The 72089-nt window shown below is 34.0% G+C and overlaps 9 protein-coding genes and 2 pseudogenes across 9 annotated transcripts; 2 read left to right on the top strand and 9 right to left on the bottom strand.

The window, feature by feature from the left end:
• Positions 1-1663: 1663 nt before the first annotated feature.
• On the bottom strand, positions 1664-3497 carry LOC120127994 (E3 ubiquitin-protein ligase RMA1H1-like). Its single transcript, XM_039145778.1, has 2 exons — positions 3344-3497; positions 1664-2635 (listed from the first exon to the last, which is right to left on the bottom strand). Exon 2 carries the CDS (start codon positions 2617-2619, stop codon positions 1771-1773), a length of 849 nt encoding a protein of 282 aa, XP_039001709.1. The 5' UTR covers positions 2620-2635; positions 3344-3497; the 3' UTR covers positions 1664-1770.
• A 15211-nt stretch (positions 3498-18708) lies between these two features.
• LOC120128157 lies at positions 18709-19265 on the bottom strand. Its single transcript, XM_039145913.1, is given in 2 exon segments — positions 18709-18984; positions 18986-19265. Coding segments are annotated over 2 exon segments (477 nt in total). The 5' UTR covers positions 19189-19265; the 3' UTR covers positions 18709-18710.
• Positions 19266-23435: 4170 nt separating this feature from the next.
• Positions 23436-24961, bottom strand: LOC120128158. Its single transcript, XM_039145914.1, has 7 exons — positions 24804-24961; positions 24616-24711; positions 24491-24521; positions 24270-24394; positions 23935-23976; positions 23781-23858; positions 23436-23690 (listed from the first exon to the last, which is right to left on the bottom strand). The coding sequence occupies exons 2-7, from the start codon at positions 24658-24660 to the stop codon at positions 23634-23636; spliced, it is 378 nt and encodes a 125-aa protein (XP_039001845.1). The 5' UTR covers positions 24661-24711; positions 24804-24961; the 3' UTR covers positions 23436-23633.
• Positions 24856-26365, bottom strand: LOC120128156 (RNA polymerase II subunit 5-mediating protein homolog). The gene is made up of 5 exons (XM_039145912.1): positions 26116-26365; positions 25948-26007; positions 25570-25737; positions 25412-25475; positions 24856-25078 (listed from the first exon to the last, which is right to left on the bottom strand). The coding sequence occupies exons 1-5, from the start codon at positions 26320-26322 to the stop codon at positions 24966-24968; spliced, it is 612 nt and encodes a 203-aa protein (XP_039001843.1). The 5' UTR covers positions 26323-26365; the 3' UTR covers positions 24856-24965.
• Positions 26366-27357: 992 nt separating this feature from the next.
• LOC120128155 (leucine-rich repeat extensin-like protein 4) lies at positions 27358-28688 on the bottom strand. Its single transcript, XM_039145911.1, has one exon. It carries the CDS (start codon positions 28615-28617, stop codon positions 27403-27405), a length of 1215 nt encoding a protein of 404 aa, XP_039001842.1. The 5' UTR covers positions 28618-28688; the 3' UTR covers positions 27358-27402.
• A 1988-nt stretch (positions 28689-30676) lies between these two features.
• LOC120128114 lies at positions 30677-35692 on the bottom strand (annotated as a pseudogene).
• LOC120128112 lies at positions 35499-39265 on the bottom strand (annotated as a pseudogene).
• A 2271-nt stretch (positions 39266-41536) lies between these two features.
• Positions 41537-41884, top strand: LOC120128111 (non-specific lipid-transfer protein 13-like). Its single transcript, XM_039145886.1, has one exon. The coding sequence runs from the start codon at positions 41537-41539 to the stop codon at positions 41882-41884; it is 348 nt and encodes a 115-aa protein (XP_039001817.1).
• Positions 41885-42974: 1090 nt separating this feature from the next.
• Positions 42975-44021, top strand: LOC120127996 (zinc finger CCCH domain-containing protein 2-like). Its single transcript, XM_039145781.1, has one exon. It carries the CDS (start codon positions 42990-42992, stop codon positions 43908-43910), a length of 921 nt encoding a protein of 306 aa, XP_039001712.1. The 5' UTR covers positions 42975-42989; the 3' UTR covers positions 43911-44021.
• Positions 44022-46825: 2804 nt separating this feature from the next.
• On the bottom strand, positions 46826-52963 carry LOC120128166 (26S proteasome non-ATPase regulatory subunit 2 homolog A-like). Its single transcript, XM_039145920.1, has 24 exons — positions 52795-52963; positions 52613-52713; positions 52367-52487; positions 51978-52037; positions 51789-51856; positions 51555-51597; positions 51380-51445; positions 51225-51263; positions 51049-51131; positions 50750-50864; positions 50546-50620; positions 50131-50289; positions 49686-49898; positions 49439-49579; positions 49251-49355; positions 48807-49028; positions 48536-48649; positions 48245-48460; positions 47870-47929; positions 47673-47786; positions 47502-47587; positions 47273-47381; positions 46996-47174; positions 46826-46903 (listed from the first exon to the last, which is right to left on the bottom strand). The coding sequence occupies exons 1-24, from the start codon at positions 52876-52878 to the stop codon at positions 46828-46830; spliced, it is 2649 nt and encodes an 882-aa protein (XP_039001851.1). The 5' UTR covers positions 52879-52963; the 3' UTR covers positions 46826-46827.
• A 3006-nt stretch (positions 52964-55969) lies between these two features.
• Positions 55970-57999, bottom strand: LOC120127970 (transcription activator GLK1-like). Its single transcript, XM_039145759.1, has 6 exons — positions 57577-57999; positions 57304-57444; positions 56869-57186; positions 56743-56790; positions 56478-56597; positions 55970-56393 (listed from the first exon to the last, which is right to left on the bottom strand). The coding sequence occupies exons 1-6, from the start codon at positions 57982-57984 to the stop codon at positions 56244-56246; spliced, it is 1185 nt and encodes a 394-aa protein (XP_039001690.1). The 5' UTR covers positions 57985-57999; the 3' UTR covers positions 55970-56243.
• Between the last annotated feature and the right edge of the window lie 14090 nt (positions 58000-72089).

Raw genomic sequence — 72089 nt, 5'->3', positions numbered from 1 at the left:
AAATTATTTTTAGTTAAAATTATATTTAAATTAATAAAATATATAAATAACGAAGATCAAATATATTATTATACAATTAAATATTTAAAAATCCGTAAAAAAATAGAGATAAAATACGTTATTATATAAATGTATTTAATTATCATATTGGTCTTTCTTTTTATCATTAACAATCGATAATATATTTTAAAATTAAAATAAAATTTTAATGACTTAAATAACAAAATTTTTATTTAGTAATCAAAATAAAATTATATCAATAATTTAATAAGATGGTTAGTCTATCCTAAATTTTAAAGCCAATATACTGCCCCATCAAAACTTTATCTTTGAACTGTTCCATTGGCAAGTTCGAGATATGAATCAAGCCCTGTAGGCCAGTGTTACAAGTTACATTATATATATAGTGAATTGATTTCAAAACATTGAGGTGGTGTTTGTATTTGCAGAGGTAAAAGATCTGCAGTCTGCGGACCACATCTGCAGGCATCTGCAGCAGAAGAGGTGGACCAAAAGTCTGCAGTATGCAAGAAGAAGACTGTTTGTTTTTTAACGTCTTTAGACTGCTAAAATGAACTGAAATATAAATAAACTGATTTTTTAAACTTAAAAGAGTTTTGCAATACTGAGATTTAAATAATTTTAGTTTTACAATACTGAAATTTAAATAATTCATACAACTACAATAATAAATTATTTAAAATAAATCAATCCATATTTTAAAATAAATCAATCTATACTAATAAATTATTTAAAATAAATCAATCTATACAACTACAATAATAAATCAATCCATATTTTAAAATAAATCAATCCATACTAATAAATTATTTAAAATAAATCAATCCATATTTTAAAATAAATCAATACATACTAATAAATTATTTAAAATAAATCAATTCATATTTTAAAATAAATCAACTCATACTAATAAATTATTTAAAATAAATCAATCTATACAACTACAATAATAAATCAATCCATATTTTAAAATAAATCAATCCATACTAATAAATTATTTAAAATAAATCAATCTATATTTTAAAATAAATCAATCTATACTAATAAATTATTTAAAATAAATCAATCCATATTTTAAAATAAATCAATCCATACTAATAAATTATGTAAAATAAATCAATCCATACAACTACAATAATAAATCAATCCATATTTTAAAATAAATCAATTCATACTATCAAATTATTTAAAATAAATTATTTTAAAATAAATCAATCCATATTTTATAATAAATTATTTTAAAATAAATTATTTTATAATAAATTATTTTATAATAAATTATTTTATAATAAATTATTTTATAATAAATTATTTTATAATAAATTATTTTAAAATAAATAACCTTATTAAATTATTTAAAATTATTTTAATAAATAACTATATTTTATAATTGTTCTTGAAGAGGTTTGAAGACCTTTGAAGACATAAAACTAAGTCTGCACCAAGAAGAGCTCGCGCAGACGTTTGAAGAGCTTCTGTCTTCTAATAAACAAACAGTCTGCGAAGCCTAATGTCTGCGCGTGGTCTGTGCGACGCAGACATAAGTGGTTTGAAGAGCTTGCACAGTGAAAACAAACATCACCTTAGTGAAACTCGTAATATATCAAATCAAACTCGTCATTACATATAAAACAACATCCCCTATTCAAAAAAGAAAGGAAAAAAAACACCATCCCAGCACAGAAGATGTGACATCTCTTAAACTATTGCTACATCGAGCCGAATTTGTATATACAGACCTATGTAAGATTAGAACAGAAGAAGACATATAAGCAAGCAACACAAGAGGAAAAAACTGAATCTGTCGAGTGACTTATAAGCTTGCATGATGTGCCTTCTGATCCTAGGGCTAGTGCTTCCCACAAGATTGTATGAATTCGGATACATGTATAAATTCGTAATCGAGTCCCCTAAAACCCTTGTGTGTATTGTTTCACCGAGCATTCGCACCAGTGGATCCATTACATTCATTGTCGTGCCGCCGGGACTACGCATGGGCGAAAATGGATAATCGTTCACTTGTGGTTGATATGAGTAAGTGCCACCAGGACTATGCATTGGAGAAGGTGGATAATCGTACACTTGCGGTTGATATGAGTAAGTGCCACCGGGACTACGCATCGGAGAAGTTGGAAAATGGTGTTGTATTTGATGTGCAAATTGTGGACTACTTGCAGTATTAGGTGTTCTTGGTGTGCCAAGATCAGGACCAAGAGGTCTCTTTGGAATAACTATGCCAAGTTGAGAAGCCTTTCTTTTTGATCCTTTGCTTGTCTGTCCCCGGCCGTAAAGCGGTACAAGCGTCGAATCCGAAACATCGGCTTTGCATACAGGGCACTGCGGCTGTTTGGGGGTTTGGTTTTCGGTGGAGTTGGACTGCAATTGAAGCCATTTGTAAATGCAGGGCCAGCAATATATGTGCCCGCATAGCGTCACCACAGGATCCAGCACGGTGTCGAGGCAGATATTGCAGTTGAAGCCAGTATCGTCCGAGCCTGTGACTGAGTCTGGTGAATTCATACACTTCTCCATGGAAACTTTACCTTCCGGTGATTGGTTTTGAACTTCGGCTTCTTCAACGAACTGCTCAATGTCCATGATCTATCGACAAAATCTGCAATATGTATGGAAAAGGAATCAGATCAGAATTATAGGAACATAATCATTGCAACTGAAAGTATTGTATTTCTTATAGTGTTATTTCGGTCGGATGTCGAAGAATATTCTGATGTTGGCTCTCTTTAACTGATATCGGAGTAATCTCCGACCTCTCTTAACTTGATATCATATAGTGAAGAACTTGTAAAATAGTTTACTATCGACTTTTCTTCAAGTAGGTGGTGGTATTTAGAAAATCTAGCCTATTGCATAAATTCTTGGAACACATGCCTACCATAGTTGACTCAAACGACAAGCTAAAAAAGTTTAATTCGTTTCTCGAATTAATTTATCGAATAATCAACCTCTATATTAACGTAAATAATTTCATATCACCGTTAATTTTTGAAAGCCAGACTCAGCAATGAATAACGAACAAAACAAATTTTCTTTGGGTTTTGCAGATCAAAAGCACTTGAAATTACAAAATTCCGAAAAAAAGAAACAAAAGCAGATGAGATCAGTAGCAGAGCAACAATTTTTCCAAAGCTATTGAAATTTGATCAAACTTACTTGAAAACTCTCGAAATTAATCATAATATAACGATCAACCAGCGAAAAAAATTACAAAAAACCTCCAAAAATTCAAAACATAATCAAACCAGAAAAGGAAACAAAATGAAATCACGGAATAATTGCACGTATCGAAGTTTGGATTACATACCGGCTGGTTTTCGAGTCACTTTTAGGTGAATTTGATCGACAAGAGAGTAAATTCCTTTTTCCTTAGAAAGAACCTGATGAAGTTGATTTGAGCTCGATGGGAGAAAGAAACGAGAGAATCTGTGGAAGACGAAGAGGGTATCCGGCTCTGCTTTTATAGACACCTACAACAAAAAATGCTTCAATAAATAATATTAAAATAATAGTTTATGTTGGATTAAATTTGTAAATACGTTAACGTTGTTCATTACCTGATATTAATACTAAAAATCTTAAAGGTCAAATAATAAACTAAATTTATTTATGTTTATTTTTTGTATTTATTGAATTTTGTTAAGATTTTGTTGTAGAATGTTCTTTTGTTTTAGGAGAAGTTCGTAAAATAGTTGGTTAAATTCCTAACGATCAATATTATCTCTCCACCCGAGTTTAAGGAAGCGAAACCCGACTTGATTTTAAATAGTAAAAATTTGTATCTAACCTGATATATATATATATATATATATATATATATATATATAATTTTATGTTTTTTATTAATATAAGATAAGTACAAAGTAATATATGTTTAAAAATAACTCTCAATTTCTCGACATTGAACGTTCAAACTCCTAGCATCTATGGTGTTTGAACCTGGATTTTTAAGGAAGGATAGCAATTCATTTACCACGGAAATCACTTTAATTCGTGCTAATTTTATTTTTATTAGATACAATAAAAACATAATTGAAAAATAAATAAATAGATATATTATTGTAATTATCTTTAAATATATAAAGAATAATATGAGTAGAAAAATTCGGTTTGATCTGAAAATTTTGGTGTATGAATCGTTTTCTATTTTCAAATAATTCAGATCGAATATCTGAAAAAAATGATGATCGAATTAGATACAAATCATCTAAATTCTTACTTTAAATTATTCAAAAATCTAATGAAATTCGGTACTTTAAAATTTAGACAACTTGGACCTTGAACTTTAAAGTTTGAAGTACTTACATATCCTACTAGTTATTTTGTCGTGCTGTTGGTTTTGTTGTGTTATTAGGACTTAATATTCTTGTGTAGTATGTTTACTTTAAACTGCTTGAACGTTGAACTTAAAAGAGAAAATTGCCTCAGTGACCAAAAATGCCTTATAATATACGATTTTAACCAACTTTTTTTGGATTTGCCAAAATGACCAACAAAATCGCAACGCGAAATAAAAATCGCAACGCGATCCCCAGAATCGCAAATCAGTTTCCAAAATCGCAACGCGATTCTTGAAAATCGCAATGCGATAGTACAAATTCGCATTGCGATTTTCCAGAATCGCAACGCGAATATGAAAATCGCAACGCGAACACATAAATCGCAACGCGCATCCGTAAATCGCAACGTGTATCCGTAAATCGCAACGCGTATCCGTAAATCGCAATGCGTATCCGTATATCGCAACGCGTATCCGTAAATCGCAACGATAATCCGTAAATCGCAACGAGAATCTGTAAATCGCAACGATAATCCGTAAATCGCAACGAGAATCTGTAAATCACAACACTGAAATTTTGGGTATATAACTACGAAACAGCAGCAAATCATAAACTAAATCCCTAAATCGCAACTCATTCCATCTCCATCTATCACTCTCTCCGGCGACATCCGTTCCTATATCCAACGACATCCTTCCCAATCCGGCAACAGGTTTTAGTTTCGCAGCTCGTCTGTTTAGTAAATTAATTTACAACCATGAAATCATCTAATGTTGATCATGTTTGGATAGATTTGTGTTTTGGAGGGTCATGGGATAATGTTCATGGTGTTTTACAATATATGCCTTTACCCATGAATCTTCAACTAAAATTGTCTTTACAAAAGTTAACTTATGAAACTCTAATGCTACGTGTTTCAAATAAATTGAATTTAGAGCCCTAAGTGGATTTAGGCTATCTTATCAGAGAAATGGTAAAGTTTATTTGTTAACCGACAATGAAGATGTTGAACGATTCATTGCTTACATTAGTGTTTCACAAGATGATGTTACATTGTATGTTGTTGAACCTAGAAGTAGTATTGTTGGGTCAGTAGCGGGTAGTAATCAACTAAGTTTTTCTCAAAACCCACAACCTTTCTCTAATCCAAATCCAATCAACTTTCAGCACCAAATTCCGGTTTTCGTATTGACCAGTTAGACGATGATGAGCCAACAGAAAAAATTGTGAGTACTAGTCAGTATTCGAAATTTGGTCTTGGTCAATATCCGGACTTTGATATTGGTCAATACACGGATTTTGATGATGTTTCAGAAGAAGAAACAGACCCTGCGTGTAATGATTTTGATATTGGTCAATACCCGAATTTTGATGATGAAACAGCCGTTGCCGAAGAATGTATTGTTGATGATAATGAGGAGGAAGTTACGACTGTGAATGAACATGTTGAACATCCATTCTGTAATTCATATAATCCTGAAGAAGAAAAGAAGAAGAAAAAGTCCCCGAAGAAAAGAAAATGCCACGGGCGTATAACTGGAATATGCCAGAATTACTTCAGATACCGGAAGAAGAGTTGGTAAAGAAAGCAGTTGATTGTTACACAAAAGTTATTCGTATCAAGAAAGATGATTGTTTTGATACAAAGGAAGACTTGAAGATAGCTTTGTATACGAAATGTGTGGAAGATGGCTATCAACTAAAAGTTAACAAATCAAGCAAAGATCGTTTCGAAACAAGGTGTATGATTGACAAAAACTGTACGTGGCGTATGATTGCAAAGAGAATAAAAGATTGCGAAATGTTTCAAGTTAGGACTTTTATTGATAAACATACATGTTCAAGAACCCAAGTTTTTCCTCACCATAGACAGGCAAACAAAAAGGTGTTGGGTGGTTTTCTGGCTGAGTTAATGTTTTTGAATGGCAGAGTATATCGGGGACATGAAATTATGACTGACATGAATGCTCGGTTCAAGATTAGTATATCATATTCTCAAGCTTGGAGAGCCAAATGTTATGCCTTGGAATTGTTGAGGGGGTCGCCAGAAGCATCGTTTGCCCAACTGCCGGCATATTGTCACAATTTAAAGCTGAAAAATCCTGAGTCGGTAACTCATATCAAAACAGATAAAGATGGACGCTTTGAGTTGCTGTTTATCGCCATTGGTGCTACGGTTAGTAAATCAATATAATTTTGTTGACTCATTTTTGTTAGTTACATGCATTTCACATTTAAATGATTATATTTCTTGTGTTATTATTTTGTAGATTCGTTCGTTTATTACTTGCATGCGCCCAGTTATTATAGTTGACGGAGCACATTTGAAAGGTCGATACCTTGGAGTAAACTTATTAGCAGTAGCCATGGATGCTAACAATGGGATATTGCCAATAGCTTACGGGGTTGGCAAATCTGAAACATCTGATTCATGGACATGGTTTATGGGGCATCTTAGGGATTGCATAGGTCCTATTAGCAATCTGACAATCATATCCGATAGGGCAAACTCAATTGACAACGCTGTTAGAAGGTGTTTCCCAGATGCTTTTCATGGACTTTGTGGTGTTCATTTGTATAGAAATCTAAAATCAAGGTCTGCTGGTATAAAAAAGCACAAATGGACATACTGGAAGGCTGTAAAAGCTTATCGGGAAGTGGATTTCAATAAGCATATAAATTGTTTAAGACGTGTTTTGCCTCAGTGTGCTCAAACACTAGAAGATGTCGGGTTTGAAAGATGGTCAAGAGTACATCAACTTGGAGCAAGATATGGTTTCATGACGTCTAATAGTGCAGAATCAATCAACGCTCTAAGTCGTCATTCCGGAAATTACCCATTACTATGTTAATGGAGTTTTTTCGAGCATCTATTCAACAGTGGTACTACAAGAAAAGAAACCATGCAGGTATTATTTCTTTGAATTCGTAACTTATCATATTTATATATTTTACTAAGTATGTTTATTTAAATTTACAGGAACATTGGAACATCGTGTTACACCATGGACTGAAAAAAAGATAACGAAACGTGTTGTGAAGTCAACGTCATGGAGAGTTGAACCATGTTCAAACACTTTGTTTCAAGTACTGGATAATAACTTAAATGGGCTAGTCGATCTAAATGCAAAGACGTAGTTGTATGAAATGGCAAACATCTGGTTATCCGTGTGGCCATGTTATAAAAGTTGCTCTTCATTTAAATCAAGATGATTCAAGCGCATACGCTATGGATTGCTACACTACAGAAGTTTATCGACATACTTATGCCGAGATTGTCTACCCTATTCCACATCCTTCTGAGTGGGACATACCAGATGACTTACAAACAGTTTTGCCACCAGCCATGGACAGAAGGCTACCTGGCCGACCAAAAAGTCACGATCGTATACCGTCTAAGGGTGAAGAGAAGAAGAGATCAACATGTAGTCGGTGCAAGGAAAGTGGTCATACAAGGTTGACATGTGGATCACCAGTGCCATCAAATCATCTTTTCCTCTACCAAAATATGGATCCTCATCAAAATCCAAAGCTCATATGGTGTCAAGCAAAAGGCAATCATCTTTAAAATCCCAATCACAATTGGCTTCACCTTTTGGGACTGTTAACTTAGGTGATTTTTAAATGCAAACGTTGTATTATGTGGATTTTATGTGTGAACTTTTAACATTTTCAGTTGAATTAATGACTCAGGCCAACCATTTTGACTTAACCAACTCTTGTTATTCAGTTGTTATCACTTATTAGGCATGCATTTGACTATCGCAACACGGAAATTACAATCGCAACGAGAGAATCGCAATGCGAAATGAAAATCCCAACATGAAAATCGCAATGCGGAAATGAAAATCGCAATGCGAAATGAAAATCGCAACGAGAGAATCGCAATGCGGAAATGAAAATCGCAATGCGAAATGAAAATCGCAACGAGAGAATCGCAATGCGAAATGAAAATCCCAACATGAAAATCGCAATGCGGAAATGAAAATCGCAATGCGAAATGAAAATCGCAACGAGAGAATCGCAATGCGGAAATGAAAATCGCAATGCGAATGAAAATCGCAACGAGAGAATCGCAATGCGAAATGAAAATCGCAATGCGAAATTAAAATCGCATTGCGATTCTCTCGTTGCGATTTTCATTTCCGCATTGCGATTTTAATTTCGCATTGCGATTCTCTCGTTGCGATTTTCATTTCGCATTGCGATTTTCATTTCGCATTGCGATAGTCATTTTTGCCTTCAACATAATGCTGATTGAAATCAACAAAATCAACCATTACATTTCAATCAATTAAACAAGCACAAATAAGAATTATGTTCGCATCAATTACACAAATCAACTTTTACAAATCATATTTTACAAATCAATTAAACAATCAAAAAATAAGCAATAATTCTTATTTCCGATCATCTACTATTGAATCAACTTTTACAAATCAATTAAACAATCAAAAAACAATCAATTAAACTATTGAATCAACTTTTGCAGCCATACATCATTTCACGCAGTTCACTTCTGAGATTAACCTGCAGAAACCAAACATTTGCTCAAACAACACTTTCTACACATCTAAAACCTACAAACAGCAAATTCTTGAATTCTAGGTACTTAACCAAACATTTTCAAACCAAAAGTCTATAAACTTACCAATTGTTTATGGACATTTTTATAACGCGGATGTAGGTAGGCAGCGTCTCGTATATATCGATTTAGCCATATAATGCCGAAACCACAAGCCTACTGCAGCTCTATCTCTATCGGTGGGAGGTAGATACTTGGTGATTCCCGTCGTCAAACGCTCCAACGCCAAGCATACGAGAGGACCACAATCTCCTCTGGCTCCGCTCGTTTGTTGTGGCGCGGTCTCGTCTCTAATAACTGTAATATTGAGCTTCTTTGGCTTCTTGTTTCCAGAACGAGTCCAATAATTGATCGCATCCAAGAATTTAGCCAAATGAGAGCTCCATCCCTTAATAACATCTCTTAAATCAGCCAATGATATGTAATTTATCATGCTGTCATACACTATTGTCTTAAGGGATGGGAGCTGAAGCTCGACGAGAATCCAATGTTTACGTTCCAAAACAGGGATAAACACCTGCAATCATAAGTAATAATTCATTCATTTGCGCACTTATTTCATAAAACCTTTAAACTCAATCTAAAATAAATACTAACCTTATCGACCTCCCACCATGCAGGATAAAGTTTAGCTTATCCATTGCCCAAATCAAATGATTCATCTCGTGCATTCTTCAAGTGAACGTCGTTAAAAGACGTCGGCATAATTGTATATCGTATATTTTTATTTTTCTTAAGTTTTCTTATTATTAGAAGACGTGTCACCCACGCATCGATATGCTGTTTTACAAAAAAAGACATATATTAGTGACTTACATAAATTTAAAAAAAAATTAATCAAATTGAAATATAAGAAAAATATAAGACTTACCCCCCATCGAAATAGCCATTGTCTTTGACCCCTAATAATACGCCCCACCAAAGACCGATCAAGCAACAAATAGATATCATCGGTGAGCTTGCATATGTCAGTGAAACACCCCTGGCTCCGCTCATGTAGATAAAAATCAACTGCGGTCTTAGCCCAAAGGGTGTTATCCAGAATTGTGTCCGGTAGTTGTTCCCTCTCCTCTTCAGATACCGGTATGGTACTGGCCGGTAACTCATACGAGAGCCAACTTGAATCCATCATGTCCGGCACGTCAGAGGGTTTCTCAAGAAGCCTACATATGACGCCATGTGAATCGGGCTCTTGAATGGTGGGAGGGACCTCTTCAATGATGACAGTGGCCTCTGAACGGTGGGAGGGGACTCTCGAGGAATGATAGGGGGGGCCTCTTCAACGATAGGAGTGGACTCTTGAGGGATGACAGGCGAGTCGGGCTTCTTCTTGCGGTGTCTTCGCACTATTGGGGTGTACGGAGACTTAATAGCACGTGCACGCTGTCTGATGCGTGAACTCCGTCGTGCAAGCATAACCCGACGTAAAGCATCCACTCTATCGGGCCGCTAAATAATTAAATACAAAAATCAGTAAATAAACAGACATGATATTTAAACAGTGAAAACAAAGACAAATATGTTTCAAACTTGCATTGTATTCACCCAAGTCATTATTCTATCATAGTTCACAAAATGCATCAGATAACAAAGAAAATATGTTTCAAACTAATACCCTGAAGTTAGTATTTGTCTTTGTTTTGTCTATTGGTTGAAGTAATGCAATCCATTCAAGTTTCAATTTGCAGAAGAAGAAATAGTTTACTTTCGCAACACGAAACTTAAAATCGCAACGCGAAATGATAATCGCAACGAGAAACCAAAATCGCAATGCGAAACCAAAATCGCAACGCGAAATGAAAATCGCAACGACAGAATCGCAATGCGAAATGAAATCGCAACGAAAGAATCGCAACGCGAAATGAAAATCGCAATGCGATTTTGGTTTCGCGTTGCGATTTTGTCGTTGCGATTTTCATTTCGCATTGCGATTCTTTTGTTGCGATTTTCATTTCGCGTTGCGATTTTGGTTTCGCGTTGCGATTTTAAGTTTCGTGTTGCGAAAGTAACTATTTCTTCTGCAATTGAAACTTGAATGGATTGCATTACTTCAACCAAAAGACAAAACAAAGACAATACTATTTCACAGTGTTAAAGAATACACAGTTTAGCAGAATTGGCAGCAACCGAACAAATTTACTTTCAACCAAAAGACAAAACAAAGACAAATACTATTTCACAGTGTTAAAGAATACACAGTTTAGCAGAATTGGCAGCAACCGAACAATTTACTTTCAACCAAAAGACAAACAAAGACAAATAATATTTCACAGTGTTAAGATACACAGTTTAGCAGAATTGGCAGCAACCGAATAAATTTACTAAGCAATCTAAGTGAAATGGCTAATCTAAGTGAAATTACGAGTAAATTTATCATTAAGTTAAATATGGAAAATCTTAAACTTACCTCGTTGGTAGAGTATGAACCTCATTCTGCAACGATACTATCATCTCACGTAGAGCGGCAACCTCACCACGTAAAGTTGACACCTCCACACGCCATGCACCATCGTTATCGCGTAGAGTACCGATCTCCTCACGCAAGGCATTGACCTCATCACGTAACTCCCTTGACTCATCCCGTGGAGGTGGAGGTGGAGAACAGGGAGATAGGAGTCGTGGCATCTTTGCCGGTCGCCTATCATGAGGTGATGGTGGAGAAGAGGCTCGATGATGTGACGGGATAGGTGATGGCTCTCGTTCTAGAGGTGTATAGTCGGGTCGATCGGTGATGGCTCTAGGTGAGGTGATGGCTCTCGAATTGGAGGAAGTGGATGCTGCTCATCATCCGTGCCATCAAAAAACTCTGACTAGCTTGCCACCAATCAGTGGCAAGCTCTTCCTCCGTGGGTGTCAGTCTTTGTAATGGAATGTTGGCCTCCTAAATATAAAAACTCAAACAAAGTTAAACGTCTACTATTAATAACTTGTTTATATTATATGAAAGTATTTGTGTTAACTTACATTATTTATTGTCGCATATGGTATTAAGTCTTCCCAATCCAACAGAGTTTTCCTCTTCCAGGAAATAGCCCTGGGAATATCATTTGACGTTTTTATTGCATATGTACGCATGCTAGGGAAAGCCTCGAATATCCAAATCTACAAACAAATAATAACAAATTAGTAATTGTTAAATAATTAATTATAATTTTAGAAACATTATATAGAAATTCTTACCTTAAAGGCCCAAACAAAGCCTGACAAAGTGTATTTCGACCCATCGCCACGCAAACTTTTGCGGTCATCAAAGGCAGTAGACAACTTAGTCCAGGTAGCTTTCCATATATACGAACCCCACGGAAACAGATTCCATGCATTCAGGTCCTCTACCAATATTATTAGCTCCCGAGGAATAGGTTGTCTGGCCTCTCTGCCTAAAAAGCCGGCATACACAAGTAGTAGAAGGCATACTCGGACAACATCGACGTCATCCATCCGAGTGAAACCAGCTTTCTTATTAAACAATTTCTTCAGGTCGTCGACGTGTAGGTTTGGCTTCTCCATTGACTCATCCGGAAAAACCCGGATAACCATGATGGGCGGGCGATATGACGAGTGTACGGCCTACATCATCGTGTCCGAATCGTAGACCAGTGATTAAGCATAACTCCTTCCGCCCAAAACAAGTATACGCTGGTGGAAAATGAAACCATATCTCTTCCTCACCACGTTGTATACTGTCGGGTAGATTTGATGTCATGGTCTGAAGCCACAAATGGGTCAAATTAGCATCTCCACCCGGATGCTGTACTCTCAGCCATGGCCCGAAGCAGGTTTCCTCAAACAATTGTCTTTGAGCAGGTGAAAGCTTCGAAGCAATTGTAGTGGCTAGGCTAACTTTATTCCTTAACGTCAATGAAGCCGAAAAAAATTTCTACAAAAACAATAAACATACCAAGTTAGATATACCAAAAACTACACTGTGAGATATACCAAAAACAATAACATAAAAAGTAGTAGTTTATTCTTGAAACTAAAATTTGCAACACTGTTTTGTCTTTGATTGAAATGAAAATCGCAACGAGAGAATGACTGTCGCACGAGATAAATGAAAATCGCAACGAGAGAATCGCAACGCGAAATGAAAATCGCAACGAAAGAATCGCAACGCGAAATGAAAATCGCAATGCGATTTTGGTTTCGCGTTGCGATCTCTCGTTGCGATTTTCATTTCGCGTTGCGATTCTCTCGTTGCAAATTGAAACTTGAATGGATTGCATTACTTCAACCAAAGAAGAACTAAGACAAAGACAAATACTAACTTGAAAATCGCAACGAGAGAATAGCAACGCGAAATGAAAATCGCAACGAGAGAATCGTAACGCGAAATGAAATCTAAGTGAAATGGTTAATCTATTATTGAAATGACCAGTAAACTTATCATCAGTTTCAATATGAAAAACCTACAATAATGCAAAATTTTCAAAATAAAAATAATTAAAAAAACTAACCCTCGGAGGTTGATTTTCCATTTTGAATATTGTGAGGGATTTCTGACCGTGAATGGTTGTGAGGGATTTCGCCGGAGATGGGGACGGAAATCTTCGAAGATGGGGACGGATTTCGCCGTAGAGAGTGAGAGATGGAGATGGGACTGAGTGTGATTTTGGTTTTAGGTTATGAGTTGCGATTACGGGATTTTGTCTTAATATTCGTTTTGTAATTTGAAAATAAAATACGCGTAGCGATTATAATGGCGCTTTAAATATCGCGTTGCGATTTACGGATACGCGTTGCGATTTTATGTATTATCGTTGCGATTTACGGATACGCGTTGCGATATACGGATACGCATTGCGATTTACGGATACGCGTTGCGATTTACGGATACACGTTGCGATTTACGGATACGCGTTGCGATTTATGTGTTCGCGTTGCGATTTTCATATTCGCGTTGCGATTCTGGAAAATCGCAATGCGAATTTGTACTATCGCATTGCGATTTTCAAGAATCGCGTTGCGATTGAATTTCAGATATATGAAATTTCAAATCGGATGAATATTCGTAAATATACATCCTAGATAATTACTCTATTTTATCGGGTCAAGTTAGAGAATTTTCACTAAATTTAAAATTAATCCAACCTAAATTTATCCCTAAAAAACCTGACTCAACCTAAACATGATTTTCTTTTTGTAAAAAAACAATATGATAAAACTAAATCATATCAAAATGTTCGAGTCTCATGTTCATCCTCAAATACTAATTTTATTTGTATGTAAATAATTTTTAATTATGATAAAAGTCTTTAAACCCACTAAATCTTGAAATCAAAATCAAAAGTCGAGAAAATTTATCTATTGTCATAATTTTAAGCGAGTTATTAATTTTTAATTATAAAAAAATATAAATATAAAAGATTAAATATGTCAATATATTAAATAATCTTCACTTCAATAATTATATTATCAATTTAATTGTGGTGATCATATTGATAAAATTTTATAATATTAGTGACTAAGTTCATAATTTTTTAGTTTAATGACCAAAATAAAATATACCCCATAATTTGGTGCCAAATACAGTAGTTTACCCTAATATTTCTCATTAAGTCTTTGTAGATAGGAAATGAATACCTGGGTGCAAGATTTTAGTATACATCATTATATTTTTCAAAATACTTTGATATTGAATATATTAATTTATTTTATGGTTTTCTTCTAAATGATGATGATTTTTTTATTTATTTTGAAATTATAAATTATAAATACCAATTGGAATTTTGGAATTGACTACCATATATATATTTTAGTTAACATCTTATCAGTGACATTTTATAATATTATATATTTCTAAAGTGTTATTTAAAAATATTAATTCACAAATGTTACATTGCACTTCCCATAGCATAATTGTATTCTACAATTAGAGCTTAACAACTACACTTGTTTTTTATTATTTTACTTATCCTTTTCATTTATATTTAAAAAAAACAATTGGGTATCTTTTTGTAATATAATGTCACTTTTTAATTTTAAACATCTATTAAAGTATAATAATATTTTCTTTTTGCACTTTGCATGTAATTGAACTTGGACTTCAACTCAAAAAAAATTGACTTGAGACTTTTCCCATGATTTCATGAGACATTATCATAGACATGTGGTGTAGATTTCCCACTTAATAGCTAGTGGCCATTGTTGAAAAGAGGAAAATTTATGCCCATACTCAAATTTTTGTTTTTATTCAAAAATATATATATAATATGTTTTATTTGATAAAAAGTTATTTTAAGAGAAAACATTATAACATGAATTTGATACGAATATTTTAGGGGGGGTTCCCTACATAATATATAACTCTTTTTATAACAGTTTCGATTATAATAAATTTCTTTTGTTCTATCTATGATTTTTATGTTTATAATTTTGTGCGTAAATTTATATATTATATTATTTTCTCTTTTATCTTATTTCATAACAAAATTTTAAAAAATATATATTAAATCATTTTAGTATACATATAACAAACTTTAAGATAAACATACGTGGGTGCATGTACACATTGAAAAGTATAATGAAATGACAACCAAAGGAAAACAAACATAAATCCCACAAGCTAGCTGCCACTCACCACATACACATATATTACTCTCTCATACTAAAGTGGGGTTTAATCTATCTTTTAAAAGTTATTTTTTTAAAAAAAACTTTAATTATGAATTTTGCAAACACTTCAATTATATAATTATATTCATATGATTATTTTGGCAACTGAATTTTTAAAAGTTATAAAATAATCATTAGATTAATTGAATTGTTATAAAATAAAATAATTTATGATGCGTTTTTTCAATATTTTAAGGTAATTACAATATAATAAATGTTCGGAATTTTTTTTAGTTTATTGACAACGCAAATATACACTGCAGACGTAACTGCTTGAATCTATATATTTGAAGAAAATAATATTTTATTTATTGAAATTAGTTAATAAATTAGTTTATAATATATTCATCTTTTATGATATTGGTTAAATAAATTTGTGGTGTCACCCACATTTTGATATTAGCACATGAGATGATGTCCATGATATATTTCTTGATCCACCGTATGTCAATGCCAACCGCACAATATATGACCAAGTCAAAATAGGCTGGTGTATTCATTGTATTATAGAACAATCCCAAGTAGATTATTTTTAATAAGCTAAAGAGGTTAAACATTAACTAATATATAAATTTATTTATATATTACACTTCTAATTACGTCAAGACGGCAGAAAAATACTAATTAACAATCCTAAAACGTTGAAACAAGAAGCAAAGTTGAATTCAATTAACAACTTTTCAATAAGGATTTAAATTTAAATTTATTTAGGGGAAAAAAAGTAAAATTAGTTACTGTTTGATAATTTACGTGTTGGGTACGAAACACAGAGCGTTGACTGTCAAAACGCATCGGCTGCGCGTTGCCGTTTGGCGTTTAGCTAATTTGGATGACTTCTCTAACGTCCGTCTTCTGCTTACGTCTTGCGTTTCTGTACAGCCTGTACTTGTGTTGGATCCCTATTTTGGTATTTTCGCTCTTATTTTTTAAAATTAAAAATAATTATTTGATTCATTGATAATAAAATTTTTAATTAAAATCGTTCAACTTTTTTTTACTATCAATTTATAAATATTGACTAAAAACTAATTATAAAGTGTGGAACATCTTATATTGGTTAATCAACAGTATATTTTAGATTTTATTTTCAGTTTCACTTGAATATTTAATATATTCGAATAAGATTAAAATAACATAAAATTTAAATTGAAAATTCACGTTAGAAGTGTTAATAATTAAGTCAGGTAGCTCAAATGATAATTTGATTTCAGTCTCAAGTTCAAGTAGCTCAATTATATATTATGTCGAGCTCAAGCTAATATTTTAATGTTTTCTCAAATTTAGTATCAAATTCAAATTCTGTATCGAACCCAACTCGAACTAATATTTTAATAACATGAAACATGTTAGATAGAATGAGGGAGATGAAGGGATGCTGGAGAGAGAGTGCACAAGGAAGAAGGTTCGAGCATGGAAGAAGGTACGAGTATGGAAGAAGGGTGGAGCACGGAAGAAGGTTTGAAGGTGATCATATAAGGAAGGCTGGAATAGTTAGAAGGGGTGAGCATTGGTCTTCAAATTTCCTTGGACGTGATTGGGGGGCTCCAGTATTTGTAGACAACGTGAGTAAGAAGGGGTAAGATATACTAAGTGATAGGATTATTATCAACTATATATATGTATATATTTGAAAAATAATAAATAAAAATGATTTGTATTGCAAAAATATAAATTTATTTTATTTTTATCTCATTAATTGTGTGCCTGGACACTAGAAATGAAATCTGTTTTGTATACATTTATTAACTACACTTCTTAAACTCTAATCAAGTGATTAGTAAAATGTATAACACTTGAATTAACAACTAAATTTTTTATCCAACTTAACTTATGTTCACCCCTAATATTAATTAATTCACGTGTTTTGTTTTATATCGTAAGCATGTCTATAGACACCATGAGTAAATACAATAAATTATTATTATTATTATTATTATTATTATTATTATTATTAATGTTCTAATGAAACTTATTAATTTATCTAAGCATGAAAGAAAAGATTTTAATGTTAAGACTTGAATTTTAGTTAGCTTTTATTTTATATGATTCCAAGATAAGTTTAAAATATATATGATTTCATTTTGATGATTACTAAACAAAAAATATTATCTTATATAAAAGAATCTTTGATCCCGATAATTTCGATGGAGAATCCATTATGGATAGGAGCAAACGTCTACAAAGAGGAGCTTCCCTTGCCCTTAGCTCGGCTATGGTTTCCTCGAGGAGCACTTCTCAAGGGAATCATAATCCTCAAAACTGGTGTAAATTAAATACTGATGGTGGTCGGGATGGTATGGTTGGATTGGCTTCATGCGGAGGAGTCATCCGCTCTTGGAGGGGTGAGTGGCTCTTTGGTCTCTCAAGGTCAATCGGAATATGTTGGGTCCTTGACGCTGAACTGTGGGGTGTTCATGAGGGTCTACATCATGCCTGGAATCTTGGCGAGCGAAGACTTGTATTGGAAGTTGACAGTGTTGAGGCTGCCATGATCCTTAACCAGAAAAAGAAAACAGGTTTCTCCTTTATATGATAGAAATGTGGAACTTCTGAATAGAGCTTGGAGTGTGCAAATTCACCATGTCCATCGTGATGCTAATAAAGTTGCGGACAAGCTCGCAAAGTTGATCGCCCTCGAGGATACTGCTGCACATGAATTCTTTGAGCGTCCTTTAGTGGTTTTGCCTTTTCCACAAGCAGATTGTAAGAACCCCGCTAAGCTTTCCATGCTCTTTCCTTTATTTACCAAAAAAAAATATTGACGTATATTTTAATAATAAATAAATTGTTCGTATAATATTGATCGGTTTCAAATGTTATTAAAGGTCAAATATCATAATTTAGTTAGTTGTTAAGGTATCAGTTCAAATTATGTATGAATTTGAAAAAGTTCCTCCAATTCATGTAATTTGAGGAAAGTACCAACTTCAGGTACCAATTTATATAATAATCCAAAAATCTATAATAGTTCCAAAAACTAACGAATGAAAATAAGCTGATGAAACGAAAAACAGCACAGAAACACATGATTCTGCTAAATCTGATCCCTTTCAATTCAATTACCAATGAAGTAACAGACTTGGATCATGCTTCACAATGAAGAAAAGATATATCCTGTTAGGTCAACTTAACTAAAAAAAGTAAAAACCAAACAATGACTTAAAACGAACCAACTTTCCCAGAAATTTTCTTTTGTTTCAATTTAATCCCTCGCCATTATTGTTCCTCACAAGAGCAAAATAACCCAAAACAGCACAAACAGCCGCCAAAAAGTTGCCTTCTTTCAGCAGGGTCTTGAAAACAGACCCGGCGATCTCTCTCGTGATCTTCTTCCCTTCGACCACCAGCGCCTTCTTCGGTTCCCCGAAGAAAGCGAGCAAGACGACCACCGTTATCCACGTCACCAAGGTGGCGGGCACGGCCACGGCCAGAGCCGCCGCCATGGAGAGCAACCCGAAAACCCCGCCGAGGAGCAGGTCATCCGGTGGGTTCTCGGGCTTGGTTTTGGTACCAAGACAGGGTTGATTTGAGGAAGCTCCATGAGGAATCTAAAAGGACGGCGTAAACGAACACGAAGAGGAACACCCATGTTCTTCTTTTGCTCATAATCTTTAGAAACACTGGGTACGATGACGATGATGTGGTCGGAGATTGTTCTTCATGTTCCCGCTCCATGTTTTTTTTTCCTTTATTTTTTTCAATTTGCTTGAGCTTTTTATTTGAGGTGATTTGGGATCGTTGCTGAGATGAAAAGGCAGAGATTTTAGAAGGATCAAATTATGGTTTGGTCCCTCTGTTATGCTTTAATTTGATAGTAATGTATACTATGTATATATATTTCAAAATCTCACTACACAGGAAACTCAAAGATCATACTTTTCAACCACCAAAGGTTTGTCAATCTACACGAAACTGTTCTAGCTTAATTAATTTCAATCGAGGTCTTGAGAATACAATAACATTAAATACTTAAAAGCAAAATTTTTACCGCTTTTGTAATTATATACCCAACTCGATATAATTAATTTATACTTAAATCATTCAAACGGATAGGTGATGAACACTCGTGATTCATAGAAAAATATATATAATCCAAGAAAATGATATGAATGCTTAACTTAGAGTCAAGTCAGATTAAAAAATGTATGATTTTAAAAGATAATGTTGAAGTAGATATGAGCATCACAAATACAAGTTCAAAAACTCCTATCGCAAAAGAAAATCAACCACGGATTGAATCATATGAAATGATGAGTAAGATTTATCTACGACAAATGCATCATTTTTGAAAATCTACGTGAACTTAATAATTATTAAATTCATTAGCAACATGCCCAAAGGGAAAACATTTGAAGCGAATCGCTCTCAATGTTGTCTAGAACGCACTTATTTATGTTGAATCATAGTATTAATAAGTTGAAAAGAGGGATTTTAAAGAATAATATCATGTCAGTTCATTGATATCATAGAAATAATGGACCAAATTATTATTAACTGAAGTACATATACTGTATTCTAGATTTAAGCTTATAAAGTGATCAAAACTAAAATTTTAGCACTTGATAAGACTAAGGAAACGAGTTAGAGGTAATACCAGGCGCAGTAATTATTACGAGTTATTTATGTAAAATAAAAATGTAACTAACATTTAAGGAAGTATTATAAATAGTGGAATGGATTAAATAAGTTTCGGCACGCTTTTATATATTTAGATCATTGCTTGTTAAACTTGTGTATCTTTGGCATGGTAAATCACTACTAAACTCGCACCACCGTAAACAGAAAACTCTTGCGATTTATTTTAATAATATAAGGTGATTAGAATGTAGTGTCTTTAATCAATTGATAACATACACATTCAATTGGTACAACTATTAGAATTTAAAACCTCTTGAAAGACATTCATATTTTTTACTACTAAGACCATACGATGTGTCGAGTAGTAAATACTCATCTCGAATAAGCTTTAACAATGGGGGAGAATATTGGTCAATTTAAACTAAAATTATGGATTAATTTGATTTGATTAAAGTATTTTGATTGGATTTTTTTATTATGAGATTGATTTTGTTATTTATTTCAATAGATTACCCATTTTTAAATACATTTATAAATTATGGTAAACTAAGCTGGTTAAATATTTTTTAAATTTATAATAAATACATTATATATAATATTTAAATTTAATATAAACAGTATTTTTCAATGGATTCGGAACTTATAAATAAAATGTAACGAAATTTCAATAATAGAAAATATATTTACAACATAATACCTTTTTTATTGATATTAATAGCCTATCAACCGTTTTTTTTCCTAAAAAAATAAATAAAGTCAACCCCAAAATTACAAGTAAAAATTTCTGGATTAAGTCAACCCTTAATCTATCCATGACCCCGCCAAAAATATTACCAACCACCTAATCATCAATCGCCACGTAATCAAGGGCCCCACTTTCTTGTCCATTACAGTTCGGTCCCACGTGGTATCCAATACATTGGACAATTTGTATATAAATTTGTGACCAACATTCAAAACCCTACAATTTGACTGGAAAAAAGAGAGAAAATTCTCCCTTTGCAACAAAGGAAGCCGAAAAATATTTTTCCGGTGACCGGAGAAATGACAAAGATGATGGCGATGAGACAGAATTCAGACGAAATCAACAGGTTCCTCGACGGAGCAACGAGTTCCTCTGATATGATGTTTGGTTTTTTGGATGAGAACAACGAAAATTTAATTGATCGTAAAAATGACCGGAAATATGATAATGTTCGTGAGATTGAAATAGAAAAAAAAACATGGTTTTCTGGGAAACTCAAGAACAGATTCTTCTGGTAATATATATAGTTATGTTCTCATTATTTAAATGTCTAATATACCTCATTCTTCTTTTCTTTGAACTTTTGAATTTAATTCATATATTTGTCTAATTCAAAAATTGAAGCCGAAACTATATTTTGAAACTGGAACAATATTGTTGTTAATTGATTTTTGTTAAATTTGAATACCAAACTTTTTTATAATGAATTATGATATATTTAAATTTAACTGCAAGTGGAGATAAAATTTCAAAAGTTCGAAGAATATAGGGACTTTTATATAATTAAACCTTATTTTGTGGTTTAATGTTCTTGTAGGCTACGTTGTACGGTACAACTTCATTAGAAACGAGGATTCAAGCATCTACGAAAGAAGCATTGAGTGAATTAGACTTGATCGGAGTTAAATGAGGTTGCCGAATACCAGTCGCCATGGTTGCCGGAACTTCTAGCAAAGGGAGCTCTCTATCCGTCTCCAGAACAAGGGTTTCAATTGTCACCTATGCAAATCCAAGTGGAAAAGCTCCGTAAAAATCCCCGCCGGAGAACACACGTAAATAGAGGTGCTCAAGAAATCATGGAACACTAAAAAGGGAGATAAAAGGGTCGTGATCGAGTTGAATTTCAAAGCCGAATTCGAAATGGGTAAAGCCAAAGAAAGCTATACTACAACAAGCTGATAGGCCGCCTGCCGGACTTATTCGTCGGAAAGGCCGAGAGGCTCAAGGCGTTGATCAAGATCTTATGTTCCGCCGCGAAAAAATGCATGAAGGAGAAGAAACTGCACTTGGCGCCGTGGAGGAAGCAGAAGTACATGCAAGCCAAGTGGTTGGGGACGTACGTGAGAACGTCGCCGCCTCCGGCATCGCCGTTACCGGTGGGATATTCCGACCGGCCACAGATACCTAAGGTTTCGATGCTAACGTTTGATCTACGGGAGAACTTGCATGGATTGCATTATGCGGGCGCCGTTGAAGTTGTTTGTTGAATTTTAGGTTAATTTGATATTATCACATTTAAATTTAAATTCGTATATTAATTTTGTACAAATTTTTAATTATTTAACTCTTTTAATAAGATTATATTATTTAATTCATAATTGTACGTTGAAGATTTTTAATTTTTGTAAATTAAATTGTTTTTTACTATAATTTTTTCTTCTGCAAAAGAATTGAAAGGATTATTCGAAATTAAACTAAAGATAAAATTTAAAATTTCATTTTAATATGTTTAACATTTAAATCAAGAGTTTTTGTATTATTTAAATCAAGATTTTAATAATGTTAAATTATCATTAATTAATAAGATTGTTTTTACACATTTCTCAAAACACGTTAACCAAGATATTTAGATAACAATCAATATCATCACCATAAATATATATTTTTTAAATTTTAATTTCAAATTTTAGTTCATAACCATTAATGATATCCGTTTATATATATATATTTAATTACATATTTCATATTCAACACATAATTAGATATAAATATATATCGATATCATATATTAAATACATTTGGTTGTTCTCCATGATTTGAACCGGACTAATCGAGCTTGTAATAGTGTCAGCAATATGTTTTCCATGATTTGAACCGGACTAATCGAGCTTGTAATAGTGTCAGCAAAGATCCGCCACTAAAGCTTTTGCCTCGTTCATTTGGTTGTTCTCCACGTACGACGTCGACAATGTAAAGCTGTTCTGTTGGGATTTTGAACCGTCGTTGAAACACTGTTGGCGTTTATCGTCCGCCTTGGAAAGAGGATGCGAGTCTTTTTGTCTCTATATAGACAAGCGTCGTTGCCCACTCTTTTCCCTAACAAACTTGTACTTTGTACCGACGTTTGCAAGGCTACTTGTTTTAAACACATCCTCCGTGTTTCGGCCACGCTCCTTTGTTTCTGTTTCACTTAAAGCCAATGGCGCACAGTTTCTCTAAGTCCCTGTACTCTTTGTACATTTGGATTCTAATCCTCTTGTATTTATTTTTAGAAATTTAAGCTCTCATATTTTCTCCATCCACAATACTTGAAGCCGAAACCTCGATTGCGAGCATCGAGCTCCTTATATTGCATAAAGAATGAAAAGTCGGAAGTGGAAAAGAAGCCACATAGATTGCATTAACTGGTACTTGAGCAGTAACGAGAGCAACTGTCCCTAAAAACAATCTAAACAGAACTTTCATCCCACAATTACGATCCGGAATTAGTTATGGCTTGATCGGATATTGTATCACACTGACGAGATAGGTGAGAGATTACGTTTCAAGCATTTCCAAGCTTCTCAACCCCATAAAACTACTTCCTTTGCATCTTGAATCTAGACACCGGCTTTGAAGGTTTTGAATGAGAAGACTGCAGAGGACATTAATATTGCAATAAGGATTTTAAGTTGGTGAATGCACTACTTAATTGCTACACACAAAAAATGTGCAAGCACAATACCTGTGATGTAGCCGTATTTTGTTCCGGTATTTTTTTCTCTAAATTCTCAGTATGCTCAATGATAGAACCCATAAAAGCCTGCACAAAGAGTCGGTAAAATCTCAGTATGCATCATGCTCATGACAAAGTAACCAACACGTTAGAGGCAGTATACCTTGGAACTATCAAATTCAGCTTTTGTGGTCTGTACAGGTTTCTGTAACACAAAATCGGAGTTAAAAGATGGTTAGCAGCCCTATCAGTGGTGATTGTGCATTTATTAATACAATTTCGAGAAGGAAAGGTTCAAAATAGGATCATTTATGTTATCTAGATATCAATTCCGAAATAAACATAAATGGTAATATGTTGATCTTGTTATTTGTCCTTCTCCCAAAGACCAGCACTACAAAGACAAGTTTTTAAGTGATGCTGTTGTAAAAATACTACAGAGCAAGGTTTGAAGAGATTCAATTGTAAGAGCAGAGTTCAAATACAATCTACATATACCTCATTTCTTGATGAATCATGAACATTATGCTTCAAACTCGCCTTTTCGGAAGGCACAGATGCATTTACGGGAGGATTTAACATCTTTGTGTCTTGATGTATGATCCGACTGTGTGATATTTCACCTGAATAAGAAAAAATCAAGGAATTGTCTCATCTATAAATCAAACTTGAAATGATATCCAGATGCGTAAACGAGAAACATTCACCAACATAGTTACCTTTGGTAACAGGTGTTGTCAATCCTGTACACTGCATTTGAAATATACAAAAATCAGCAACTTAAAAAAACAAAAATTAGTTCAGGTGAAAGACAAAGATTGTACACACAGATTTAATCGCTTACAGCTAATTGATTAGTTAAATCTTGATGATTATACTTAGTAGACATCTCTTCATTCAATGGATCTTTGCCTCTGGACTGTTGTAGCCGTTTCTTCGGCTGAGACTGATACATCCATTTCATTAGTGACAATGAGATCATTCAACATACAACTGTATTAACAGGTAAAAAGCACCAAGTCCGAACATTACCTCTAAATATCTTTGACCATGATCAAGAGAACTGTAACCTTCATCTTTTTTCCTGTGAAAAGCAGCTTCAGTTAGCTCATCTTCATCACCATCAGTTTCAGTAGCATTAGCATTAGCATCCTCATCTTCATCACTCTCTCCATCATCTTCAGCTGCAAGTTCTTACTTCTCAAGTTCTTCCAACCTTGACATTAGACGGGCATATCCATCATCCTCAGATTCACTCACTTTATTATCTGCTTCAGCGACATTAGGGGATTCTAGTCCCACTGGTCCTGAAAAGAAAATATTTTGTCCAACTTATAATCTTTAACTTCATTAAATAGCAATAACCATTTCATTGTAATCAATTAAATGAACTGCATGATAATGAGTACCTTGGCAATAAAGAATCTAGAAAAGCAAGAACAAGACGTTATGCAACATGTTAAACAGATGATTGAGTGCTTACTGCATTAACGTGATGTTGAAAGACACTGGCACTCCAACTAGCTTTTTCATAAAGCATAATTCAGAATCAGGTGGCCAAAGTATCATCTTTTGTAATCTAAGTAGACTACAATGTTTCATCAAATTCCTAATGAACAAAATAAGGCACAAGAACATGCCTGATTGAGATACCCTTTCGGTAGAATCGTCCTCCTCGTACTCTCTAATCTCCACAAGATCCTCCTGTAACAACAAAACCATAGTAAACAGGTAAAGACCAAATCCCCAAATTAACTAAAGCATTAACAAAACAAGAGGCAAATTGGGGAAAACTTACAGCAACTTCAGAAGCAGTGGAATCGAAAAATGAAGCCAAAGCTTCAAGATCCTGCATCTCGGCCTTCAATGCATCCACTTTAGAAATCAATGATTTCCCTCTTCTCTTTAGAATTTCAACAGTTTGTTTAGCTGTTCTGTCAGCATAGTAACTTTCCCCTAGTAGAACCTACAATGAGTTCAATATATTAATTGAACATACCAAAACTTCACTTACGTCTCGAATACTAGATATTCAAAACCGACTCAACACCGGATTTACCAGGTCGATACGATTATCGGATGCTGGAGTGTGTCGGACCAAAAGAAATGCCCAAAAGTTTCAAACTTATATAAAGAAATAAGTTCCTAATTTAGCGTAAAACAAAAAGCATTATACCAGAAACTCGTTCGTGTGAATCAAACGACCAGGAAAAAACGCCGCTTTCCCGAACGGAACCTGCAAAAACGCAAACTTTTTTTAATTTAAGCTCATAAATTGAAAGGAAAAGAATTTAATATATATACACAAAAGTAAAATCGTTTGATTATAAATTGATATGCTTACCATAATATCGTGGTGGAGTTCGTCGGGGAGCTTTTGCACGAGGTTGATGAGGGAGGTGTTATTGGCGACGAATTCTTTCAATTGATTCATTTCATTCTGCTTCTCTGAAAGTTTCTCTTCGACCATCTTTGCCGCCTTCTGCACCTCCTCCGATGGGAACATCGACGACAGCGACGTCACAGCACCTTTCACTTCTGGGTTTCCCATTTCAATTTTCTTTTTTGAAAACTTTTGAACAGTAGGAGGTCAAATGAGCAAGAACGTGGCTGCGACTCGTGTTATTACTTCTTTTGAGTTACTTGGAGGAACAAGAGAGCGGCTTAAGGACCTTTCTAGAATATTTAGATGACTATTAAATTTAGGGTTAAATTAGTTAAAATTTTAAATTTTAATATTAAATTAATTATTTTTTATTAATTTTAATTATTAAATTTCAATAAATTTCTAAGATAATATTGTCACGTGTTAGAATACAATTTTATTATATGAAATTTATATATGTTTTTATAAATATATTTTTAAAAATCCTAAAATAATTTTAAGAATTAATAAAATATTTTAAAATACTATGATGTGATATGTAACATTAACTAATCTAAAAATATTAAATTTAATAATTAAAAATGGTTAATGGGATTAATTGATAAGATTTCAAAATATAGAAATTTGATGTAAAAAAATTTAAAAATTTAATTAATTTTGTTAAAAAATGTGAAGACTTCTAATATCTGTAACCTATATTAAATGTAATCTTTTATATTTAGATTAAATTTTATCTCCATCTTTTAAAGTGTCATAAAAATATTAATTAAAACATCATATGCTAAATTATATGAAAAATAAAATAGTAATATAATGATTCTATAATAAAAACAAACATAAAAGAATAGAGTTAAATTTATTTTTTAAAGATTTATACATTATTTATATTTGAAGCACTCAATATAAATTCTCACTTAATCAGTAAAACATACAATTATACACTATTCACATATGGATTATACAATCTATGATTTTAATTTTAAAGTTTAATTCTTGATCCTTAAACTATATTAATTTTTTTACTTTAGTACATGAACCTTTTTTCCCTTATTTTTGATACCTAAATCATCATCTCCGTCTAAGTTTAGGGGAAAAAATTATTAAAATAGGTAGGAAATGATAACTTAGGTATTACGGTAAGAGACAAAAATAGAAAAACAGATATAGTTCAGGGATCAAAAACGAAAAGAGGACCTAAATTTAAAGAGAGACTTCATGAACCATGCTGCACCCTATACAAATCCTTTACGCATTGCCGGGAGCCAGATAAGGTGACAGAAGTGGTGTCGCCGCTGCCGGCACCATGGCTGGTGGAATCGCATTCGAACCGCCACTACCACCGCCGCCACAGTGGTAATGTAAACAATCCACTGGATGTTCAAGCGCCAATTCACAATCTTTCTCACTCCTCTGTTTTGGCTTCTCCGGCAAACAGTTCAGACGATCATCGAAAGCAATACCGTTGGAGCTCAAGTTCCCACAAATCCCTTCTTCCTCGCAAAAGAAGTTATAAGAAAACGTAAAGTTGACCAAGTTGGGCAAAACACAAACGCCCATAGGAACAATGCCACTCATCATGTTGTGAGCCAAATTCAGCTGCTCCAAGTGAGCTAACCCGACAATGCTATAAGGAATCGGACCGACCAAGTTATTATGGCTGACGTCCAACACTTTCAGCTTGTACAGATACCCGACTTCCGGTGGCAAACAGCGGGAGACGCTCGTGTTGATCAACAGGAGCTCTTCCAAAGTGTTCGCGAAGTTCGATATGCTTGGCGGGAGACAACCGCCGAGCTTATTGTTCGCGAACACGATGACCGAGGCCGTGCTCTTGACAAAGCTTGGAGGTACAACGTTGGAGAACCAATTGTTGTTGATAAATATGGCATCGAGGTTCTTAGTGAAGAGTTGAGGCGGCAACGACCCTTCGAACTCGTTGTAACGGAGGTCGAGATATTTTAGCGACGGGAGGGAGAGCACGACGGTCGGAAAGGGGCCGACAAATCGGTTGTTGCTGAGGTCGAGCTCGAAGAGGAGGGAGAGGTTGGATAATGTTTGCGGGAGGATGCCGCAGAATCGGTTGCTGTTGAGGTGGATGAGTGCGAGGTCGGAGAGGAGGCCGAGTTCGTCGGGGAGGTACCCGGCTATGTCGACGCCGTTGAGGTCGATTCCGGTGACGACTTTGGTTTTGTTATCGTAATGGGAAGGGGAGCAATAAATGCCATTGTATTTGCACACGTTGGGGCCTATCCAATTAGTGGTGAAGTTATGGGGGTCTGAGTAGATGACTTTTTTGAAAGCTTGAAGTGCAATGTAAGCTTGTTGGAGTTTGGGGTTTGGGGGCGGGGGTTGGTGGTGGTGCTGGCGGTGATGATGGGAGGCGGCGGAGGAGGAAGAGAGGTGGAGGATGAGAATGAGAATGAGTAAGGCAAGCGAAATAATGAATGAAGTTGAAGCCATTGTTTTGTTTTGGTGGATGCTTTGTTAATTGTACTTGGTTTTTATGTAGAGAAAAACTCTTTCGTTTTCATGGCAAATATGCTCCCGTCTTATGTTTAATTATGATCTATGAGTTGGTTTTAGGTCGGTCGATTCCTCATTTGAAATTTTAAAAATTAGAGATTATAAATTATATTAAATAATTAAGTTTATCGTTAAATCTTTATGATAATGCACACACATATCTTGCAGACTCAACTATTTAAATTCAAATTTTTTAAGAAGAATAATATTTATTTTTGAATTAAAGTTAATTTCATTTTTTTGGATCATTTGAATTTGATGTTGAAATATTTTAAATTATTTTATTTAAATATTTATTTTTATAATAAATCAATTCATATCGAATCAAATTTTGATATTTAAATCAAAATAGGGGTGTATATGCATTCGAAAGTAAACATTTACTTGGGTTTGTGGATGAGGACATCCCAACCCTCTTTTATAGGGACAGTTAACCATCACAATCTGGCCTTCGAAAAAAGATAGGATTTTGCATCACTCAAAACTGATTTTTTCAAGCTTCCATCGGGTCGTAAGTTCATGAAATGTCGAGTCTTGTCTGCCACTAATGCTTGACCAAAACATTAGGGTTTATATCCGTATGATATCTGAATTTACTATCTATAAAAATAAAATAAATTCATCAAATACTTTGATATTGTTATCTGCAAATGCATCGTTACATAGCATAATGGAAGTGAAATATGCTATTACGTTGCGATCACGAATCGAGCAGCTTTAACACAAAAACAATGAGGATATCATTGCAGGGGAATAAATACTTGTCTCCTTCCATTCCATGAAGTTCTTGGCAGTTGTTAGAAGTGGAGAAGAAAAAGGACAGCTTTAGACCACCTGAGGAAAGATAACATTGCTTCCAACCAAAGGGATTATCATAAAAAAAAAAACATGTTTTTCAGTCAAATTTCCATCATGTTTTTGGCTTCTAACATGCTTAGCCGACATTGGATGTACTTTTGTACGTTAATGTTGAACTCTACGATTTTTTATTGATTTTTTTAAATATAAGATTTTTTTACCGATAAATGTAAAAAAGATTTCATGAAAGTAAATAAAACTACAAAATTATTATTAAGTATACATGGTTGTATGTATAAAGGATTTTTTTCTCCGGAGAAAACTATTTTAGATATTACTGAATTTTATTCACTTACTCGATTATCATTGAACTTTTAATTTAATAATTATAATACTAAATTTCAGTTTTACATTCAATTATATCATCCCACCGTTAAGTCGGTATCAAGACGATAACATGACTAACGATTGTTGACGTGATTGGTCAAACCAAAATGATATCATTTTGGTGCAATTGTTCTCATGCCTAAAACTAAATCATTTTAAACCCTTAACTTTTTTACCCAAGATATGAGAGTGTGAAAGCCAAAATACGCCAAGCTGCATCAACCACAAATCCTCATTTTTTTTTCCTCCCAATTTATTTCTTCACAAAGCGGGCTGCATTACAAACGTTTCGAATCAAGCCAAAAGAATTCGAGTCATATTTCAACTAATTAAAATAAATATAGTTTAAATATTATCTTCTGCAATGTATTATTCTTAAAATAATTAAAATTGAGTTGGGACAATGGATTTCAAAAATTTTAAGTGTCATTCAACTCAATACATGAAAACCTTAATCGATAATAATGTATGATGTAATATTTAACACAACATGCTTATTTTAGTTCAAAATTTTAATATTTGTACCCTACCATGAATCTTAAATTTTAGCTTAAACCATAGAACCCTAAACCTTAAAATAGACAAACTTATTTACATAGCATGTGCATATAAAATAATTTTCCTTAATTTAATTAGTTGAAATGTATGTGTTTTCATTAAACAATTAGTGGAATTGGATTATAAAAAGAAATTATTTTTGAAGCAATCATAATTATTTTGATTAATTTAATCTATTTTCGATTAACTGACGTTTTAATTAAGAAAATGATGACAAACTTTCATCATGCGACAATCATCTAAATTTCATAGATAACACCAAATGCATATGTTTTCATTCCACATAAAACTTCATATAGTTCCATTATGTGAGTTCAAAAATTGTACATTTGTACATAGGTTCACAAGGGGTTCAAAAGTTTTTGAACAGTGGTGACGGGCGTCCCGAAACCGAAAAATCACCTCATAAGAGTGGCCGGACTGGAAGTCGGAGCCGTGAACGAACCGATCCGTTTCTTCCTATCTATTCTTTGGAGAACTCGTAGACGTCATGATTTCGGTTTTGTTGTTTCCTTGGAAGACCTGGCCAAATCGTACACCGTCAAAGTCATGAACACAACACGAATATACAAATCATACGAATACATGATACGATGCAGCAAATGCCAAATTTTTTTCTTACTTTTGTGGGCAGAAAGGATGATCAAACTTGGGAACAGGCCTAGCATGGGGAACCATTGTCCTCCTTAGTTGCTTCAATGCTTTCTCTTCCTCAATCTGTCAATTTAATAACATTTTAGCTTTAATTCTCACAACATACTATAAGACGGGAACTATAATTGATAACACAAGTTTAGGACAAAGAATTCGAAATCTTACCATTCTTGCAACCTCACTTTCTTCTCTGTATCTCTTGTAAACCGTTTCTTTCTCTTTAATCTGAAACAAAAAGTCATTATAAGAAATGCTTGTTGAATGAAAATGTAATAAGCTTCACATGAGGAACTGACTAGAATTTACTTTTGATTGAATTCGGCTCGTTCCACTGCTCTATGATTGACATGTAGGTCGAATTCTTGCACTTGTGTTAAAGGCTTGTGGGGTTTTTCAGGAACAGAAATTGGATCCCTGCATAAGATTGCATGATAAGGAATGGATAAGTATGGATCGTTGCGCTGAAGAGACATCATTGTGGCATGATAAGGAATGGATAAGTATGGATAAGTATGGATAAGGATGAAATGTGGATGAATCTTACTCTTTTAGAACCGGCTGAGCCTTGAAGACTCTCATCTGAGCTTCTTCTTTCTCTTTTTTTCCTTCTTTCTTCCATCTCTCTTTTCATCTCCTCCTCGTGCCTCACCAAACTTTCCAATTGGAAGGGTTCCGGTTTCGTACAATGCTTAGGTTCGGGTTTCGGAGGAATCTGCATTAGAAAAACACCACATTTAAACCCTCGGTAACTAATGATTGACTAAAAACATTAAAATGAAAACACACAAAATTAACATACCACAGGGTAGTCAGTTGTGTATGGATATGGGTTAGCCTTGGGGACCCTGGCTGTTGCCTCTTCAAACTGCTGCTCTATAATTTCCATCACGAACTTCTTTTCTTTTTCAGCACCTCGTTCCTGAAATCGAAAAATTTGGAACTCATAAAATACCGAACTCTGTATATTTTTCTGGTCTAGCATTCACGAACAACATAAGAAAAGAAAATACCTCTGTGTGAAGATGGAATGGATTGGGAATGGTTTTTCTCGGAATTGGATCATGGCTAGATTCTGAATTCAGAGAAAGCTGTAAAAGGAACAAACGTGTTATCTCAAAGCTCATATACTTAAATCAGTAGTGTAATATAACTAGTTGGTGCATTTGTATTATTACCTTGTCAAATAAATAAAAAACTGCGGATGGCCGCGGAACCCTCTCGTGTGTTGCAAAATGGAATTCTTGGGGTTTGCATTACAGAAGATTCCTAATTCTCCTTTGCTGTCGAATATCTATACAAGGCAGCAACGAGAGTTACTTTCACAAGTAGACATGGTTGTTATCTTGTATAATGCAGACTTGAAGTATATTCACCTTTTTATTTAATGGCCTGGCTTTAAATTTAGGTGCTTTTTCAAGTTCCTCCTGCTCAAGTTCAATAAAACTTTTGACCTTTGTAGGCCTTGCCATCAGTGATGTCTGAAGCACAGGGGTTTTAGGTTCTGTGAGTGAGGTTTCCACTGATTCTGTTACAGGTAAAAAAAGAAAGAGAAGGCAAGTGAGCTATTTAAGTTTCCAAGTGTATAATGAATCAAAGTATGGGGGACATAGCTCTCCAAACCTGACGATACACTTCTGTTGAAGCTACTGAAGATGTCTCCGCATTCTTACTTGCACTAGCTATTGTCTCCAAATGAAATTCCTGAAACAGGACAATTATTTTAGTATGATACCAAGCACTGTCTTCATTTAAACCTCAACACCAGTTATATACTTAAGCCTAGCTTACCTGAAATTCTGGAGGTTTTGTGTACTTCTTGGTAGTGTTGGAGCTTCAAAAATCTGCACCAAAGAGAATAATAGACAACAAATTAAAGAAAACTTACTGGAGAAAAATATTAAACGGCAAAGAACAAAGAGGTAGATGCTAATTTGAGAGTTGGAATCTAGACAATAGCAGAATTATCCTAATTTGTTAGAAGGAATTTGGTGGGGAAAAAAAAGAAACAAGGTGTTGAAGCCAAAATGATGTGATTCTATTTATTTACATTTGACAGAGAACTGTGAGGAAGTGACAAATCTCTGGTAGATGATTGGAACTTTCTCATCATTTCAGCCATTGAAACGAATGGTGCCTGTTCTCGAACATAAACCTTCAGGGAAATCACAAACCAAATTTCAATATTAATTCCTAATTGCTAGCGAAAATATGCGAAGGCGGAAGTTATCACTGACCTTTCTATCCAATTTGTTTGATGTTTCAGCAGTAGAAGAGCACCGGTTGGAACTACCACTTGGAAGACCAAGTTTTGACTTGTGGGGCAAGTTATAGGGTTTCACATTCAGAATCTAAGGTACAAAGGGAAGCAACAAAGAGAAAAAACTTCAGATAAAAGTTACAAATCACAGAAGCTAAACCATGCTGGGGAGAAGAGCATAAAAGCACCTGTCTAGATCTTCCTCCATCTAGTTTCTGTCGTTTGATGGCTTGGTTTTCTAGAGCCAGATTAGGAGTTCCAGCATTGCAGGTTTTCGGTTTCAACACCGAGGGGTTCCGTATCATACTAGCTATCTTTTTAGCTGTCTGTCTGATGCTTCTTATCACACTCCAGTTTTTTCTGAGAAATCATCAATGGTTTAGGGGTGCAAGCTTCAGCTTCTACTTGCACAGTAGATTTGCTTTTCTCTTCATCATCGGGAACATTTAAACGTGATTTTTCAGTTAGGGCACTGAAAATCCAACATAAAGGAATCAAAGACACAATTATGAGAACCAAAGTATTCACACAGAACTCGATTAATGTTGGAAAAAAAAACTCTCTGAAGAACAAACCTCCCATTTTCTTGAGCGCATACAGTCGCTGTGTTTTCCTTATCTTTATCATCATTAACAATCTACAAAGCATTTAAATCATATGAGAATACATAAAAACTAATATAACAGAATGTATTAAAGGAAAGTCCACTAATTACCTCTGACAATTTGATTTATTTCAACCTAATTTGCTTCGGAGGATTTAACTTCTTCCTTTACTTCATCAGGCACGAGCTCGGCTTTAGGCTTGTCTTCCAAGTTGCTGCTAGTAGGTGTTGCATCCGATGATTCTGATGCCTGCAGCAATAAAATATATTCATCATGATTGAAAAAAAGAAGAAGGGAAATTACTGTGTGAGATGATGAAATTAGGTAAGGTTATATACAAGCAATTCGAACCTTCTGCATTTGATCTTCTTCACTAAAATTGCAGAGGCTCTCCACATGAAATGATCTACTACCAGCCTTGATTCTAGACATAAAAGCTGCATTATGATAAATACCAGAAGGAAATTAAAAATCTCCACTTTTCTCCTTGATAAAAATGCAACAGTTTTACTTTGTAGCAGTTAAATTGTTGATTAGATTTACATCCCAATATCCTTGAAAACTATCTTAATTCGGTTAAGCTTAATTACATCACAATTCTTTTTCTTTCCCTATCAGATCTAAGCAATTAAGAGAACCACGATCCCTATAATTTTCGGAATATAATTCAATAACAAACAATTAAAATCAATCAGGTTAAAATCCAAAGTAAAGTAATGACTAAATCAAAACCCTAAAAATACCAAGAAAAACTAAGAATCAAGGATCAAAAAGATACTATTACAGAGAAAATAGTAAGAGAGAGAAAAAGAGAGCACATACGGGAAGGAGCGTAGCTCAAGGCGGTTTCGAACCAGAGCTCGGCATTGCTTGCTTCGTCTTCCAATTCTCCTTTCATGAAATGAAAGAAAAACTAAACTTCAATTATCAAAATATAAATAAAAAGATAATTGAATAATGAATGATATAATTTATTCATAAAAAAATGCCAACTTGAAACGCTAAGTTTTAAAGATGAGGTAATAAAATGAAATAAAAATTAAATGTTAGTTATGATTTTAAAATAAATAAAAGTTTAACTACTAAAATGAAATAAAATTAATAGTTCATGTACTAAACATGTAATTTACCCAAATTTAAAATATGTGAATATATATATACACACACTTAAATCTACATGTTCTTAAAATCTGAATTTGAGTCATTATCTTGGGTAAATCATATATAAATTTACTAGTTTTAATTTAGTTTAAATGTAAAAACATAAATTATTTTATAATTCCTAGGATATAATACATTGGTAGTGAAAATAAACTCTACGACCAGAACAATGATATGTGTTCTATTGATTTATTTTAAATTTGAGTCATTATCTTGGGTAAATCATATATAAATTTGCTAGTTTTAATTTAGTTTAAATGTAAAAACATAAATTATTTTATAATTCCTAGGATATAATACATTGGTAGTGAAAATAAACTCTACGACCAGAACAATGATATGTGTTCTATTGATTTATTTTAAATTTTTACCATGAAATAAATAACAAAAGAACATTTCTGAAATTTAATGGTAATGAAAGAATGTTTTGGAGTCTACTTTTCAACAACAAAAAATGTACATGGCGGTTAATAATGGTTGATGGTTTGGTCTTGAGTTGTTTCACAAGGGGTTCAAAAGTTATTGAACAACCCCCCTTCCCCGTCGGTGGCGGCTGCGCCTGCCTGACTCGGTTTTCTGAAACCGAAATCATCTCATAAGAGTGGTCGGCTGCGCCTGCCCTACTCAGTTTTCTGAAACCGAAATCATCTCATAAGAGTGGCCGGGCTGGAAGTTGGTGTGTTGAGCGAGCTGATCATGTTCTTCCTTTCTGTTCTTTGGAGAACTCGTAGACGCTGTGATATCGGTTTTGTTGTTTCCTTGGAAGACCTGGCCAAACCATACACCATCACAAACCACGAACACAACTCAAAAAGTATCCGAACACCGATCGACGAGTATATTTTCTTACCTTTGTGGGCAGAAAGGATGATCAAACTTGGGAACAGGTCTAGCATGGGGAACCATTGTCCTTCTTAGTTGCTTCAATGCTTTCTCTTCCTCAATCTGGCAATTTAACATTTTAGTTAATTCTCACAACATACCACAGCCAAGAACTAGAATTGACAACACAAGTTTAGGACAAAGAGTGAATTGTGCATACCATTCTAGCAGCCTCACTCTCTTCTCTGTATCTCTTGTAAATCATTTCTTTCTCTTTAATCTGTATAAAAAGATTTATTATTGCTTATTGAATGGAAATATAACAAACTTCTCAAGAGTGTGTGGGAGAGCTAGAATTTACTTTTTGATCGAATTCGGCTCTATCCACTGCTCTATGATTGACATTGAGGTCGAATTCTTCCACTTGTGTTAGAGGCTTGCGAACTTTTTCGGGTACAGGAAGTGGATCCCTGCATAAGAAATGGATTTAACATTATACTGACGGCATGACGGTATTGTCCTCTCTAAGTGTCATTGTACTGAGATGCTCTGACAGAAATCAAGATAAATGTGATGAATCTTACTCTTTTAGAACCGGCTGAGCCTTGAAGACCCTCATCAGAGCTTCTTCTTTCTTTCTTCCATCTCTCGTTTCATCTTCTCCTCGTGCCTCACCAGACTCTCCAATTGGAAGGGTTCCGGTTTTGTACACTGCTTCGGTTCGGGTTTCAGAGGGACCTGCGTAAGAAAAACAAAAATTTAAACCCTCAGTAACTCATGATTGAGCAAAACATCAAAATGAAAGAACAAAGAATTTAACATACCACAGGATAGTCAGTGGTGTATGGATATGAGGTAGCCTTGGGGACCCTGGCTTGTTCCTCTTCAAACTGCTTCTCTAAAATCTCCCTCACAAACTTCTTTTCTTTTTCAGCACCTCTTTCCTGAAGATCATTTGGGACATCATAAAATACTGAACTCTATCTTTCCAGGTATTATACCATTAAAAAGGAAATGTACCTCTGTGTGGAGATGGAATGGATTGGGAATGGTGTTTCTTGAAATTGGATCGTGTCTCGATTCTGAATTCAGAGAAAGCTGTGACAGGGAACAAACATTTAAATAGTTGTTTCCCTCAAAATTCATATGCTCAAATCACTACTATAATAACCAGTTGGTGACCTTATCCAATAAATCAAAAACTGCTACTGGTGGTGGAGGTATCCTCTCATGTGTTGCAAAATGGAATTCTTGAGGTATAGTCATCTGTTTCTTTGCGTTACAGAAGATTCCCAATTCTCCTTTGCTCTCAAAGATCTATGCAAGGCAACAACTAGGGTTACTTTCTTAAGTAAACATTGTTATTCGTTGCTGTATTATACAATGCAGAATAGAAATGATGGGAAAAGTACCTTTTTATTCAATGGCCTTGCTTTAAATTTAGGTGCTTTTTCAAGTTCCTCCTGCTCAAGTTCAATGGAACTTTTGACCTTTGGAGGCTTTGCCCTCAAAGATGTTTGAAGCAAGGGAGATTTAGGTTCTGTGAGCTGAGGTTTCCATTCATTATTCTGCTACAGGGAAAAAGAGAGAAAGGTAAGCGAGCTATTCAAGGTTCCAAATGAAAAAGTATCAAATGTATGGGATATAGTTCTCTGAACCTGACGAGACACTTCCATTGAAGCTACTGAAGATGTCTCTGCATCCTTACTTGCTCTAGCCGTTGTCTCAAAATGAAATTCCTGAAACAGAATACACTTTTTAGTCTGCCAAGAATTCTTTTCATTTTCATCTCATGCCACCACTTATGCTTAACAGCACAATTTACCTGAAATTCTGGAGGCACTGGAGTACTTCTAGGTAATGAAGTTAGTGTTGTTGAAGCTTCAAAAATCTGCACCAGAAAAAAATGGAAAACAAGTTAAAGAAAGCTTACCGGATAAAAATCTTTAACAGTAAAGAACAAAGAAAGATCAGTTTGATACACATAAATCAGATGGCACAAACATTAGACCTTCTTGTTCAATGGCCTCGCTTTGAACTTTGGAATTTTAGCCATCATTTCTTCCTCAAGCTCTGCAGTGCTCTTCACTCTAACCGGGTGCATTCTGTGTGCTGTTTCAAATTCAGGTTCTTTAGGCCTTGTCAATTTGAGCATTGGCATCTGAACAGTAGAAGCGTTATCCTGATTAGTTGGAAGGAATTTAGTGAAAGAAGAAAGGAAGCAAGGAGGTTCTAGGAACCAAATCCTTATCGGAGCCAAAATGATGTGATCCTGTTTATTTACATTTGACAAAGAACTGCCAGGAAGCGACAAATCTCTGGTACAAGATTGGAATTTGTTCATCATTTCTGCCATTGAAACAAATGGTGCTTCTTGTTCTCGAACATAAACCTTCAAGGAACACACAAAGCAACTTTTAATATGTATTCACAATTGTTAGTGAAAATATACGATGGAGGAACTTATCACATAGAAACAAACCTTTCTATCCAATTTGCTAGAAGTTTTCGTAGTAGAAGAGTTCAAGTTGGAACTGCCACTGTCAAGAGCAAGTTTTGACTTGTGGGGTAAGTTTTGGGGCTTCACATCGAGGATCTGAGATACAGAGAAGGAAACAACAAAAATACAGAACTTAAGATTAAAGTTACAAAGTAACTGTAAAATCAAGCAAGGGGTAAGAGAGCATAAAAGCACCTGTCTAGATCTTCCACCATCTAGCTTCTGGCGTTTGATGGCTTGGCTTTCTAGAGCCAAATTAGGAGCTCCAACATTGCCAGTTTTAGGCTTCAACACTGACGAGTTCCTGATAGTACTAGCTATCCTTTTAGCTGTCTGACGCTTCTTGTCGCTCACCGGTTTTTTCTGAGAATTCATCAATGGTTTAGGGGTGCAAGCTTCGGTTTCTACTTTCACAGTGGATTTGCTTTTCTCTTCATCACCAGAAGCATTTAAATGTGATTTTTCAGATAGGGCACTGAAAATTCAACAGAAAGGAACCAAAGACACGTTAATGAAAACCAAAGTACTCAAACAGAACTCAGTTACTGTTGAATTTTTTTTAAAGAACCCTAAGAACAAACCTTCCATTTGCTTGAGCACATACAGTCCCTATGTTTTCCTTATCTTTTTCTTCATTAGTAATCTACAAAGCATTTAAATCATGAGAATACGTGAAAACTAATCAACACTCAAAATGGATGGGAAACAAAAAAGTGCACTAATTACCTTTGCCCCAGAGGGTTTAATTTCTTCGTTAACTTTATCAGGCACGAACTTCGCTTGAGTCTTATCTTCTGAGTTACTGTTAGATGCCGTTTCACCAGATGATTCAGATGCCTGCATCAATAATATTATATATATATATATATATATATCATGATTGAAATGAGAGAAGTTGCCTTATAAGATACTGAAATTTAGTAAAGGGCATATATGAAATCATCGAAAGTCATTTGACATTACACTAGTGCCTTAGTTGACTAGTAAATGCATATATAAAATAATTCGAACCTTCTGCAGTTGATCTTCTTTGCTGAAATTGCAGAGACTTTCCACCTGAAAGTATCTACTACCAGTCTTGATTCTAGCCATAAAAGCTGCATTAGGGAAAAAACCAGAAAGGAAATTAAAATTTCTCCAGTTTTCTCTTCGATAAGAATGCATCAATTTTAATCGGTGATTAATCCTTGAAATCTCCAGTTCTCTCCTCGTAAAAATGCAACAGCTTTAATTGGTGATTAAGTTTACACGTCATATCATTGAAAACTAACCTAATTAGATCATGCTTAATTCATTTGAAGTAAATATTCTGGGAAGAATAAAAAATTATTAGGTTATGCTTAAAGACATCATAATTTATTTTTCTTTCCCTACCAGAACTAAGGAACCAAACAATTAAAAATTAAAATCATATCTAAGCAACTAAAGGACCTCGAACACTAGAACTTTGGGATATAAATTTCAGTAATAAACAATTAAAGCCAATCAAGTTAAAATTGGAAGCCACTAATTGCTATCCTCCCCCCCCCCACACACACCCCCCCTTAAAAAGGAGAGAAAAGATTATATCAAAACCCTAAAAATTCCAAGAAATATCAAGAATTTCCCATCAAAACGATACGGTTACAGAGAAAAGAATGATACAAAGAGTGAAGGATTACTTAATTCTGTTAATGGTTAACACAAAGAAAGAAATAGCAAAGAGAGAGAAAGTGCGTACGAGAAGGAGCATAGCTTAAGGCGGTTTCGAACCAGAGCTCAGCGTTTCGCGTTTCTTCTTCCGATTCTCCTTTCATGAAATCGAAGAAACTCGGCGCCGAGAACTCGAAAAACTCGTCAATAGGTGCTGTCGCAGATGATTCATCCATCGTATTCCGAAACAGAGGGATTTCTCACTGTTTTTGTTTGCGGGGAGGGATTGAATTTGGTGAAAGTTTTCAGTGTTCGATTTTGGATTTTTTAATAATCTGTTGCGCTAGTAGTAAAATAATGAAAGAAATGGTTTGGGAACTGCAACGTTCGAATTTCTTTTCTTATTTCTTTTTTTGAATTTTGCGGAAGGGGGTCTAACGGTCGGGTTTTGTGACTGTTTGCTGAAATGAGGTGTCATTCCATCGGCTATTTTCGCACGCTCTTTAGTCATACGAAGTAGTTGAATTTATTCCGGGTAGGATCTCATTATTATTATTATTATTATTATTATTATTATTATTATTATTATATGAAATTAGTGGTAATATGGATTGGTTGGTTCGGGTCGTATCATGTTTTTGGTCCACTTGAGTTCGACTCGGGTATAACATCTCTTTAGCCGTCACCTGATATGATCTGGGTTTGAGGAAGCATTATCCGGTCTAAAATTTGATCCGATTTTATAATAAAATCCACACCTAACTGAGACATATATAATTTTCATTTTTATTCGATAAAATAAGCACTTAATATAAAAATATATATAAAGAGAAAAAGTTTAAAGTAATTATCTTCAAATATATAAAAATAAATTTATATTATTATTCTCGGGTCAAATTATGTATTTTGCTCTAAATCTGACTCGATCTTTTTCTTTAAAAAAGTCAACCCGACTTATCTCAGATTTTTAAAAAAAAAATCTATTCTACTTAGATCAGATCGAAGCTCGTTGAATTCAAATTCAATACTAATCCCCATCCGAAATCCAAAATAAACGTGTGGTTTGTGGATAAAAAATTCAATGAATCTAATTTAAAATTATTTTTAAAAATAATAAATAAACAATAAATTCCAACCATCTAAATAAAAATATATATTATAATTTATTTCGGATCGTGAGCAGATTTAATTTATAAATATAACACAATATTTTATGACGCAAATAGATTGATATTAAAAATGTTCCATGATAGATCTTCTTGGATCATGTATAGCATATGTGAGAACACTTTACAATACTAAACTTTTAGCCTTGTTAAATCTCATGTAAATCGCATGCCTTATTAACAACACTTATATTGCTCTAAGATAGGTTTAGTTTTATAATCTATGGAGCATGACACTTACATGTCACAAATTTTTAGCCAACCTAATTTATAATCCGATATTGTGCAATCGACCTCCATAACCTTTGAAACAACAATGTCTCGGCTTATTTCTTGTATCATAATTTTCCTTCTGATTATCGGCTCAGCCGCCGGAAGAAAACCAAATTATTGCTCGAGAGTGACGGATCACTTCTTTCCATGCATAACGTATCTAGTCGGATTCGAATCGAGACCGGCAGACGGTTGTTGTGGTGGTCTTGAAGAACTCAACCAACTTGTGAGGCATAATGGGAAGGGCCCGAAAAGCATATGCCAGTGCATCGAAGATTTGGACTACGTAATGAACGTTCCGTTCATCGCTTCACGGATCCAGTCTCTTCCTGACGAGTGTCGAACTCACGTCAGTTTCCCGGTTTCTGTTGCCATGAAATGTTCCGGGTAACGCCTCAGCTATGCACAGATTTAGATTAATATCGTAATGTAATGTTATGTTTTAAATTGATATTTATTTCGATATTAATCATGATTAAGTACGATGAAATTAGGCGTTTGATATATGCTAGGATGAATTATCTGGAAACTACCGTTTACTGTTGATTAATTTGTAATGAAATTAGTGCTTATGAGAATGATGAGTCTATTTTTTTTATATATATGAATATTGTTAGGTCGAGTAGGAATTTTGAGCCACTAGAATCAAATTTAAATATAATTATTTTTTACTTTTCATTCAATTTGATATAGATTTAGAAAAGTTTTATTAGATTTGAGATCCAAACAATTTTTAGAATAAAAATTTATATTTTTCATGATCCGATATGATATAAATAAATGTATATATACAATTATCATTTTTATTAAATAAAATAAGAATTTAATTAAAAATATGTAAAAATTATTATAATAATCATTCTTCACTTATCAGTTATATTATTATTTTTCAATTAAATTAGATATTTTTCATTTTAAATTTAATATGATATTATCTTTTAAATGAGTATGACTTGACTTTGATATTTTTCAAAACAATGTTATAAAATTAAGTCGAATCAAAATGTATGAAGTTAGGGTCGAATACCCATCTATGTTCGTGTGCATATGAATGGACGGGTGACACATGTAGGAGAGCTTGATGTGCAAAGTTGCAAAGACATGAGGATCAAGTCAGGGTGATCCCAGAAGGAGAAATCCAAAGGCAACAGCTTAGTGGGGTTTTCTCAGGAAGAAGGCAACACATTGCAACGCTGGGCTTTATGTAGATGCCACGATCCCCTTTTTGCATGCTTATCCCTAATCATCTTCCGCCACGCATCTCTTCACCCATACCTAACTTCTTTCCAGACCTTTCCACACTTAAATTATATTTCTTTTTTCCATTCATAAAATTTAGAATTTAAAAAAGTTTTAGTTTACAAATAGTATTAACTATTTTAATATTCTTTTTAATATTATATTTTATATGAGTTTTCTCCCCATGGCTCCTATATATATACGCAAGTCCCCCTCCAAAGTCCTTTGTCCCAATACCACTCAACACTTTATTCTCCATGAGCACTGCTTGTGACCCTTCACACCATCATCTCTCCTTGAATATGCCCTTCAACGACATTGAAATCCCTCCAAGGAAACTCCAACAATGTTCCCACGCCGCCCTGAACCTCCCTTCCAACAACAAACTTCATCAACAAGACGACCGCGTTGGCGCCGATGATCCCTACGGCAGTGACCATTTCCGCATGTACGAGTTCAAGGTGAGGAACTGCACTAGGAGCCGCAATCACGATTGGACCGACTGCCCCTTTGTTCATCCCGGCGAGAAGGCCCGCCGCCGCGACCCGAGACGGTACCGGTACTCCTCCACCATCTGCTCCGACTTTCGGAGCGGCGGCGGATGCCCTCGCGGGGACGACTGCGAGTTCGCTCACGGGGTGTTCGAATGCTGGCTCCACCCTACACGTTACAGAACCGAGGCTTGCAAAGATGGCAAGAACTGCAAGCGTAAGGTTTGCTTTTTCGCTCACTCTTCACGTGAGCTTCGTCTCTTGCCGGAGCCGCCATTGCCCAAGTACAAAAGTTCAGACAACAAAAACAACCATTGTTGCTTGTTTTGTCACCCTGTTACCTCGTCCCCCACGAGTACTTTAATGGGTCTACCTCAGTTTTCGAGATCGCCGTTACTGTCGCCGTTAAACCAGACAACTAGTTTTTCACGAGTCTCAAGGTACAGTGATCGTTTAAGTAAGCTTCGGACAGAAATGACGAGCAGTTACGGTGATGTTTTTTTCAACGAGCTGATGAGTTCGTTGGAAACCATGAACCTTACTTCGCCAGTGGCTGCTGCTGGGAATGAAGACATTAATAGTCCCTGGCCTGATGTTCCGTCCAGCGGGGAAGATGCTCAGCAGCAAAACGCCGTCGTTTGTGATCCTGATCCTGATATTGGGTGGGTTAATGAGCTGCTTATGTAGAGAATTGGAGAATGATCAACCATTATATATTATGATGATGATGAAGACTTGACATACATTCATGTATGAGATGTTCAAAGTGTTATATATTTATGTGTGATTTGGGTTGAAGATTGCTGATTTGATTATTATTGTTTCAAACTTTTGATTTGTGTTAGTTCCCTTCTCAGTGAACCTTTCTTCTTAAGAGATTTGATAACATTATCTTCTTTTTTTGTAACATTTAGCTTTTGAATTAATTGATGAAGACAGGTCTTCATTCTCCTTATACATATATTTAAATAAGAATAAACATAACCCTAGAATTTACATTAGGGTTACACATTGTAGGATACTACAAAATTGAACTATTTATTTTTTTATGTTAATTTATACTTTCTTTACTGTATTAACTACAATTTTGTAATGAATAATAATTTTATTTTCAATTAATTTATAATTTTATGATTTTAGTGGTTGTCTCTATTTTTAATGTTCCAATTTTATCATTAAAACAAGATTTTATTAATATATATATATATATATATATATATATATATATATATATTAATAAAATCTATGTCTATGTATATATGTCTATGTATATATGTCTATGTATATATGTTTGCAATTCAAGCGATTTACGTGGTTAACCTAATAGGAACAACGAGATTTTGGGTTAAAAATACATTAGATGATTACGTGGCAAACATGCAAGCATTCTGCGGTGGAATTTAACCAGAACCTTTTAATCCTTTATAGTTTATATAATATATACAGAAACTTCGATAATGCTTCTATTTTTAGAAATTTAACAAAAAAACACAAGTAATTTCATATTTTTATGTTGCCCAAGGACATGGCATTATCATACTATGGTAAATTACACATATATACTTCTGCTCCCACATATATAAATAATTCATCATAACATTAAAAAATAGATTAAAGGGAAACTTGACATCAACTAAACATTGTTTAGAGTTTATTTTTTATTAATAATGTATGGAATAGTAATTACAAAATTTTATTTATGAGTACAAATAAAGGAAAATATTGAAGTTAGAAAACAAAAGGATTAGTCCATCAGCCGATGGGTAAAATTGAAAAATGGAATGATTTTGATGGGCAAGAAAGAGAGAAAAAGAATGATTGAAGTTGAAAATGTAGGTGCAGCATTGCATTGGCATGTACTGTCATAATGTTGATTTGTTTCCTAGGAAGGTACTTGTAGCTGTGGTGGTGGGGGATTCAACCCATATGCTTCTGCTCCCAATCATTCAACCCATTGGCTTGTTGCTAGTGCCGAGTTTGGTTTTCGGATGACAACGGAGCGAAACGGGATCGATAATTATTTTATATATTATTGTTAAACTTTCTTCGTAGATCACATTAGGATATAACTCCGACGTAACACGTTCTTTGGAATTCTCCATATCTTCAAATTAGCTATGCTTTCATGATGCGATGATTGATAAGTCTATGATTTATTAACAGTTGAATCTATTCATTCTGAGAACATATGAATAATCATTATATATCTACCCCTAACGTTAACAATAAAGATAAATATATAAATTCCTATGACATGAAAAAAAAAGATGATTTTTTCCTTTTCTCTCTCCCAATCAGACGATAAAAAAAATTACTTATAATCTTCAACAGACTATCGATAATAAATCTATCGATTATGATTATTTGTTTAAATAAAAAAAAAAAGAGTGAATTGTCTAAATGCATCACAATTAAGTCAACGGTTATATACATTTTATATTATTTGATTATCCATTTATAATACTTAAACATGGAAAAACTAAAAGTTGAAACATGATCGTATTGTGTTACATGGATACCAAATGGTGAGGTTGTCACAACAATGGTGTGTGGGGGTGGGTGAGGGAACAGCCCAATCGCCCATGCTAAAATGACCTTAGCTAGGGGCAGAGCTCTGCCTTGGGTCCCCACCAACCCTAACCTTTTATTTTGTTGGCTCACCATTTTGCATTTTTTATTCATTATTTGAGTGTCCTTTATGGGACCCCAAGCACCCATACTTTTACAACTTTTTTCTCCCAAATGACTCATTGGTCCTAATAAGCTAGCTAGGTATCGTGCCAACACCATAGAATGAATTGGCCATGGGTTCAATACATTGAATCATAAGTATTTATAGACATGCATGGGGGCCATATCAAATGCTAATTATTTTATTCATTTATCCTTTTTAAATCACCGTGTTCAAAAACGAATTTGAATGAAATATTTTCTTTTGAAATTAGATCACGACTTGATTTATAGATACATTTTATAAATTATCCTACAACTTTGCTTTGTGACAAAGTAAATTGGAAAATATGCGATGTAATTGGAATATTAATTCATAGATTGATTAACCATATCAAACATCCTCAACTTATGACATGGATTTTAATTGATCCTCAAATCTTGAAATGTTTTAATTATATCATCCAAGTATCTACCAGTCAAACCATTAACGGAGTATTATCAAATGCTCGCTAAAATGTGTGAACAAATGTGTGAACAAAAATAATAACACTACTAAATTTGATAAGTGTAAAATACATCAAAATATCACTAAATTACATTCAAATACTCAATTTGATTATTAAACTTTTAAACGTTATAAAACAATCATGTTATATAATAATTGTAGAAGTTCGCAAAATTTAATAACCATTTTGTAATAGTCCAAAGTCGGTATATTCCGTTTCCCTCCCTCAAATTTGTAATGATAATAGAAGAAAAATATGAATTTTTCTCACGAGCAGATGAAATTAAGAAGATAATTTCAAGTTTTTATACCTATTCGTTCAATTTAAACTTTATGATGGAAAAAAACAAAGTTACAAAAAGAAAACTCTAAATATGGAGAGTTACATTACACAATCAAAAAGTAACAACCAAATTCTTGCCTTTTTTAACTATCCTCTCTATACTCTGGATTCTCTTTCAAAATAACATGCCCCTCCAGTATGGGTGACAGCGGAATATACCTGCCAAAAATGGGACATCGTTATCAAAGTCCGACATCTATTTGTATAAATCATGCAACATTCATTACAGGCTCATTGAGGAGGTAACTTACTTTTCGGTAGCCAGCTCTGCTCTATCACAGGCAGCAAGAAGAACCGGGGTGGAATGGGTTTGGAAGCCGGTGATGGTCTTGGGTCGACCGGCTTGCCCAACAACATCAACAGCTTGACCCACACGGACCGAGACAGATAGAGGTTTGAGGTTTTCATCAACGGTCATCAACATCCTTGGCTGTAAAGAAAATAATATTCTATGATAATGAGGAAAGAATGCATTGACAAACACATGAACGGGGAAAGTAAGCAGTATGACCAAAACCGATTACTGACCTGCATTGCCAAAACAATTAAGTAGAGAATATAATGGTATTTCCCCAATACCATAGCTTTCATATCAAGACATGCATGCAGCATTGTGACCAAACCAGCAAGTGCAGTCCTGGAATGAAAAAAAAAAGAGAAATTTTTGTAAGGTGAACCAAGATGGAGAACCGTGTACATGATTTTGTGATTTTCGTTTTCTACTTTGGTGGATGCTTATGTGGAAAGAAACACTTACGGAGATAGCAAAAAGCGGTCGGAATGATATGGATTAAGAGTCAACAGACCCTTCCCCAAATGTACTAAACCTTGAGCAATTCGAACCTGGACAAGCAATCCAACCTTAGTTGTCTCACAAAACACATGATATCATGGAACAAACTATAAAGACGAGTACAAAAATACATACACAAAATAGAAGGCTAGCATCTTTGTAGTAGTAGCTTGAAAGGTTGCGAAGCATGCTAGCTATTCGAGCATTGTTTGTTCCAGCACCTATTAAACCCAAGGAGATAATAGCAGCCTGCAGAGTATCGATAAAAACAATTGAGTCAAGCTGATGGGAAAAAGCAACACAAAAAAAAATCTTCATTTAGATCATCTTACCATTGCAACTTCTGAATCTGAATCATGACTCAGCCTGCTTAAAGTGTCCATCACATTAACCTGGATAACATATACATGGAGCAGATGAAATAACAGGAAAGAGTAATGCAAACCTCACTCTGCAGCTTTATTAACTAATATTCCTTGATATTAAAATCTTGGTTTAAGAACAGGGTAATGCAGATTGGGAAGAAACAAAGTCGATATTGATTGCAGTCGGCTTATCAATTTCAGTTCACTATGCCCTATGGATCAATAAAATACTGTAGCTCATTGGCTATGATGAAAAGGTGGTGCCTTTAAATCCTCAACCTGAAAGTTCCCTTGAAATGATAAAACCATGTTGTTCGGCGACCTTTAATGAGATTGATTTACCTTTGGGTTTGATATGCAAAGAAGACCAAGAGCCAAAGGAACTGCACGCCGGATATTCTGCTCACCATATTGCAAAAGATGCTCTAGTGAACGAATTGACATGTCAAGACCCAATTCTTCAGCCATTGCTACCATGGCAATACCAAGCACAGCTGGACCCTGGTGGGTTTCACCCTTTTCAAGATGCTGAGCACAATGACCGAGAAGATTTTGGACCTGCAAATGAAAAGGTTAAGCTAATATTCATGTCAACTTGAATTTGAAGAGCATTTTAATGAATGAAGAGCTTACCTTTAGAACATTCCCAGTTCCAGCGTAGGCACAAGAAAGTAGTGTCATATCACAATATTTTCTTATTTTTTCATTAAACGTTTTTGAGACCTCTGCAGTGGCTTCCACACTTTCCTATTAAGAGTGAAATTTTTTACAAACAAGTCAGGATGAAACCTTGCAAAATTGCATATATCAAGACTTTTTCTCAAACTGAATTAAAACATAAACAATCTACTACCACAAGATCATGTAATCAACTGTATTCAAAAAGCCCAAAAATGTTATTTACCTGCTTTCCCAGGTATAGAAGGCCAAGTGCAAGAGGCAGAAGCCGAGTGAGGGGCTCACCCAATTCTGACTCACTTCGGTCCATTAAAGCAAATATAATAGCCTGAGCAACTTCCTCATTGCAGGAACCCACATATATCAAACCCAAGGAAATTGCAGTAAAAGCTATTACATCAAGAGGCGCTTTTGCGTCATTAAGTATGGGAGTCAAGCTGCTACGGATCTGTCAATTAACAATGGTAAACTTTCAGAATAGCTAAATATAACCCAAAGCCGGATTGCAAAAGAAAATCTGGGAAGTTGCTAGAAACTATAAGGACCAAAACATTGAGTGGATTCAATTAAAAGATAGCAAATGTAAACAGCATTCATCACATTGAATATAACTGCCAATGCAATGAACTACAAGGTTCATTTCACAAGAGATGAAGAGAGAGGTGTACACCTGCTCATTTTGAGCACCGGCATATGCAATTCCCAAACCCATAATTGCACCAATTCGGACTGAAGAATCTTCTTTGCTTATGTATTCACTCAAAAGAGCCAGTGCCTGATAAAGGAAACAAGAAGACATTTAGAAAACATTATACACTGTGCATGAACCAAGAGATGCAGAGAAGAACAGGAACTTACAGGATCGCAATCGTTCTTAACACCACAGTTGACGATCCCAACCCCTAGTAATGCTCCAGCAATCACATGGTTATCATTGCTATGGAAATACTTGTCAATCTGAGCAAGCCCAGAGTCCACATCCCACAATAGAATCATACCCTGTTATGGGGAAGGTGAATATATATTTAAAATTGATTCCAAACAAAAAATGAATACCAACTAATGCAAACACACATTGAAGCAAAATTTAATAGGCTAACCATACCAGGCTTGCTGCAGCACTGGTCTTTCCATGTTCTTTATTTTTGAAAAGCCAATTTCCAGTTGAACCACCAATTGAAGAGTCTGCTGGCGCCGTCATTAACTTATCCTGGCCAAAGCCTGCATTAACAAATGCATTGACGAATGTAGCAGCCAAGTTCTGTCTAGCTGAATCAACGCTTGCACCAGTACTAGCACGGCCATCAAGCAAGTGAGCCTGGCAAAATCCATGAATGTCAAAAAGAAGAAAATTATCCAACATGGATAATGCCAAAAAGAAGCTCACTATAAAAGCTGAGGTGAATTTAAGCACTTCACATCCACTTAGGAAAGGGAAAAAATAAACTGGGAGAGGTTCCAGCCAGCAACTAGTACACTATTGATACATAATCGATTCACCAGGTCTTAAATACAAATTCAAAATGTCTAGCAAGTTTCAAAGTCCAAACCTTATAGATATCTTCTGGAGATTTAGACTCCATAACCTCGATATCACGAGCAAGGGTGAGATAACTTTCACTTAATTTAGTATTGTTGATGATATCTTGCAAAGCTTCTCTGTCTTCATCATCTGCAACCATCTCATCATCAAGCTCAAAAGTGATTCCCTGCAAAGAAAAAATAAATAAATAAATAAAGCAAAAAATTGTCATATCAATCAAACACATGCACATTCACTCCCATGCATACACGATACACAAACTAACAAGCCTAGAGAAATTCAAGGCCATCAATACCCAATTTTGACTATGAAAAAAATAATAGAAGTCAGGCATCCAGAACCAGAAGGAAATATACACCAAATAGCATTTTTGGCAACAAATTGTTACAGCAGCAATATAGCAAAGCAAGCTGTGTACTTACATGTCGAGCAAGAATATAGCAAAACTGCATTTTCTTTAGCTGATTGTCACAAGAGGTAAACACCTGTCTCACATGCTGCAAGAGCACACAATAAATTATTAGGAATAATAAAATAAAAAATCAATTCAATACTGACATCCTACGACAAAATTTCTGAACAATGCTGCATGGCATGAAAAGAGAGGAAGATTATAGAAAACAAACCTGCATGTTGTCAAGGGACAGTGCAATTTGAAGTGCACTTGCAAATTCCTCAAATTTTAGATATATCGTGTATGCAATATCCAATACTAACATGTCATCAGGTCCAGGAAGGTATCTGCAAAAATTTGCAGCATGGAATGTTACCATAGGGGGAGCAAGAGAAGAATACAACATAATGTGTCATGGGAACAATCATCAAACATTTAATTGTAAATTTTAATTCAGCAATTTTAGACTACAAATTTCAACACATTATTATTTGCGCTAAACAAATAGTTCAAAGCTTTTAAACTCCATACCTAGCAGCACTGGTGAGATATAGACAAGTTCTCTTGAAATTTGCTTTATCAACATGCTCGACTAAAAGATCAAGATCCTCAACCTACAGTTAGGCAAAAAAAAACACATGTTTCAAGCTCGATAGCAAGAGAAGGGAATTCAAATAGAAACTTTAAGAGAAAAGATGTTGTGGTACCTCCATCAAGAGATCAACAGCTTCAGGTTCAGCATTGTGCTGCATCAAAAGTACAGAAGTTTAAGAAACGGGAAACCAACATACTCTTTTAAAAGAAAATTTCTGCAAAAAATCAATTGTGTGTTATGTTGCGTATGAAAAGGAGACAGCTATACCTTCATGTGAAAAGAAACAATTTGTTGCACAAGCTCCATTAGATCTTCAATTGGAGCCTCTTCACTCTGTATTAGCAACAAAAAAATTACAATTCAAAATCAGATTAACGAGAAACCTAATGTACTGAACTCATAGAAACTATTATATGTCTAAAGGCTCCTGAAGACTTCTAACCTGTCGCTTGATATACTCTTGTGAAATTTCTCCTGCCAAATTCCTGACAACAAATGATAAAGTGAGCACCAACCAAATAGTGAAAATTGAAACCAACAGATAAAAATTAAGGCATGATCATAATCTAAAATTGTTGACAAGTTTGACCAGATATAGCTAATGAAGAACTGGCTATAAAAAATTTCCAAGAAAATATGAGTAAATCAGTATGTTATCAATTCGGACAACACTCACCTCACATATTCATGACCCCATGAACCAATGTCACCTTCTGAACCCAACAATCTGTACTTCAAACTCTCCTGTAGGATTGTCAAAAAAAAAACTAGAGCTCAAAAAACCAGGGAATAAAAAATCGAAACAAACAAATATGTGTAATTTCACACTTAATAGTGTTTCAGAAAATCAAAAATTGAAAGTTACCCGCTCGCCCTCTGCAGACATGGTCAACGCCAAAACAGACAGGATATCAGCCAGGTAATTCTACAAACAAGTAAAAATAATTTAGTGATGCAGAAGGTGAATAAAAAGTTTATGTAAACTGAAATTCCTGATTTTTGAAATTATGGCTAATTGTAATCAGAAGGAATATAGGCTTCTGCCTAAACCTAATTAAAGCAATAACCTAAACAAACCAAAATTTCATATAGATTACTATTTATCCAAAAATATTTAGACAACATACATTTCACAGCACCCCTATAGAAATAATGCCTCCATCTAATACATCCTTCCCTGCACTGCTTATAGCCCAAATTGACAATACTCAAAAAAGATGTAATGGAAACGAATCAAAGCAAAACAACTAATACCTTCAAATTGGAATCCGGCATTGTCACATAAAAAGATTTCAGGGTTCCATAATGAGGACGGAGAAACTTCAATGGCTTCGGAACAGAAGTCATGGAGCTTGTCGAGGTGCGGATTTCGTGCCTACAAAGGATATCAAATCGAACCATAAAAAATTAAGCTGTATTCAAGCATTGAAACTAAACCCATCAATGGATACTACCACTAACTGTAAAACCAACAAATAACCCCTAATTTGATTCAGTCACCTCATGCTCTCAAGAGCTACTTTCTGTAGTCCGGGATCAGAATCTTGAACTCTCTCTACATATAACTCCAACTGTTGTTTCAAAGCCAAATCCTCCTCCGACTGCGTATATAAGAAAAAAACTAATTTAGAAAAAAGAATCAAAATTTCCAACAAAAACCCAAATCCAGAACGGCGGCTCACCAGATCCTCCTCCTCTTTCTTCTTTGGATCATTGGCCGGAGCCTTCGGCTGGGAAGTTCCGGCGTCGTTCTTCGGATCCGACATCGTAATTAGGGTTGCTTATCGGGTTTTACTTTAGGGATTTTTGGGGGGAGAAGGCTATGAAGAAAACAACAACAAAAATGAAATGATGTTATTATTATTATTTATATATATATATATACTTTCTAAATTAATTTCTCCCCAAGCAATCCAGTGTCTCTTTTTCATTAACAAAAGCTGAAAGGGTTTGGGTACTTGAACCAGCCCCAACCGGACTTATATGTTAACTGGTTTATCATTTTAAAGCCCATTTAAAATATATGGATCGAAACATTGGATCAGTTTTAGCAACAGCCGGCTCAATGAAATAGTTGGGTTTATTTTTCTAATGGTCCAATTCTTTTTCTTACAAGGTTCTCCTAATGCTTTATTCGAAGTGGGATCATCGAGACTAATTAAAAAAAATAGAATCATGAATTCACTTTGATGATTAGAGAATGTTGTTTTTTCTTCGAGATTATGAGTTCGAGCAGCCCCATCTGCAGGGTGTGTATGCATTGTTTATAGTTAAGAAAGATTATGAACGGATATTACCTTATAATCATAATAAATTATTTAAATAAAAAAGTGAGATCACATTAGGGATGACAGACATATACAATTTTGTGGATTTCGCACTGCACCCGTTTTAATTGGGGTTGGTATGGGTATAGGTTTAGTGAGTAGTGGGCGGGTCTGAATGTAAAAAGTTATATCCGTCATAGGTAGTACGTAGGTGATGCGTTTAAAATCTTACCCATATTGCATCCACCCGTCCTGTATCCGCCTGCCCCACATTCGCTCGCAACTAACTAACCACCATATAAAATTTATATTATTATGAATTTAAGTATAATTTCACAGAGTATTATGTAAATCTTAAGATTTTATAGTTTATAGTGGGTATAAACATTTTGAGGTTGTTGTCAGGTGCATGTATAGGCATGGTTTTCAGAACCGGACCAGTTAGCGAACCGGTCATGCTACCGGTTCACTGATTCAATCGGTCGAACCGGTCTGACCGATCGGAAGAACCGGACGACGTCATAATTATTTAAAAAATTAAATAAAATACCAAAAATATTTAATAAAAAAAAATTTTTTATATCACAAGTTATTCAAAGCAAGTCATAACATATATAAGTTAAAAACCATAAAATCAAGTGAAACAAAATGATTCAAATTACTACAACATAATATTTAAGGTAAACATATTAAATAAATATAGTTATATAACTATAATTAAAAAATAAATTTGGGTTAAAAAATCATAACAAAATGATATGTTTGGTTTAATTTTTTAAAAAAAACAATCCCATGGCTAAACATAGAGAGATCCCAAAAGTCTAAAGAGAAAATATGAGAACAAAACAATCTCACATTGCTAAGAAACATAGAAGCGCATCACAACTAACTTCTATAAATAATAGAGGTAATTTGACATTCAAAATCATGGAGCCTTTTGGTGAGCATTGAGTGAACTATTCTTTCACTTCAATCAAGCTTGAATTTTAGGCTTCAATCGAACTTCTAATTTTTTTTTTTTTGAGTTCAAGCCTTTATTACTTCAAGTTTCAATATTATATTTTGAGTTTGAGTTGAACTTGATAATTTTTAGCTTGTGAGTTTAAGTTGAGTTGGGCTTACTTTTAAAGTTTTCAAGTTCAAGTCGAGCTCAGCAATACTCGAGTTCGACTTGGCTCGTTTAACAAACGACGTTGTTTGGTTTAATTTTTTTTAAAAAAAAAACAAAAATCCCGGTTTTTCCTGGTTTTTCCAGTTTTCTGCCGGTCCAGTGGTTCTGGCCGGTTCACTACTAGTGGTTCAACCGGTTTAGATTGAACCGGATTAAGCAACGGTTATCGGTTGAACCGGCCGGTCCGATCCGGTTTTCAAAACAGAATGTATAGGTGGATACAGAATGAGTAGTGGGTATCTAGTTAAATAGTGAGGGTGAGGTGGATTTAAGAATGTATCCACGTAGGTGGATGTGAATTTAAAAATTTTACTCTGTCATGAGTGATAAGTAGATGATGAATACAAAATTATTAAATAGATATAAAGAGAGGGAGAAAGAGTAAGTGTACCCATCCCGCCTATTTGCCATCACCGGATCACACCATATATTTAAAAAAGCTTCGATGACTTGTTATTAAGAAGGTGTAAACTAACTAGTAAGTTCGACTCACTTAAAAAAACCCTGAACTAGGGTGTATATAATATCAAGAGGAGCATGAAAATCAAGTTTATATTTATCATATAAAAAGGTTGAATCAAGTATTTGAAAATCAGATTTCAGATCTCAAAATTACACTAAATGAAAATAACAAAATATTTATAGAAAAATGAATGAAAATCCATTTGATGTGTGAACCGGTGGTTGTCAGTGTGAATGACGAAAAGGATAAATAAATAATTGTAGATAAGACTTGACAAGAGTGAATGTCAGAAGGTCAGCCTGTGCCGTGTCAACTTTGGTTCCAAAAACGTTGGATTTTACGATAGTATGAATGAGGTCCCCTTTGCCTTTTGTGGTTATCCCCATGTCTCCCTTCCTCTTCACTCCCTTCCTCTTCACTCCCTTCCTCTTCACTCCCTTCATAGTCTCTGTTTCACCCTTTAAATTTGCCCATGTCTACCTTTATAGGCTGTGGTCATTCGATTTAAGATTACAAGGATTTGAATATTTTAGATATTATATAAATATATATATTTTAAAAATTGTTTGTGATTAGTTTGTCTTTTGTATTATTCAGATAGTTTAGTGTTTTTATGTATTCATTTAATTTTTCAAAATATATGTAACTTTTTTCTTTTAGAATCGTAAATAAAAAACGTCAAATATATATATGTTCTATTAAGCTATAAATAGGTATTTATATACTTGTTATTTCCACACTTATTGATTAAATAAATTCTATCAAATGACATTCATTTCGAATTATCAAACATACTTTAAAAAATATGTCATTGAAAATATTAACTTTTTTAATAGTTTATCAAACAAAATCTTAGTCGACTAAAACTAATTAATTATCCAAATTAACATTATAGTTTTTATAATTAAAAAACAGTATTTGAAAAATATTTTAGTAAATGCAAAGGATCGCTATTCTTGTGGATAACCAATGAAGATTTCATTATCAAACATAAATCCAAATAAATAATCTCATTCATAAAACCATTACAAAAGATGGTTTTCATTACCAGACATGGATCGGCAACCTTAATTAATAAAGCTGTCCTCGCATGGGAACAAAACAATAACCAAGTTGCACTACAACTTCAGTCGGAAAAAGAAACGAAGGATTAGATTTTTACATTAATTTAACGTCGAGTAATGTCGTCGGATTTTAGGGTTTTCAGCCATCGGCGGAGTAGTGAGCGGGTCAAGCACAAGAGGGCGGTATCTTGGGGACTCCTTGACGTTGCAGCTCAGCCAAAACACCGTCCGTCGAGGGTGGTTTCAGCCCGATCGGAAGCGGCAGTGACGGTTTTGATAAAACGTCTCCGATGGCTGCATCGATGCTCTCTTTCGTCTGTTTCACAACGTTAACATGTATAAATATAAAGATTATTGCAACTTATATATAAATAAAAAAAATCTAACTCGGACTACTAACCGGATGAAAGTCGAGGCGAGGGTGGCAACCTAATTGTCCGGCCGTGGCGCCGATGCCAGTGTCCGCTTCGTACATTGCATGGCGAGGAGGAATGCCCGGGACCGGTACTGCACCATATCTCTGCATGTAAAACACCAAACTCACTGAATTAATAACATAATCATTTAATTACATATAATGTTATATACACGTGCATCGGTGTATGTATATATATAGGAAGACAAACAAGAAGAAAGAAAACAGAACTGAGTGATTATTGGTTTACCGTTGGCGGTGGAAAGCAAGGTGTTCCCGGGGCTTGTCCATTTGGAACCTAATGAATAAAAAACCACCACTTTTAGAAGCTAAAACTTTTATATATTTTTAGTTTGTACTGGGGGCAAGAGCTTACACGGCGGTGGTGCCAAAAACTGGGGTCTGCCGGTGGCGGAGGGCCCCAAGTAGGTTGTAGCGACGGTGGAGGGGACATTGTGTGTGGCGCTAGATGTTTTGGCCATAAGTGCAATAAAGATCGGTCCATGGTGGGATGACCCCAAACATGCAAAGGCCTAAAATGGTGGTTTTGGTGGTGCATGGGCGGAAAACCCGTTGTAGGTGGAAGGCAAAGGTTCATATCTTGCTTGGCTCCGCCGTAGTCTTGCCTCCTGTGGATCCAACTTGCCGCCTCTGCCTCACGAGCTAGTAAATGTTTCCGATGAGATCTATATTTCTGAGAAATTTAATAATGAATTCTTAAAATTTTGATCAATGAAATGCATGAAAAAAATAGTGTTCTTTTCCCAATAATTTATTAAGAAAAATGGGAAATAATGGTTAAATTATTTACTTGGAGATGGCTGGCGATGTTATGGCGAGTGAGACAATCGGTTCCCATAATCTCTAAAATTCTCGATGGCACCGCCTTATTGACTCCGAGCTGCTCCACCGCTTGCACGAATCTCCTGTGAAGGTCCGGCGTCCAATCCACCTTCAAACAATTCAAGAGATAATTAGTCCATGAAATATGTATTTTCTTATACATCGAAACGAATCGACTTAATTAAGATTTTTATGGCAATTCTACATCGAAATAAAAAATCTAAGTTGTAGTATTATTTACCTTCACTTTTCGGGTGCCTTGATTGTTGTTGTTATTCTTTGCTTTTGATGATGATTTTCTTCCCTTATAATCATCTTTGGAAGGTGCTTTAACTACTTTAGGTTTCTCTCTTTTGTTAACAATCTGGTGGCTAATGTTATCGCTGTTGTTACTCGAACTCGAAACTTTATTTTCTTCTTTTTTTGGCTTATCGGCAGACAATTCTGCAAGCATTTCGGGGTCCATCTCCAAATCTGGCAACATGTCGCCTTCGACGTCGATACCGAGAAAAAGATCTTCAAAATCGATACTCTCGAGTAGGTTCCCGTCGGCAAAATCTGGGAACTCTTCGGAACTGATAGTAAAACTCCCCATCTCTCCTTTGCTCTCATCTTTGCTTGTGTTCCTCAAAGGCGACACAGCCTGCATTAATTCAATTTTTTCGCTTCCCCGCTCAAAAGACTAAACAAAAAACTGCAAATGAAAGAAAATATCAAACTCAGAATTTATATATATATTGAATGAAAATTGGTGTAGACTATGAGGCTGAGTCAATCAAAGTGTTAGTAGAAATGGGATTTTTTAAAAATTATTTCCAGTTAGCTGTTGAACGGACGTGGAGAGAAGAAGGAAGTCGATAAATTTAATAAGTTGGTGTGGGGTTTATTGGCTGTTTGTTTACCGTGAAAATCTGGAAATTGAATGTGGAAAAGATGAGATACACACCACAACTTGGAGTGAGATGTTGGTAAAATATACTGCTGCAAAATGAGGCGTTAGCACTAACTGGAAAATATTAAATAAAATAATCAATCAGAATGATAACCGTGTCGTGGTAATCCACTGCCTTAGAAGCAAATTCGTCCCGATGTGTGTAATCGCTACAATGGACGAACAACCCCCTGAGGTTAACACGGCTCTCCAAGAATTCCGTACACCCGAAAACTGGAGTGAACTTGGTGGTATTGCTCTTCTCTCAACTCAAACAACACTCAAAAGAGAAGAGTGTTTCAAAGCAAATGTTTGCTTAGAATATATATCAAAGTGAATGAAATTGCCCTCTATTTATAGGCTAAATAGTGAAGGCAAAATAGTCACTTCCAAATCACAATTTAATTCTATTAAACATAGAAATAAAATCCTTTAAAAGAAGGTTACAAATTGAGCATTACCAACATTCCCCCACTAATGCAAAAGAATTCTTTCGTAAAGATGAGAGCCATGAAGTTAAAACATGAGAAGAGCAATAATGAGATTAGTTGCTTAAGCACTAGTGAACGTATCTGGAACTAGTACATAGTGATGATGAGCAATCCTTCTCTTAGATAAGTGAAACTAGTCTTGAACTTTCTAAGGTTGGGGTAAACTCATAACACACAGCTAACCCCTTCATCCACCAAAATCCTCGATGTGTCTACAAAAAATATATACAAAAACGTATATAGGTTTAGCCCTCTTTCCTCATGATTCTAATAAGTGTACTAGAAAAATGACCCAACGTTTTTCATAGAAGGTGGCTAATCTTTCTCACTTACGTAGGTTATTTCATTAGGTCTATCTCAACATAAACCACTCAATCTGAGCTATGAAATAATTAAGAGCTTTTATAATAGCTCAACCTCACAAAGGGTATGGTGACTTTCTTCAAGTTCATTAAAAATGAACCACCCAAACTCTGGGATAAGAAATCATTAAGAATAAATATTCAACCTCATAATTCGGTGAATTCAATATGTTCTTCTCACTAGGAACTCCCTGTAACACCCCCCAACCCGTATCCGACCAGGATACGAGTCCGAAGTGTCACATTGACTTTTCAAAAATTTATTCGTATAAAATAATGAGTAATTTAAAAACTTTTATAACATTTAAATTATTCAAAACATTTACAAAATTATTCAGAGCTTATACAATATATTCTTTTGATTACATGCCAACTAGAACTTTATATACAAAAATACATATTATTCACCTTTCTTCTGATCTGACATTCGGTATTTTACTTTTCTTTTCGCTTTCCAAACCTACGTGTGAAACAATCACACGCTAAGTCGATGACTTAGTGAGGCATATAAAACATATAATATTTCATATAACATAAAGCATACATAAACATATACCATCATTATCATAATCTCTATCAATATCATTAAGAAACACACATAACATCATATGGTTCATGTAACACATTTCAAACCACTTACCTTTTATAACCATTTATAAACCCATCGTATACATATCACATTCAGTATGCTTGTTTAATCACTTTATTAGCCCATGTACACTAGTGAGAACTTAAGGTATGTGAGTACATTGAGGTTGTGCACACATATGCTGTCACCACAGCTCGATCAATGTCCCGAAGTACCAGTCCATAGATTCCGAAGAACCTAGGTAATCAATCTATATGTCCCGAAGAACATAGGTAAACAGTCCATATGTCCCGAAGAACATAGGTAAACAGTCCATATGTCCCGAAGAACATAGGTAAACAGTCCATATGTCCTGAAGAACATAGGTAAACCCTCGACCCTTGGCATGCCAACTATACCCTAGCTCTCATATCACATAACATGGGCATTATCATTTAACAGTTCACATTACTTGTCATTTCTCTTCTGTCACATACCACATGTATGTGTAACCATGTATTCCATATCATATCACATGTTCATATAAGCTCATAGCTTCTTTCACATATACATGTAATCACTTAGTCTATTTTCATGTAATTCTTTTCACTTCTCATATGATTTTATATTCATATCTCACATAGTTCATATCACCTTGCATTGTTTCATATAAACATAGATGTCATATCTTGTTCGTATATATTTTCTATATACCTCATATATCTCATAGTTCTTTCACATAGCTCACTATCATATTTTCATATCATATATCTTATAATAGATTCTTATATCATCATTTGTTTCCTTTCTACCTATTCATAATCACATAACATATACAAAGCATATCATTATCTTTAGTCATGCATACATACAATCAATGTAATACAGATAATCACATATAATTATAACAACACATAATCATGTCCATGACTTCATGCATATTACTCTAGGAAATAGACTCATCGCAAGTCTTATTTCCATTAAACACTACATATCACTAGTATGCACTCACCTTGGCCTCACTAGTTAATTCCAATATCTTATCTTTCCCTTGATCGATCTTACTTGCCAAATGTTCCGGAATTGCTTTACGCGCAGAATCTACATAAATGTACATTTTGAGGCAATAATTAGATACCTACACCTTGTAATTGGATACTAGCAACTTAAACGAACTTATTAAACCAATATTTACAATTTTCCTTTAGGGGGAATCGATTCCCTCCTGTGGGGGAATCGGTTCCCCTATGAGATTCTAGAATTTCTGGTTCGCTTGAGGGGTATCGATTCCCCATTGAATGGGTACCGATTCCCCTTGCCCAGAAATCATATTTTCAGCACGAAATTTACTTCATTTCATTTTAAACACTTCATATTTCAACCTCTCTTATATACTAAACTCAAAAACACATACTTAAGCCCATTTGTACTCATTTAATCCATCTTAATTCTCAAAATCCTCTCCTCTTAATGAAATTCAAGAATTATACTCAATTTTCAACATGTTCTAAATTCCTTTCTATCACTCCAAATCTCTTAATTCAACTATTGACAAGTCAAATTCAACTTAAAATTCAACTTATCAACTTTATTTCAAGATTTCATTCAAAAACTCAAAATCTTTAATCTCCCTATACTTTTCATCTTGTTGTTTTATAACCAATTAAGTTTTCCTTAAGCTTAATTACTATCCAATGAACAACACCCAACCTTTAGTTGAACAAATAATCAACTAATGAAGAAACTTACCTTTGCGCTTGAGCTCTTACGGGAGGAGAAAGAAGAAAGGAAGAAGAGATGAAATGTTTTCATCTTCCACGTTTCAATCTCCTATTAAAGGGGATAAAAATATCTTTATTTTCAAATGACCATTTTGCCCTTTACTACTTTGGATAATTACTAAAAACTTCCAGGGATTATCTCCACATAAATCATTGAACTTTTCAACTTTTCCATTTTAATCACCAAATTCTAAAATTTTATAATTTAGTCACTAACCTATAATTTGGGATGTTACAAATCTCCCCTCCTTTAAAGAAAATTCGTCCTCGAATTTTCACTGCACACCTTGATAAGAATATGTCTGTTAATGTTCTCATGTTGTTTCCTTTACTTAATATTTCTTTCCCTTAGTTCTTCAACTACCCTCTTTTTTTTCTCTTTTTTTTACATCCTTATCATGCCACTTATCATATAACCAATAGCATCAGTTCTTATCACTCAAAATCATTAATCAATCAAATTCCTTATCAATCTTTAATTACCTTGCAGTAATAACCAACCTTTATTCCATCATCGCTTAATTACTTCTTACACTTTCTTAATACATATAAATTATTCTTTATTCCTCTGACTAAATCTGCTTGACCAAGAAACATAACCTTTATTTATTCAAAATCAAAATCTCCTTATACATAAATCATATATTTTCTTTCATGCTCACATATTCTTTTCCTCTCACTTGTACTAATCTCTGATTACTAATCTTTATCATCTCTTCACCACTTTGATAATCAACACTCCTTGCACATACCTTATTCTTCATAAAGTCCTTTTCAAATCATAATACACATATACTTGACTTCCTTCAAACATATTAATCCTTTACTCTTTCCGGTCGAAACTAACTCAGCATTAATTTATTTAACTCATTCAACTCACATTCTTACTCATTCACAATGCAATTTGCCTGGGTTCAAACTCAGGCATTACAATTTCCTTTATCTTATAAATCAATCATCAATGCACCTATTCTTAAACCCTTGCAAAACAGTACCTATATCACTTGATCCTTTTAAAATAATTTTGCTTTACCTATTTTCTAGCAGAACTTTTAATCCAATCCATTACTTTCCCTTCTAACTTAACTTCATATTCATTCTTAACTCCTTATTTAATCTTCCAGTACCAGACTCTACTATTCAAGCGTATCTGCCTTTCATCAAGTTTTGATCCTTTGCTATGGAATACAACTAATTCAAATCGAGTCTGTAATTGACAATCATAATCTATGTCTCTCTTCGATAATATCTATTTTTATGAGATACGAATTCTCTTAATTCTTCTGAGATCTCTCTAGATCTTTAATACAATTCATCACTTCTTGAAAAGAAAAAAAATTTAACATCAATAATATTCTTTTCGTCTAGGGACAAACCCTCCATACCTCACTTACATACATCATTTTTCCTTCAAATAACTTACAACAATTTCTTCAACTTATCAAACTATATTCATATCCCTACACGTTACGATTCCTCTGTTTTCAAAATCAAGCATTCTAACTTTCTCTGTCTTATAAACTGATTGTTGATATATTGATTCTTAAACTTTTCTATTACTTTATAACTTTCCTTAACCATATGAATTCTTATCTCATTCACTACGTCACATTTACATGGTCGAGATACACAACTATATCCATATCCGTTTCATATTCGGTTAACTTATCCTAATAATATCTTCAAATCCTTTAATTTCAATACACTTTTCGTCACATAAACTGGTTAGCCAACGCTAAGTCTTTTCATCTAGAATGCAAACCCTTATAATATCCACATTTTGCTTATACCCAGTATTATCTCTTTGTTTCAAATTCATCACACTAATTGCATTTATCTTATAAACTGGTCACTGATTCACTTATTCTTGAACTCTTCTACAATTCTAGCCACATCCTTAGATCTTTTAACTTTCTTATGGTGACACTTTCATTCATCGTATTTTATCTTATCTACGTAGTAACGAAACTTCTCAATTTAATTTCTCATCTTTGGAGAAATGAACACCTTCTAGCATTATCTTCATATCATTTATCCAAAGGTCTGTAACAACAGAACCTTTCTCAAATTCACCCTTGAACTCGGGTGCACTTAACTCTATTCGATACATTCATTCTATGAGTTAACAAAGTATACAATTTAAAACACATCAGAATATCATTTAACATCATGAATCATTCTCTAATCTTATACAGGCATTCCCTAAGGTTTTCGCTCTTCTCCCTGCCTGGCCAGGGCAGGTGAATGCTCTTACCTTCATGTCTATCGCCTTGTGCTTCACTTTGGAAGTTCTCATATATTCATGTGCTCATATCCTTACTTCTATCACATATCACGTGTGCATATGATCATCCAATTCATATCATATAACGTATGTCATTTGTATATGTTCACATATCATCTATCATATTATATAAACATTTATATATATCTCATAACTCATTCTCAGTATTCACTTATCTTATATAACATAACAATTTAACTCTATTAACAAGACAACACACTCCTTACCCTATCAGATCAGAATTTTTTTTTCACTTTATGTTGGCATGTACACTTTTTAAAACACTTTCGACTTCGTTTTTAGCCTAGAATCGGCTAAACCGTAGCTCTGATACCATTAAATGTAACACCCCCAACCCATATCCGACCAGGATACGAGTATGAAGTGTCACATTGACTTTTCAAAAATTTATTCGTATAAAATAATGAGTAATTTAAAAACTTTTATAACATTTAAATTATTCAAAACATTTACAAAATTATTCAGAGCTTATACAATATATTCTTTTGATTACATGCCAACTAGAACTTTATATACAAAAATACATATTATTCACATCTCTTCTGATCTGACATTCGGTACTTTACTTTTCTTTTCACTTTCCAAACCTACGTGTGAAACAATCACACGCTAAGTCGATGACTTAGTGAGGCATATAAAACATATAATATTTCATATAACATAAAGCATACATAAACATATACCATCATTATCATAATCTCTATCATTATCATTAAGAAGCACACATAACATCATATGGTTCATGTAACACATTTCAAACCACTTACCTTTAATAACCATTTATAAACCCATCGTATACATATCACATTCAGTATGCTTGTTTAATCACTTTATTAGCCCATGTACACTAGTGAGAACTTAAGGTATGTGAGTATATTGAGGTTGTACACACACATATGCTGTCACCACAGCTCGATCAATGTCCCGAAGGACCAGTCCATAGATTCCGAAGAACCTAGGTAATCAGTCCATATGTCCCGAAGAACATAGGTAAACAGTCCATATATCCTGAAGAACATAGGTAAGCAGTCCATATGTCCCGAAGAACATAGGTAAACAGTCCATATGTCCCGAAGAACATAGGTAAACCCTCGACCCTTGGCATGCCAACTATACCCTAGCTCTCATATCACATAACATGGGCATTATCATTTAACAGTTCACATTACTTGTCATTTCTCTTCTGTCACATACCACATGTATGTGTAACCATGTATTCCATATCATATCACATGTTCATATAAGCTCATAGCTTCTTTCACATATACATGTAATCACTTAGTCTATTTTCATGTAATTCTTTTCACTTCTCATATGATTTTATATTCATATCTCACATAGCTCATATCACCTTGCATTGTTTCATATAAACTTAGATGTCATATCTTGTTCGTATATATTTTCTATATAACTCATATATCTCATAGTTCTTTCACATAGCTCACTATCATATTTTCATATCATATATCTTATAATAGATTCTTATATCATCATTTGTTTCCTTTCTACCTATTCATAATCACATAACATATACAAAGCATATCATTATCTTTAGTCATGCATACATACAATCAATGTAATACAGATAATCACATATAATTATAACAACACATAATCATGTCCATGACTTCATGCATATTACTCTAGGAAATAGACTCATCGCAAGTCTTATTTCCATTAAATACTACATATCACTAGTATGCACTCACCTTGGCCTCACTAGTCAATTCCAATCTCTTATCTTTCCCTTGATCGATCTTACTTGCCAAATGTTCCGGAATTGCTTTACGCGCAGAATCTACATAAATGTACATTTTGAGGCAATCATTAGATACCAACACCTTGTAATTGGATACTAGCAAACTTAAACGAACTTATTAAACCAATATTTACAATTTTCCTGTAGGGGGAATCGATTTCCTCCTGTGGGGGAATCGGTTCCCCTATGAGATTCTGGAATTTCTGGTTCGCTTAAGGGGTATCGATTCCCCTATTGAATAGGTATCGATTCCCTTGAATGGGTACCGATTCCCCTTGCCCAGAAATCATATTTTCAGCACGAAATTTACTTCATTTCATTTTAAACACTTCATATTTCAACCTCTCTTATATACTAAACTCAAAAACACATACTTAAGCCCATTTGTACTCATTTAATCCATCTTAATTCTCAAAATCCTCTCCTCTTAATGAAATTCAAGAATTATACTCAATTTTCAACATGTTCTAAATTCCTTTCTATCACTCCAAATCTCTTAATTCAACTATTGACAAGTCAAATTCAACTTAAAATTTAACTTATCAACTTTATTTCAAGATTTTATTCAAAAACTCAAAATCTTTAATCTCTCATATACCTTTCATCTTGTTGTTTTATAACCAATTAAGTTTTCCTTAAGCTTAATTACTATCCAATGAACAACACCCAACCTTTAGTTGAACAAATAATCAACTAATGAAGAAACTTACCTTTGCCCTTGAGCTCTTACGGGAGGAGAAAGAAGAAAGGATAAAGAGATGAAATGTTTTCTTCTTCCACGTTTCAATCTCCTATTAAAGGGGATAAAAATATCTTTATTGTCAAATGACCATTTTACCCTTTACTACTTTGGATAATTACTAAAAACTTCCAGGGATTATCTCCACATAAATCATTGAACTTTTCAACTTTTCCATTTTAATCACCAAATTCTGAAATTTTATAATTTAGTCACTAACCTATAATTTGGGATGTTACACTCCCATTCAATATATCCTTCTCACTAGTAACTCTCAAACTCTTGGGTTTGAATTCATTAAGAGTTTAATAAAACTCATCATCTTAAACGGTAAGTTCATCTAGTCCTTCGCGATTAGAACTACCCACTCAACTCTGGGTTATGAACTTATTAAGAATAGATATTCAGCCAAAATCAGTAAATTCATCAAGTCTTTCTCACTAAGACCACCCAAATCCCTGGCTATGAATTTATTAAGAGCAATTAAGCTCATCATGGGCATGCACATTATTCATCATAGGGATAGGCAGTAGGAATGTGCACTACGAGTCTTTCCATGGTTTCGTTTGACCACATGGAACTTAGATAACTAAGTTGGGTATCCACCATGAATTCCTCAACCAATGGGCTTTAGACCCATCCCCCTCGACGAATCTAGGACCAATGATCTGCTAGGTTTATTTCCGACTTCACATACTCTAAAGAGAGCACTCAGTTCTTTATTAAGTGTCTAACTGATTCATGCCTTATGTGAATGTGTATTTTCTTACCATTGTATACATATCACAGCTTGTGAATCACACAACAAAGAAATCGGAGTAGTCGGTCTTCCCCATAACGAAATATATGATAACAAGCTTCTGAGCCACTCAGCTTCTTGCCCAGCTAGGTCAAGAGCTTTAAACTCTGACTCCATGGTAGAACGAGCAATACAAGTATGTTTTGATGATTTCCACGAGATTACTGCTCCACCTAAAGTAAAAACATATCCGCTCGTAGAGCTTATCTCATCATTATCAGAAACCTAGTTGGCATCACAATATCCTTCCAGTACCACAAGATAGCTAACAAACTCAAGTTTCCAATCCAAAGTACCCTTAAGATACTCCAGTAAGATTCTAAGAGCAATCCAATATTCACCATCGGATTATGAGTATATCTCACAACATAAGCAATATCAGGCCGAGTATAGTTCATTAAGAACATTAAGATTTCGATTAATTTAGCATATTCTGTTTGGGAAACGCTACTTCCTTTATTCTTAAAGAGATATATGCTAGTGTCACAAGGGTTCGAACAAGGACAACATCAAAAATGTCAAATTTCTTTAACACTTTCTCAAGATAGTGTGCTTGACTTAAAGAAAATCCCTTTTCAGTAATTTTGACTCCTAAAATTACATCAACTTCTCCCAGATCCATCATCTCAAATTTAGTGGACAAGAAACCGTTTGTTTTGTTAATGGACTCAATGTTAGAACTGAAAATCAACATGTTATCAACATACAAAACTTATGATGACGTAATCAGTATCAAACATCCTCGAATACACGCAAGCATCCGAACCATTCACAACAAAACCAAAACTAAGTATAGTTTTATGAAATTTCTTGTACCATTGTTCTTATATAGATCTCCTCATCTAGATCTCCTTTCAAAAATGCAGTCTTAACATCTATTTGATGTACTCGCAACTTATGAATGAAGACTAGTGCAAATAATGCACGGATCATTGAGATGTTCATAACGGGAGAGTAAGGATCAAAGTAGTCTAAAACAAACTTTTGAGTGAACCCTTTGACAACTAGCCTTGCCTTATACCACTGGATCAAACCATCTGGTCTCATTTTCTTCCGGAAGATTCATTTGTTATAGATTGGTTTAAATCCTCTAGGCAAGTCAACTAATTCTCAAGTATGATTAGACATTATCGATTTTAGTTCATCATTAATAGCGATTTTCTAGAACTAGTATCGATATATCTTATAGCCTTTTAAGATCCTCTTATAATATTTAAGCTATATGATCAGAAACAGAGTCTAAATCATTTATATCATAATAAAGGAAGTAATAAAATTTGGTCCAAATAGCCTTTTACTTCTTCTAGTCTCGAAATCAATTTCTTGAGAAGACCTAGCAGGAATACTAGAAGAAATTGATAGAATATTTTCTATTTAAGTTTATGCATTTAATCTACATTTTAAGACACCCCCACATTCCTAACATTTTAGGATATCCATAAGTGTCTTGTAAAACGTGTAAACAAATACTCAATCATACTAGAGTAAAGTTTGTTATGAGTTTTAGCCATAAAACTATATTTTAACAAACTCAAGTTTTGTTTACACATAATTCTCAAAGTTTTGAGAAGTTACAAATCATTAAGATTAAAATACATAAATCAATATGAATTTCTTTATGACTTTTCCTCATTCAAAATGAATTTCGATTTTTTCTTAACATCAGAAAAAATGATCTCAAGTTTTAAACAAGAGATTTTAGCACAAATTCTGAAATAGATAATCTCTTTTCTTTCCTCTACTTAGGAAAATCACTTGAGATTTAATAGCTACAATATACTTTTAGTAGCAATAGAGTCTATCATATTCTCATTCATGACATTCAACATATTAGCCTTAAAGAGATCATCATATATTTTAATTACTATAACTAAATTTGGTATTCCACTCAACCAAATTAATCACTACTCTTTTAACTTCTGCACTAAGTTTTAAGAGTTTTTATCTTGTCATAGTATTTTATAAATTGGAATAATGAGCATAGTAATGAACAATGCACCAGGTAGGTTTCTTTGAAAGAGAGGTGGTGCACTAGGCACGCTTAAGTACCAAGTCTTCACAGAACCAATCCTAGATATGCACTTTCATACTCATCACACTACTTTCCAATAAATCATTTGTGAATTTCCTCTTAATTTAAATAAGATATCTTTAAAGAATTATGCTTGATACTTTTATTCACAATAGTATCTTATTAAGCATATATATTTTTGGGCTCACACTACTATCTTAGCCTTAGTAGTACTACCTTAGTCTTTACTAGTGGTTTTATCTCATTTCATAGTATCCACTAAGTTTTAAAGACTAGCTTAAAGGCTCATGCAATCTAATTTATGCATCATTATAAGCATACATTAATAAGTAACAAATCTAAATAGTCTGACCTCGCAGGTAGAATCATAATTTCAATTAGACTTGTTCATTCTCACCATGCATGCAACTTCATTCTTTACATCATCATCTTCATGATTCTCCAAAATTGTAATCATCATGTTGTCTTTATAAATTTCTCAAAAGAAATTATTAGTATGATAAAATAGTTTATATTTATTTTCACCTTAATATTTAGAAACTGAATAATCTTACCCTCACATGAAAATAAATAGTTGCTTTTCTCCACATATCAACTATCATACATGCAAATTAAAACTTTTTCCATTCGACCGTTCCAATGTTTTGAATAACATAACCCAAAATATTTATGAGCTTTTAATAAATATTTTCCATAACCATTTGGCCTTTAACAATTATAAATGGTTATTAATCTTTCACTAATCTAACCATTAAAATTGTTCTTCAATTCAATAAACCATATTAAAACCAATGTTTTCATGACCATTATGAAAATCATTAAAAGCTATAAATAAAATGGTTCTATCATAAAATATTTATAATGTACCTTGCAATTGGATATATCATACCTGTATTAACACATTGCACTAAGACATGGAAATGTAACATACTTCCAACAGAAATTGCAATTCTCACCTGCAATTCTTTCATAAGTGCATACTTGAATGTAATTCACTTGCTAGTGTAAACAACAATTTTCACTTATTTTATTATAAATATCGTTCAATAAAAATATTTAGTGATAAAATATTTTTCTTTTGAACAAATAAAAGTTTTTATGCTTCCTCCTACTATCAAGGAATCAAACAGTTATTTTCAAATAATAACTTTATATCAATGCATTAATAGTTTATAACCATGCATTTTAATGAATTGCAATCAAGTTAATTGCTTTATGTATATGCATCAATCTCATGCATTTAATCTTGTGTATTAATATGCATTATTATGCATTAACGTTAAATTACCATTTCGAATGCCTTTAAGCACCTATTTTTAATTCCTTTAACGCTAATGTCATGCAATTCTTGATCTTAGCACAATTATAAAACTTAAAAGCTCTTAAGTACCAAACGCATGGTTTAAAACATATTTGACGTTTACTAATCACTATAAATTATCATAAAGTATGCATTCGAACGATATTATCTTACCCATACAAACATTTACTTTACAATAAACGTTAAGTTGTCTTGACAATATTTTAATACCCAAAAACTTGTATAGCTATTAAATAATACTTAACAGTTGTTTCCAAATCATGCATTATTCATACATTGCATTCCTCACAAACGTTTAGAAACATTCTAATAATTTTTGCAAAAGCTATTTGCAAATATTTAAAGCTTTCAGTTGAAATGGTTTAGATATATTGTTCGTACTAACCTTTGTAAGAATCATGTGTTAACAGCAGTATAATGAATTTGTTTCTAAATTGTTGGTAAAATATACTGCTGCAAAACGAGGTGTTAGCACTAACTGGAAAATATTAAATAAAATAATCAATCAGAATGATAATCGTGTCGTGGTAATCCACTGCCTTAGAAGCAAATTCGTCCCGATGTGTGTAATCGCTACAATGGACGAACAACCCTCTGAGATTAACACGGCTCTCCAAGAATTCTGTACACCCGAAAACTGTAGTGAACTTGGTGGTATTGCTCTTCTCTCAACTCAAACAACACTCAAAAGAGAGGAGTGTTTCAAATCAAATGTTTGCTTAGAATATATATCAAAGTGAATGAAATTGCCTTCTATTTATAGGCTAAATAGTGAGGGCAAAATAGTCACTTCCAAATCACAATTTAATTCTATTAAACATAGAATTAAAATCCTTTAAAAGAAGGTTACAAATTGAGCATTACCAACATGAGATCCCTTTGAATTTGTTTGGTTTTGTTCTTATGTGGAGTATTTGCTTCAACACTTCCATTTAGTCATTTTCTATCGTTGGTTTTGTTATATTATATTTCAAAGATATTACTCTTAAAATTAAAATTATAATCGATAGAATTCGAATAATTATAATAATTTAAATATATTTGAAGAGAGTCTTTAATTTATAACTCAAAATTCTCCGATTTATTATAAATTCTCAAATTTATAATAATATTATAATTTCCGGTCCTGAAAGTAACAATGAAACGAAGAACACCATATGTTGATAGGTGGTGAGATCTCATATTAATTATCTAAGGTCCTTTTCTATATAGCTGGTCGATTATAACTTTTTTATTTATTATTCTTACATTTTTATACCTTAATCACAGTTAGATCTTGAAATTCACATATATTTTTGCATCTTACAATCTTGTTTAATATGTTTTATATTTATATAAATTTAAACAGTTTAATAATTTATATTACTTAAATTTTAATACGTTTCATATATATATTTATATCGTACTAATTGTTATTATTATTAGGTTTGTGATGTCTTAGTCATGATAGAAGTTTAGTACTATAAAGCATATGTTTCATACACTTGAGTCTACAATATATGCTCTTTGTCTCAGCTCAATTTTAGTAAAAAGGAAAATTTACTGCCCATCTTTTTGTTTATTAAAGTTAACTTGTACTAAAACAATAATGTCGAATTCAAGCAAAAGGTTGTCTAAAATTTACTAATATTTGGAAATTAGCGATAAAATTATAATAGCCCAATTA

This window comes from Hibiscus syriacus, unplaced genomic scaffold (assembly GCF_006381635.1).
Source record: "Hibiscus syriacus cultivar Baekdansim isolate YM2019G1 unplaced genomic scaffold, ASM638163v2 tig00110474_pilon, whole genome shotgun sequence".
NCBI lineage: Eukaryota > Viridiplantae > Streptophyta > Magnoliopsida > Malvales > Malvaceae > Hibiscus > Hibiscus syriacus.
Note: the sequence above shows the minus strand (reverse complement) of the source record. Positions and strands in the feature narration are given on the sequence as shown.

Excerpts from the sequence above, each read along its gene's own strand:
- LOC120127994 (XM_039145778.1), bottom strand. The coding sequence starts at position 2,619 with ATGGACATTGAGCAGTTCGTTGAAGAAGCCGAAGTTCAAAACCAATCA.
- LOC120128158 (XM_039145914.1), bottom strand. The coding sequence starts at position 24,660 with ATGTCTACTAAGTATAATCATCAAGATTTAACTAATCAATTAGCT. Across the intron at positions 24,522-24,615 it reads ATTTAACTAATCAATTAGCT|TGTACAGGATTGACAACACC; the intron begins GTAAGCGATTAA and ends TTTCAAATGCAG. Across the intron at positions 23,691-23,780 it reads AAAATACGGCTACATCACAG|TCTTCTCATTCAAAACCTTC; the intron begins GTATTGTGCTTG and ends TGTCCTCTGCAG.
- LOC120128156 (XM_039145912.1), bottom strand. The coding sequence starts at position 26,322 with ATGGGAAACCCAGAAGTGAAAGGTGCTGTGACGTCGCTGTCGTCGATG. Across the intron at positions 25,738-25,947 it reads TTCACACGAACGAGTTTCTG|GTTCTACTAGGGGAAAGTTA; the intron begins GTATAATGCTTT and ends AACTCATTGTAG. Across the intron at positions 25,476-25,569 it reads CCACTGCTTCTGAAGTTGCT|GAGGATCTTGTGGAGATTAG; the intron begins GTAAGTTTTCCC and ends TTGTTGTTACAG.
- LOC120128155 (XM_039145911.1), bottom strand. The coding sequence starts at position 28,617 with ATGGCTTCAACTTCATTCATTATTTCGCTTGCCTTACTCATTCTCATT.
- LOC120128111 (XM_039145886.1), top strand. The coding sequence starts at position 41,537 with ATGTCTCGGCTTATTTCTTGTATCATAATTTTCCTTCTGATTATCGGC.
- LOC120127996 (XM_039145781.1), top strand. The coding sequence starts at position 42,990 with ATGAGCACTGCTTGTGACCCTTCACACCATCATCTCTCCTTGAATATG.
- LOC120128166 (XM_039145920.1), bottom strand. The coding sequence starts at position 52,878 with ATGTCGGATCCGAAGAACGACGCCGGAACTTCCCAGCCGAAGGCTCCG. Across the intron at positions 50,290-50,545 it reads GCTATATTCTTGCTCGACAT|GGAATCACTTTTGAGCTTGA; the intron begins GTAAGTACACAG and ends TTTTCTTTGCAG. Across the intron at positions 47,787-47,869 it reads CAGATTCAGAAGTTGCAATG|GCTGCTATTATCTCCTTGGG; the intron begins GTAAGATGATCT and ends GATACTCTGCAG.
- LOC120127970 (XM_039145759.1), bottom strand. The coding sequence starts at position 57,984 with ATGCAGGCTGTGTCGCCTTTGAGGAACACAAGCAAAGATGAGAGCAAA. Across the intron at positions 57,187-57,303 it reads ACATCGCCAGCCATCTCCAA|AAATATAGATCTCATCGGAA; the intron begins GTAAATAATTTA and ends TAAATTTCTCAG. Across the intron at positions 56,598-56,742 it reads CTTGCTTTCCACCGCCAACG|AGATATGGTGCAGTACCGGT; the intron begins GTAAACCAATAA and ends TTTTACATGCAG.